Source organism: Moschus berezovskii, chromosome 16, assembly GCF_049115385.1.
Source record: "Moschus berezovskii isolate FMDL1 chromosome 16, NW_MosBer_1.0, whole genome shotgun sequence".
NCBI classification, from domain to species: domain Eukaryota; kingdom Metazoa; phylum Chordata; class Mammalia; order Artiodactyla; family Moschidae; genus Moschus; species Moschus berezovskii.
In genome coordinates, this window is record NC_142475.1 from 43,682,354 (window position 1) to 43,754,442 (window position 72,089).

General features: G+C 38.2%; 1 protein-coding gene across 1 annotated transcript; it reads right to left on the reverse strand.

The window, feature by feature from the left end:
- Positions 1–6,643: 6,643 nt before the first annotated feature.
- Positions 6,644–46,636, reverse strand: PI15 (peptidase inhibitor 15). The gene is made up of 6 exons (XM_055432095.2): positions 46,460–46,636; positions 45,587–45,899; positions 17,918–18,036; positions 16,551–16,683; positions 16,316–16,431; positions 6,644–12,770 (listed from the first exon to the last, which is right to left on the reverse strand). The coding sequence occupies exons 2-6, from the start codon at positions 45,857–45,859 to the stop codon at positions 12,635–12,637; spliced, it is 777 nt and encodes a 258-aa protein (XP_055288070.1). The 5' UTR covers positions 45,860–45,899; positions 46,460–46,636; the 3' UTR covers positions 6,644–12,634.
- Between the last annotated feature and the right edge of the window lie 25,453 nt (positions 46,637–72,089).

Here is a 72,089-nt window from a genome sequence, read left to right on the forward strand (position 1 = left end):
TGAGTATCCTGGATTTTTGCTTTTTCATATAAATTTTCAATTCAGCTGATAGACTTTCACAGAAAAACACACTGGAACTTTAATAGGGATTGCACTGAATTTGTGGGTCAGTTTGGAGGGTATCGGCATCTTTAAAACATTAAGTTTTCCGATACATGAAAAAGATATGTACCTTTCAATCAATGATTGAATCAAACTTTGTTCAGTATTTATTTTTTGTATTATTTGTTTTACACTAAAGGTCTTACACATGTTTCATTAAATTTGTAGCTACCTAGTATTTTGGTACAATTATAAGTAACTTTTAAAAATTTCATTTAGTTTTTGTTGCTAATAAGAAGAAAGTCTCACTGGCATTAATATATTATATATTATAGTATGTTACATTATAATATAATGGTATTTAATGGTATGTTGTTGTTGCCCTCAATGGTATTTAAATACTACAGTTGAATAAGATATAATTATTTACATTATGAAGTTATATTTTGCAAAACTCATTAAATTTACTTAAGGGGACCAACTCTTACATTACAATCAGTTTCTAAATTTTTGCTAAATAAAAATTACCTGTATCTGATTCAGTTTTAAAAATACTTTTTAGTAAACATAAAGTATAGCAGGGGTCACGTATGGTTGTAAGAGCTGAACCTTACAGAGCAGAACACCAGGGAATTGATGCCTTTGAACTGTGATGCTGGAGAATACTCCTGAGAGCCCATTGGACAGCATGGAGATCAAACCAGTCAATTCAAACCAGTCAATCCTAAGGAAAATCAACCCTGAATATTCGGTGGAAGGACTGATGCTGTAGCTGAAGCTCCATCCAATATTTTGGTCATTTGATGTGAACAGATGGCTCATTAGAAAGGTTCCTGATGCTGGGGAAGATTGAGGGCAGAAGAAGAAGAGGGCATCAGAGGATGAGATGGCTGGATGGCATCACCGAGGCAATGGACATGACCTTGGGCAAACTTCGGGAGACGGTAAGGGACAAGGAGGCCTGGTGTGCTGCAGTCCATGGGGTTGCAAAGAGTCGGACATGACTGGGTGACTGAACAGCATAGCATTGAACCATTTTTAATATTCACAATTCTATGTCAGTTATTCAGAGTCTTAATTAGTCAGTGTTTCTCTTCAACTTTATTCTGAAATATCTTTCAGAAAATTGCCACCCACTTGCCAGTACACCTGAAGAATGAATTGCATTACTTCTCAAAGTAATCTAAAATCATTCACATAGTCTCTATAACATGCCCTGACTGTCACTTCTGTATTTAATATAAGTAATGCAAAAGAAATACTAATTGTTCCTATGATACAAGTCTTCTAAGTTCCTGTAAGTTTTCAACAGAAGTGTGCTGCTACAGATAGTTACAAGAGTGGCCTCTGTTGGTCACTCATGTACCTGCAGCTCTGTGACTACAGCAGAAATACTGTGGCAGTTGATTTGACCACAGCCTTGCTTAAAAGCATTGACTATTTCATGAGTGACTACAAAGGTGACCCTAGCATAGACCTTGGAGTAAAATGAAAAGGTTTTCAGAAGGTTTATAAATATACAGCAAGGGAGGGTAGGAGGTAAGTACAACAATAGAAATACAGATCAAGTGCTATTGGTGCTCAAAAGAGACAGTACAAGGTTTCAACTGTGGGAAACCAAAGATCTCCAAACGAGGTAAAATTAAACCCATGTGAGAAGAGTTTGTGTTACGAATGACACACATATAACACACATGCATTTACATGCAGACAATGTAAACCACCTAAGACCAGAAAGAAATGTTGGCAAGTGTAGATTAGGGTATGAGTGATGTCTGTTAGAAAAGGTGTGTAAACATAGCAGGAAGAAACTGTAAATATAAGCCTTCTCCTCTGCATAAGAGAAGTTAAATGAAGGAAATGTTGTTTGCATTTATTCTGTGATGGACAAGATGCAAAGGAAAGTATTCTAATAGGGGAGTTACACGTCAAGCCTGGCCTCAGAAAGACTCATTTAGTTATCAATTTAATTTTATAAACTCAGTTGAGAACTTCATCATTTCTCAACTGAACCACTGAACATCCCATTCTGTACTCTCCTTGGCCATTCTGTACTTCTCTTCTGGCCTCAGAACCCAAGGAGAAGAGTTTTAAAAAATGGAATGAATTACTGTTTTGGATGCAGCAGAAAGGTTGAAGAAAATAAGTGCTAGCTATTTTTTCAATAACTGTATCACAGGAGTCTTCCCCCGGCAGTTTCATCTGATGAAGAACAAATATCACTATTGTATTTCCTCACATTTCACCTCCTCAGTGAGGTCTTTCCTGATCATCATTATCTAAAAACATCGCCATCCTCTCCCTCCTTCCCCTGTTTATTTTTCTTCATAATAATTATCTCCACTGGGATTTTAATTATGTATTAATTGGTTTGTTTATTTTTCCCCTTGTCACTGCAATGTAAGCTTCTGGTGGGTGGGACTTAGTCTGACATTTATCTTTAATAGTACCTGACATGTAAAATGTGCCTGATAAATATTTGTGGAATAAATGAACTAAAAGACCTCAAGGATTAAGTGTAGGCTTTCCTGGTGCCTCAGACTGTAGAAGAATCTGCCTGCAATGCAGGAGACTTGGGTTCCATCCCTGGGTTGGGAAGACCCCATGGAGAAAGGAATGACTACCCACTCCAGTATTCTTGCCTGAAGAATTCCCTGGACAGAGGAGCCTAGTGGGCTACATTCCATGGGGTTGCAAAGAGTTGGACACGACTGCCTGACTAACGCTTTTCTTTCAAGGATTAAGTGGATAACCAGGATCTGAAGCCAGTGAATATAAATGGCATATTTATGATTCTGAGTAGTGAGGGTCTAAAAAGCGGTAAGACAGTGACTATTTGTTGTGCTATCCTGGGCTTGGAAGAACGAAAATACAGAAGAAAGAAAGGATAAATGTTCTCTCTGTCTCTCTGACTCTGTATGGCTTATTCAAACATAGTAACCAGAGAGGTCCTTCTGAACACGTCAGATGATGACACTGTCAATGAATTTCCATTTCATTCAGAATAAAAACTAAAGCCCTTGCAATGGTCTGGCCCACCTAACCAGGGATTCCATGACCTCTTTGCCCTCCTTCCAATACTGCTCTCTTTCCTCACTCCACTGAGTCTGTGGACACTGCAAGCCTCAGGGCTCCCTTCTTCCTCTGCCTGGAAACTTTTCCCCCAGAGGTCCACATGGTCTCTGCCCAGTAATAGATTCTACATGACTATCTCCCTCAAATCTTTTACGTCTTTGCTTAAATGTTACCTAGCTGGGCCTTTCCAGACCCCGTGTGAAACTGTGTCCCCTCCTTTCCCACAGTGTCCATGCCTCCTCCTGCCTGCTCTTTTCTCCGGAGCATTTACTGACCTCTGATAACATTCCAGTTCTTATGTATTTGCTCATTATTGATCCTCCTCTTCAGAATGTAAATTCCGTGAGGCATGAATTTTTATCTCTTTTGTTCAGTGCATAGCTCCCAAAGAGTATGACATATAGTTGAAAATAAAATATACCATGAAGAAAATGTGTGACTGTGCATAATTACAACAACATACAGGAATGAGCAGCCTGTATAGGAGTTTAATGCATTAGTCAGACTTGTTTGGTTTTGGTTTTTCACTCATAATGTCTCTATCAATGATTCTTACTTAGGGGTATTACTCCACTCTTACGCCTCCAGGAAGGTGCTTAAGAATGTATACAGGTAATTTGGTTGTCGCATTTTGTGGAAACTGGAGAAGATTCTATAAGGCATTTTGTGTTTTGAGGATTCAGGCATGATAAATGCCTGTTGGGAATGGGAGTCCCTCAGGACAAAATATTTTCCCACCCAAATTTCAACATCATTCCTCTTGAGAAGCACCGCTGAAAAATCATGTTTCCTTATCTATAAAGATAACAAAGGTCTACCTGTTACTATTATGAGGCTGCTTATTAATAACTAGGAAAAATATTAAAAATACACAGACATTATATTTTATTTTAGGAATTATTTATAATTTACCTGAAAGCATTAATATAAATATTATTTATATAATAATTATACTATATAATATGATTTGTCATTTTGTTTTCTATCTCCAAAAAGGTATCTCATGTTCTTAGATTTTTTTTTCTATATGACTGTTTAAATTGGTTTAATGTCTTAAGTTCATGAATCCAGTTGAAATAGAATTCTTACTTCCTCTGTGTTACGTGTTCAGCACCTCACTAAAGCTACAGGGAAAAGACCTAGATTTCAAACATAGCAATCAAGTCTATTATTTCCTGATTTGATTCAAATGGAATCACTGAGCAAATGCAGTCCTTCACATACTTCTCACTTGTTCTTCTTTTTTTTTTCCTCCTCGGCCTACCCTCATTCCTCAGCACAAATGATGGAGGAAAGGCTGAAGAACTCCTTGCTCTTCTCTCAAAACCTGCGTAATTTGCCTCATTCTTCTTCAAATAAAAAATGAAGTCTTATCTATTTCTGCAGTGTAGTTGTTGCCACTTTCATTTGACATATGAGGGTGAAATCAGGGGCCAACATAAAAATGTCTCTTCAAGCAATCCATATCTTAAGTTAACCATTTAGACTGCATGGACCTGTTCCCCAAAAGACATTAATTTAATTCTGATTTTAGCTTCAGATTTTTTTTAAAGTCATTTAAGAGATAAAAGATACTGCTTTTCTGAGAAAATAGGGTTGGTTAATTGCTTCTGTGGTAAACTAATTATGTTAGCACATACTCTCTAGGTATAGAGAACCCATAGATCCATTGTCATATTTAAGAACACCACGAAAAAATTATAGTGTTGGTAAAAATAATGATATTTTTTTGTTTATTCCTTATCAGGAAGAGTGTGCATGCAGTGCTTTACATAATTATTTCATTTAACCTTTACAACTGCATTCATTCATTGGTCTGCCTAACAAATATTTATTGGGCACTTACCTAGGGTCTGGACATACATCAATAAATATAGCAATAAACAAGCACGTTTCCTTCCTTCAAGAGGCTTACATTCTGGTGGGAGAGATATGGAGGGCAGAAAAGTGTCAATTGGAAGGGGGCCTATATTAAAGTGGGAGAGAAAGAAACCCTTGTGACTGTCTGGGAGAATAATGTCCCAGTTTGTTGGCAGAACAAGAGAAAAGTCTGAGGTGGGGATGAACTTGGCAAAGGGGAAGAAGGAAAGTCGGGGCAGAGTGAGCTGCAGGGAGAATAGGAGAGAAGGATGTTGGAGAATGAGGTAGAAGCCAGTCAAGTCATAAGTGGTAATAAAGCACTGGGTTTTATTAAATGCTTGGGGATGTCTTTGGAAGGTGTTGTGTAGGAAAGTCATTAGATGTGCTTTATTTTCAAAAGGAGCAATGCAGATGCCATATTGTGGTGGGCTATCAGAGAGAAAGGTAGAAGCAGAGAAACATGCTGGGAAGCTGCCAGCCTTTAGACCTGTTTCCTCCAAACTGTTTGGTTGTGCACCCTTATTTGTAGAAAGTTCTGGATCTTGCACTCCAACTATATACAATATAAATATACCACATGCTAATAGATACTAGACAGTTTTCTATGCACTAGTCTGTGTGCACTATGAAATAGAGATAAGTAAAATATTTAAACAAACGTAGGAACCAGAAATCAAATTGCCAACATTTGCTGTACCGTGGAGAAAGCAAAGGAATTCCAGAAAAACATCTACTTCTGCTTTATTGACTACACTAAAGCTTTTGATTGTGTGGATTGCAACAAACTGGAAAATTCTTAAAGAGATGGGAATGCCCATTACCTTACCTGTCTCCTGAGAAACCTATATGTGGATCAAGAAGCAACAGTTAGAACTGAACATGGAACAACTGGTTCAAAATTGGGAAAGAGTACCACAGGTTGTATACTGTCACCCTGTTCATTTATTAACTTATATGCAGAGTACATCACGTGAAATGCTGGGCTGGATGAATCATGAATCACAAGCTGCAATTAAGATTGCTGGGAGAAATAACCACTTCAGATATGCAGATGATACCACTCTAATGGCAGAAAGTGAAGAGGACCTAAAGAGCCTCTTCATGAGGGTGAAAGAAGGAAGTGAAAAACCTGGCTTAAAAGATGAGATGCATAGATAGCATCACTGACTCGATGACCCTGAGTTAGAGCAAACTCCGGGACATAGTGAAGGGCAGGGAAGCCTGGCAGGCTACAGTTCAGGCTGCAGACTTAGCAGGTGAACATCAACGGTGAACTGGCCTGGGAGCTCTCCCGTCTCACCAGAGGGAAAATTTGCAAGGCAGAACCATCTGTAAAACACCAGCCTTCTTGGTCAACTAGTGACCAGACATGGTGCATCCCCCCACAGGAATGCCTATGGTTTCTCTTCTTGCCCTCAGTATGAAACATGGAAATACTTATGTTCAACTACTGCAGTTTTTCTCAGCCAGAACTTCTTAACATAGTGTTCTTCTCCTCTTTCTCCATGGAAATGTCTTTTACGTTGGGATCTCAAAATATTTTGTGAAATTAAATACAAAAAGAATGGTAGAAGGAAGGAGGCAGGGAAGGCAAGAAAGTTTTACTATTGTAAAACTATTGAAAATCAGGAAATAATTAAATTCATCATTATTAATTAAAATCTTAAACACAAAACAATTAATTATAATATTTTATTGAAGGAAAAATAATATAGTGGGGTTCAAAAAGCTACACTTGTTATGCTTTATAAAGTCAGAGGTTTACATAGGTTTTATGTATGTACACATTCATGACATTATATCACAACATCAAAGGCACATTTTACTGCCACAGTATTAGGTAATGAATAAAAAATATCAAATTAATCTTTAAAAAATGTAAAATGATACAATCTATTTTAGGATTATGTACATATTTGAAACATTCAGATATTTTTAAACACGTTCTATGTGCATCATAATTATCTCTAATTCTCGGAATATTATGGTACCAAAATTCTGTTTGTCAAATAACAAAGCACAAGATGCTGTAATCTATAACCAAGCACCAGTTAAAATCAGTGTTAAATGCTCCATCAATTAGTTTGACTTCTAACACATGCAAAATGAAGTGGGTACTTAAGAATTTAAGATAACCATTGCAAAACTTTTAGGGTCTCCATTTTTTTTTGTCTTTAATTAGTTGATTTCTTTTGAGAAAATGGGGAGAACTGGATGACTTTGATCAATGTTTTCTTAGTGGTTTTATGGAATCCTAGGGCTCTTAGAATAAACTTCCAAGGCACTGGAGAAGGTTTAATCCATGTTATCCATATTATATATTGGAGCTTTGTATAGGATTGAGAGCATACAAAGTGTTTATTGCTTTAAAATAAATTTGAAAATACTAATATGGAAAACTGCTTTAAAGTATATTTCATTTGGTTATGCTAACACAGTTTAAGAAGTATCTTTGTCGAAACAGATTATCATACTTAGTCAGCTGCACAACTCAAGTGAAAGGTTATCTAAAAATGTTGCCTTCGTTAGTTACAGGGGATATAATTCTAAGTTTTTATGTATATTTTTAAGTCCAGAAGGAATTTTAATGGAACAATAAAATGTCATCATTAGCTCAATAGAATAACCAAAGAGCATTATCAAATTATAGATCAACAGGTAAAAGTGGAGAAAGAATCTTCTGATATATGAAATTGTTTTAATATATAAAAATAAATGATCACTTCTGAAAGTGAAACACAGAGTTCTGTTCACTAGTTTTACTTCTTATCGTATTTATAATGTAAACAAAATTAAAAATATAATATAATAAGCACCTCAGGACTAGAATGCCATAAAAATTATTATTATTTAGGAAAACGAATGTCAAGATATATTATATGTATTACCCTCCTAGAAAATTATGTAAATAGAATCAAGCATCTTTAATGCCATCAGAGTTACAGAGTATCCAAGAATTTAATATTATGCAACTTAAATTTTTATTGAACTGAAGAAATGGCTTTATTTGCAGGCCAAGTTGCCATCAAGAATTTGTCATTACAACCACCAGAGGGCGCCAGTGCCTGAAGCACGGTTGGTGTAGGTGTAATCTGAACTGAACCTTTAGTTGATAACTTGAATTTTACATTCCAAGTTTAAAAATGCTTTTTAAAAGACGGATAATTTCTAAGAAATATATTTACATTCTGAAACACCCAAATAATGTTGGATTGTTATATAAAAATAAAGCGCACTGGCTTATTTTGGTTAAGATTCATTTAACAGGACGTTATTAATATTTCTAAATCAGGAATTGAAAGGACAACATTTGTAACTGTGAATAAAAAGAGACTTCTTAACCTAATAACACTAACAATTCATTTAGCACCACATATATAGCACCAGAATAGATACTGATAGTTCATACTTATTAAAAACTTTAATTGCAAAGAAACTTCAAAATTAAAGCAAGTATATTGTGGTTGTAATGAATTTTCAGCACCATTAACCAGTGAACTGAGTAACTTTCTAAGTTGTTGACTGACCTCTCATAAGTCAAAGTTAGAAGATGAAATAATTTTTAAAAATCATTTTGCATGTGTTTAAATGTCTTCCCTCACACATATAACAATACAAAAAAATGCAAATATAAAACAAAGATAATATTAGACGTTGATAGAAATCTAATTTTACTCTCCCTAAACACTTCTGTAGGAAACGGCTTCTTTCCATCCAAGACTGGTATCCTATGATACTGCAGAACATTGGGAGTGTTGTTATACAAGGGGGAGAAAACAGACCCCAGTTTAAGCATGACTTTTCCTTCCTGAACACATTCAAATGATCTGTTTAACTATGTATTCACTTAATAAGCAGGATATGAATACAGAACACTTGAACTGGCCTAAATATGTCTTCGGTTGCTTATGTAGATGTTATAAGTTGATCTAACACAAGCATATACTAATGAGAAAAATATATATTGCTTCAATTCAAATATTCTGAGTAAATTATACTGATTGAATTTTCCCTACTGTTTGGTCAGCTCTGTGCTAAAACCTCATGGAACTTTCAAATGAGTATTTCCACGAAAGTTTCAAATGAACTGCAAAGTGAACTTGGTAGGGAAGTCCTAACGGACCACGGAAGTGATGCTGCTTAGACTACTGGACAGGAAAAAAAACAACAAAACATGATAAATATGAAAATTGTTTCTGCCACATTTTAAAAGCAACATAGGAACCTACCATAACCAGGAACATTAAGAGTGTGCCTATACAACTCAAATACAATTCTGTAAGGGAATCCATCGGTGTAACAGCTCAACTTGTAATTTTTCCAGTCTTTTGATGACATGGAAGCCAAAAAATTGATGTTATGACAGAATTTTTTTTTAATTTTTCTACTGAATAAAAGATGTAATGAAAAATCCATACCAAAGATAAAAATCAATGCTGTAGAATATGTATGCCAATCACCGTTTAGAATGAAACCTATTGAAATGAAAATCTCAATACTATTTAAAGCTGCTCTTATGAAATAGCTTATGGCCAGACCCTTTTTCCCTCTGGGAGTTACAGTGAGAAATAGCTATCCTAGCACCATTGTTTCATGCTGTGAAAAGTATGACACTCTGGGTTGATTCGAGCAAATGTTCATTTGCTTTAGCCTAGAAAATAAAACATTTCACATGGCCACTTTATATTACTAAGTTTAAGAAGCACAGATAGAACAAAAAATATACCCGTTACATTTTCAGCTCAGTTGTTAAGTTATAAATAAACTTATCTTTGGAAAAGACTGTTGTGTACAAGTTTATGAGTATGTGGTTCCTAGTCTTAATCTGATATATTTGGTGCTTTATCTGGATTGTTGATGCACTCAAAGCTTTGTATTTAAGCCATTTTTGTCTTAATGAAACATGTAAAGGTGAGATTCCTCTAATTCTTGCAATACTAGACTGTTGAGTTAATTCTAAAAACCTATTCATTAAGAACTTATTACACTATAGCCATTATATAAGAAGCTGGTATAAACACACAAAGATAAGACAGAATTTCTGCCAAAGAGGAGCTCATGAAAGACTTAATTTTATCTCAAATAAAAGCTTCACAACATTAATGATAATTTTAATATTCATGATTTTCTATTAATATGGTAATTTTACCCTCAAATGAACTTCTGTGAATCATGTGGCAAATATCATTATTCTTTTTGAGACCTGAGAAATCAAGCCACACAAGTAAACCATCTATAGGATGGAACTGATTGTAGCCTTTTTTTGGTTTAATAGTTATTTTACTACTTCTGTAGAACTAGTTTAGGAAACTCAAGAAAGACTTTTTAATAAAGCAAACACATGTCCCACTAATGAGCTTTCTCTCCAGTTGCCTGTATATATTAGCTGAAAGTTGATTTGAGACCTGACTCTTCCTGTTATTTCTGTTCTTCATATTAGTCTCCAAAAATACTTAACTTTAATAAAGTCTATATATGTTCCCACAAAAGCAAAGTCGTTTGATAGGAAAACATTTGGTCAGATTCAGTGTGTGAAAGAAATCTGGCCAATTATTTGTCATCATGAAAACCTGAACTCCAGATGCTGGATAATCCTCCATTGGATTTAATTAACTATCTGTCATTTTTCAATGAATCTACACTAAGAAACTGCAAATGTGTAGGGAATTTTAAACAAGTAGCTTCCTTCTGTTATTTGTACTCTGAAACTAACTGTGTTTACTGATTCTGTAATTCTACCGCAGCGTTATATAACTTGAACCACACACACGCACGTGCACATGCGTGCACATGTAAAACGTAATGTGTTAAGTGTCTTGATCCATGTGTTGAATTTCTCCTGTCTGGAAGTGATTTGGAAATAAGAATTTCCAAAATCACATGAGTGAAATTTTCATAGTGACTTTGATTTGCTTTCTACCACACTTCACTTTTGGGGCTTCCCAGTTGGTTCAGCGGTAAAGAATCCACCTGCCAATGCAGGAGACACAGGAGATGCAAGTTCAGTCCCTAAGTCAGGAAGATCCCCTGGAGAAGGAAATGGCAACCCACTCCAGTATTCTTGCCTGGAGGGAGAATCCTATGGACAGAGAAGACTGGTGGGCTACAGTCCATAGGGTTGCAAAGAGGCAGACACTACTGAAGTGACTGAGCATGCACGCAAACTTAATGGAGAACAGAAAAATATTCTTCTACCTAGATATGGTAATAAAATTTGGTAATTAGTGCCTGGAAAATCATCTGGAGGCCCCTTTCACAAAATCATAGCTGTCTGTGGTGTGTACATGAGATTTTCCACGTGATGCTCAAGGACAATCATGCTGAGTAGACTGATTCTCATCAAATAAGGACAATGGAGAGCAGGAGATATCCTTGGCACCCGCACCGTTTCTTTCTGGTTTCCCTCACCTCCTGCTCACAGGCTTCAAAGTATATTAAGCCTTCAGGATATGCCTTTCTGAGGCTCTCCGTGTGTGCTTGTGTTTGTGTGTGTGCGCGTGCGCATGCGCGGTGACCCTACTTCCGTGGGTTTGCATGCCTGTCTCCTGAATCTTACTTCTCTTGGACCTCCTCGATTTACTTAGGTCTTGCTTTCCACCTTCCAAAACAACTATTTACACTCACAGTTGTTCATTCTTCCCTGCTTCCTTTAGTTCCAAGCACTACAGCTACATTTTCATGCTAACCAGGAGACTTACATAGTACACGGCGTGGCCTATCACCTATTCCACCTACATGTGAACATCGTTGGGTTCACTGCCTCAAATTTACATGAAAAATCAATCTATTAATAAATAACATTTTTACAGCAAGATATTGAATTGGCCAAAAAGTTCATTTGTTTCCCTGTAAAATCGCAGAAAAACCTGAACAAACTTTTTGGACAACCCAATAATCAGGCTGCATTATTTCCTGAATATTTTTGTGAGCTTCTTGAAGACAGGAATTATGTCTTATTATCCTTGCATGATCAGAACATAACTAGCAGAGTGCCTTGCCCATCATAACCACTCCACATATGATTACTGGTTCAATAAAAGAGGTTAAGCAAAATAAATGCATTCAACCTTACATAAATTGAGAATATCTTTTGGTGGACCCAAATAAAACAAAATATTTCCAGAATGAAATCTGTGGTTCTTAATTAAACTATTATATCTAGATATCATGGAGTTTTATTAGTAGTTTGCAAATGATCAGTTTGGGGATATTAAGGAAATGGGTGCAGGAGATGTCCTACCACCTAACATATTGTTTAGAATAGGATTTTTTAAAAATTCCTCCAGGTTAGCTACAAAATCATATTATCTATGTATTAAATCATCTATATATGTGTATTTATAGGCCAAATATATGTTCTATTTGTTAGGAATGTAACATAATAATTTCTTTGGAAAACAAGCTTTGGAATTGGATGCATCAACTATGTCAATACAACATATACAGTATTTTAATTTAGACTTAGAGGTCAGAAAGTAGAAATGGATGTTTGATTACCGCAAAGGATTAAACATACAAGATAAACACTAATCTTTACAATGAATAATAAAATGAAAACAAGATTATGATAAAATATGTATAATATGTGCAAAACTCAATATATATATATGCCTATGATTCCCAGAAACTGTTATATTTCCTGGAGGAAAGGGTAAGCTTATTTAAACCAATACAGGTAGTTTGACGTTACACCTGGAAAGCAGAGATTGTCAGTACAAGACCCTCCGTAACTTGGAGGGCAAGCTGAACATGGTACCCCTACTTTATATGGTGCTTCTCCGATCCAGTTGCCCCTAGGGAAAAAAAAAGAAGAGAGAATAAATGTTTCTTGCTCATTTTAAAAAATCTGATTATCCTTAAGCACATGATGAAAGTGAAAGAGGAGAGTGAAAAGGTTGGCTTGAAGCACAACATTCAGAAAACAAAGATCATGGCATCTGGTCCCATCACTTCATGGCAAATAGATGGGGTAACAGTGGAAACAGTGTCAGACTTTATTTTTGGGGGCTCCAAAATCACTGCGGATGCTGATTGCAGCCATGAAATTAAAAGACACTTACTCCTTGGAAGGAAAGTTATGACCAACCTAGATAGTATATTAAAAAGCAGAGACATCACTTTGCCAACCAAGGTCTGTCTAGTCAAGGCTATGGTTTTTCCCGTGGTCATGTATGGATGTTAGAGTTGGACTGTGAAGAAAGCTGAGCGCAGAAGAATTGATGCTTTTGAACTGTGGTGCTGGAGAAGACTCTTGAAAATCCCTTGGACTGCAAGGAGATCCAACCAGTCCATTCTAAAGGAGATCAATCCTGGGTGTTCATTGGAAGGACTGATGCTAAAGCTGAAATTCCAGTACTGTGGCCACCTCATGTGACAAGTTGACTCACTGGAAAAGACTCTGATGCTGGGAAGGATTGGGGACGGGAGGAGAAGGGAACAACAGAGAATGAGATGGCTGGATAGCATCACCAACTCGATGGACATGAGTTTGAGCGAACTCCTGGAGTTGGTGATGGACAGGGAGGCCTGGCGACCTGTGATTCATGGGGTCGCAAAGAGTCGGACACGACTGAGTGACTGAACTGAACTGAACTGAACATGATCACACATTGACGTGTGATAACATTTTCAGAAGTGTGTCATTTTTATAAAAGCACTGAAAGTTACATCCATTTCTTATTTCTGTAACAATTTATTCTATATATCTTACTTTTAAAATACTTTCTTTCTGAGTAAGTTAATATCATGTTAATTTACAATAATTTACAATGCATGGTGACATTATTAGTCAACCCACATCTGACTTGATGATCTATCCATCACCACAGCTGCCTCTTTCCTACTGCAGCCTTCCAGAACACATACATTGTGTCCTCTTAAATGTACTTTTTAAAAAGTCATGCTAGTGCTATTATAAAGATAGTAAAATATATACAAATACATATATATATATATACACATATATAAGTGTGTATGTGCTCAGTCGCTCAGTTGTATCCAGTTCTTTAGGACCCCGTGGACTGTAGCCCACTAGGCTCCTCAGTCCATGAGATTTTCTAGGCAAGAAAACTGGAATAGGTTGTCATTTCCTTCTCCAGGGGATCTTCCCGATCCAGGGATCAAACCCTCCTGTCTTATGTCTCTTGCATTGGCAGGTGGGTTCTTTACCACTAGTGCCACCTGGGAAGCCCATATACAGTATATATACAATTCGGGGAGGCTTAGAAATGGTGACATGAACAAGAAGTTGTCATAAGCACAAAAAATAGGTTTTACATGTTCAAAGGATTTCTTTCTAAAGTTGACTAGTTTAGATTCTCAGTATTCATAAAATGAGACATGGAAAACTCAGTAAGAGAATAATGGTTTACAGAAGCAGCCATTAAAGATGATTCCAAAACATTTTCCTATATGTAAACTCACAGTTATCATTTTTAGCAATACTGTTAATTTTTTAAAATAATGCTGAACACATTTAACTGAATGTTGTCAATATTTTCCTTCATCTTGATGGCCATAATGGTACACCAAATTCAGCATTTAGGATAAAAACAGTCACAACGTCTTACTGTTACTAAGCTCTTTTAGCTATGATGGAGAAAGCAATGAATTCACTTACAGCAGCATGGTGATTAGTAACTACAGTACTAACAGATAACCACAGAGCCAGAAGTGTGAAGGAAACTGAATGGTCAGGAAAAAATGCGGTGTGTTAATAGTAAAAAGTCAGGGTTGAAGATAAAACAACAGTGGAAAAGCTAACATATTGAGCCATTGGGGAAGCGCCATATTCAATAGTAAATCAGTCAATGAATAAACATATTATTCATCCTTTTAATTTTTATCCTTTCAAGCTAATTCATTTTCATTCTCTCATTTCTCTCTTTCCCTCCACCGCCCCCCGCCCCCACCCAACCCTGTTTCATTTTTCCCTGAAAAACAGGTAGACTTGAGATAAGTTCATGCTGGTATTCAACTTATCAGTCAGAATTTTTAAACTTTCTTCACTGCCTGTTTCAAAAAATGGTTCTCTGTTACAGCAAATACAACATACTAACACAATATCTTAATCTCTTAGACATAAAACAATCAGACATCTCATCAATAATATTGCAAAAATCCCATCATTGGCCAAAAACAGAATAGCCAAATGAATGTAATAAAAACATCTTTCACTATTTGAGTACTGCCTGGCCTATTTATGTCAGAAAGAAGAGTTAGAGTCTTAATAGGAAAATATAAGGTGCATAACTGAAAATATCAAACAAATGCACAGTTTTAATGCTTTTCATGATGCAGTCACATTTTACTTTCCAAATCTTACTATTCTAATAACTGTGAAGAGGGGACCATTGGGAAAATCGCTATTTTTCTAACTTTGCAAAAACACTGCGCCTGGCATACGACCATATAAATGAGTAATGCAGTTATTTGTGAAACGTTTTCTCATTCCCTCCCCATACTGGCAAAGCTGGAGAAAAATCTTTGTTTGGGACTTACTTTGGAAGACACCAGGCGTGTCATAAATCCTTTGCACATTTTAGTATTTACTCCAAAAGGGAAAAGACTCATGTATAAATACTGGAACACTTTATCCAAAGAGTCATTGTTATCAAAAAGGCATTTTATCAAATGTTAACAAATGTTTGTTTATCCTCATAATATAAAGAATGCTCATAAATATAAAATACAACCATATTTTATAATATTTGATCAATTTTTACAATATGAAATATACAATTTTATGTTGCAAGGATGAAATTACTGAATTTTTTTATACTGAAATTTAAATCATGGCACAAATTTCATTAAAAAAATGTCATATCATTTAAATTTTCCCTTCTGATTCTGAATGCCTCCTTAACCACCTATGGAAAAAATAAACTGTGATTTTAATTCTACCCTTAAAAGAAAGAAGGGCTTGTTTTTTTTTCCTAGTGAAAAAGTTAAGCCAACATTCTAGGAATGATTGATGAGAATACTGTGGTGTTGATAAATTCCCTAGAAGATCCTTGCCTGAGACTTTTATATAAGCTATCAAAAGCCTGGAAGTACATGTTTATTTTATAATTACCAGGTCTAAAGAAAGACGAGGAGGAGAATTTAGTGAATCTCCAAATCACAAATTGTCTTGCCCAGAATTTTAATCTAGAATCCTTGTGAAAAGAAATCTTTCCGCTTTTAACTTTTCAGATATATGAGAAGATGGAAGATTTGAGGATCTGAGCTTGTTAGTTAAGTCTTACTCATATTACTTACCTATTAAAAATATCTATCAGACTGAAGATATTTAACATCATTAAAGATTTCAGGAAGTAGAAGCCAACCAGATACTTACTTTGGGGCATAGTTGCATACCAAATAAACTGCACGGCGCCATACAGCTCCCCAAACATTCATGTTTTGACAAGTATGAATTGCACATCCTATTCGATTGGAGGTGGCCCAAACCATCTGAGAAAGTAAACCGATATACCATTATTAGAGTCAGGAGTTAAGAAAATGCAGGTTCACCAAAATACAAAGAACATTTTTTTTAAAGAATGAATCAGAACTGAACAAGACAAAATAACCTGTGTATAATGTGTGCACATGGGGCCGAAACATCTCATAGGACAGCGGGGATTGCAGTCCTGGGGATATGGAAAGGCATAGTCCTTCACTTCATCATACCATGGCTTGACCAACTGGAGAATAGAGCGGTATCTAAATATCAAGAAACACAATAAGCACTCACAGTACAGCAGTGGCAATGTACAGTGGAATCATATTAAATTACAAGCTAATTGTTCTTTTGCAGGCTATTAATGGCAAATCAAGAGCATGTCCACCCCCTCACAATTACCATCACCACACAGCAGAATCCTCTGTTCTCCCTGTAGAGCCAAGCATGAAAATGTTCAGGCCTGGAGCAAATGATCCTGTATTTGTTTAAGTGTGAGTCTGGTTGTTTCAAGAAGAGAAATGCAAATATTTCAGGAATTGTCATCTTTACTCTGTTTTTACCAATGTCAGAAATGTCTTCCATTGGAACCTTATACATAATTAAAAATTAGATATTAAAAAAAAACTGTGATACTAGACTCAGAGTGTTTTTTCCCCTTAAAGTTGTATCATTTTAATTTAATGAGACTATACCTGATGTTTCTCCCCTATATGCAAGGGAATGAGTCTTTGAATGTTGGATGATGACCTCTCACAGTGTAGAAAAATTATCCTATTACTGGAAGCAGCTTCATTCACAGTTGCATATACTTGCATATACATATATGTGCATATGTATATATACATCCGTTCCGTTCCATCGCTCAGTCGTGTCCGACTCTTTGCGACCCCGTGGACTGTAGCCTACCAGGCTTCTCCGTCCATGGGATTCTCCAGGCAAGAATACTGGAGTGGGTTACCGTTTCCTTCTCCAGGGGATCTTCCCGACCCAGGGATCGAACCCGGGTTTCCCGCATTGGAGGCAGACGCTTTAACCTCTGAGCCACCAGGGAAGCCCGTATATATACATATATGTGTAAATACATTGAATTTGTATAACACATATACAGGAATATGCAAACATGGGAAAGCTGCATACACAATAATGGCTTCTGCCACTATCAAGGGGTTTTTCTGAGCTAGAAGAGATAGGAAAAGGACACAACCTGATTCTTTCAAAGATTCTGTGAGATTAGTGTATAATAGATTAAGGCATGGTGTTCCAAGAGTGAAAGAGAAAATGGGTTTTTTTTTAGGCTTTTTAAAAATGTAAATAATTTTTGAAGACATCTAAAACAGTCATAGACCAAGCATCAGTGATTGACATATAGTGAGTTCTCAATAAATACTTGCAGATATTACTTGAAATTGGTGCTGCTAACCCTTGGAGTCCATAGGCAATAAAGTTATCAATAAAGTTATCTGGATAAACGGTATCAGTGAAACTATTGCTTACCTTCCAGTTCGTACAGATAGATTTTGACCCAAAAATCTCAATAAGTAAGAAGGTCCATGGTCCCAAATACAGGTAGCTGCCCAAGCCTCTGCAGACTTTGCAAGATTTTCATCCCAAACCTGTGAAAGGGAAAAAAACCCTTCAACTTACTGGATTTGCTAGTAACAAACAAAAAGAGGCAAGAAAGGATGCTACCATTTCCTAAAGTTCTTTCTCGTCTACTTCCTGACTCAAAGAAAGCAAGATTAGATCATTGTTATTCAAAGTTCTACAATACAATATGGTTATTCCTCAAAAATCTTTATTAAGTGTCATCTAGACCCAAACATCCAGACATCAATTTTAGTAAAGGATAGGTTAACCAAAATATCGTATCTAGATACAACTTGGAGACACCTCCTACTGACCGCTAAAGTTTGAGTCCACTAAAGTCAAATAACTTCCCTGGAGTTTATTCAGAGCTATTAATATATCTCAAAAATTAATATGATCAAATTTATTCAAATAATGAACCAAAACTGACACTGTATAATATTATAATTTTATTGAGACATAATTGATATGTAATAATATGTTAGTTTCAAATGTACAACTTAATGATTTTTATATATGTATATATTGTGAAATTATCATCACAAGAAGTCTCATTAACATTCATCACCACACACAGTTCAAATTTTTTTTCTTGTGAAGAGAGCTTTTAAATTCTAATTTTTAGCAACATTCAAATATATAATACAGTACTATAACTACTCTTGAGAGTCCCTTGGACTGCGAGGAGATCCAACCAGTCTATTCTAAAGGAGATCAATCCTGGGTGTTCATTGGAAGGACTGATGCTGAAGCTGAAACTCCAATACTTTGGCCACCTCATGTGACGAGTTGACTCACTGGAAAAGAGTCTGATGCTGGGAGGGATTGGGGGCAGGAGGAGAAGGGGACGACAGAGGATGAGATGGCTGAATGGCAGGGAGTTGGTGATGGACAGGGAGGCCTGGTGTGCTGTGATTCATGGGGTCGCAAAGAGTCGGACACGACTGAGTGACTGAACTGAACTGAACTATAACTACAGTCATCATACTGTATATTACATCCCCAGGAATTAATTTATAACTGAAAGTTTGTATCTTTCACCCACCCCCAACCCCATCTCTGGCAACCACCTATCTGTTCTCCAGATCTATGATTTCAGTGTTGTTTGTGTTGTTGCTGTTTTTAGATTCCACATATATGTGACATCATATCTTATCTTTTTCTGATTTATTTCACTTAGCATAATGCCTTTAAGTTCCATCGATGCTGTCACAATGGCAAGATTTCCTTGTTTCTTATAGCTGAATAATATTCCATTTATCCACTTATCTGTTGATGATAATTTAGGCTGCTTCCATGTCTTGGCTATTGTAAACAGTGCCACTATGAACACTGGGGTGAATGTATCTTTTTGAGTTAGTATTTTAGTTTCCTTCAGAGGAATACCTAGAAGTAGAACTGCTGTATCATATAGTAGTTCTATTTTTATTTGGAGGGAAAAATTCTATATTGTTTTCCACAGTGTTAGCACCATTTCAATTTCCATCTACAGTACACAAGATTCCCTTTCTCCATATCCTCTCCAACATTTTTTAAGTCTTGAGTCTTTGACAATAGCCATCCTAACAGGTATGAGATGATGTCTCATTGTAGTTTGGATTTGCATTTATGCCAACTTTTAAAGGTCAAACTACATCTAAGTATAATATGATATAATTTGATATGTTGTATCATTTAAATATTTTATAGTAATAATAATAATATTAGAATTGTCATGAACTGGAAACATATATATATTTAATAAAACAATGTATTTAACTGAAAGGAAATTAATGACTTTGAAATAAAATAGGAAAAAAAATAACTGATGAACCTTTCAAGAGACACTTTCACCCTAGGAAACCATGGCACTCACCCTCAAAAAGGATTTCTTAGTTGTTCAAAAATTGTCTTAATATAGAAAAATGAAGTTATGTTACATAAATCTATCTAGAATTACACTAAAATATATTCACTCACAAAGTTACATAAATCAGAACTATTGAGAAAGGATCTGGAATAATTCTGTGGTGACAGTGGCCACATCTCCACTGTCTGTGTAGAAGGAAAGATCATTCAGAAAGAACTTTCTTTTAATTATCTAGAATATAATCTGCCCATGTGAGGATTAAGTTAAATATGGCAAGATAAGACATCAGTCAGTTCAGTTCAGTTCAGTCGCTCAGTCGTGTCAAACTCATTGAGACCCCATGAATCACAGCACGCCAGACCTCCCTGTCCATAACCAACTCCCGGAGTTCACTCAAACTCATGTCCACAGAATCGATGATGCCATCAGTCTTTTCCGGTGAGTCAACTCGTCACATGAGGTGGCCAAAGTACTGGAGTTTCAGCTTTAGCATCAGTCCCTCCAATGAACACCCAGGATTGATCTCCTTTAGAATGGACTGGTTGGATCTCCTTGCAGTCCAAGGGACTCTCAAGTGTCATCTCCAACACGACAGTTCAAAAGCATCAATTCTTTGGTGATCATCTTTCTTCACAGTTCAATTCTCACATCCATACATGACCACGGGAAAAACCATAGCCTTGACTAGATGGACCTTTGTTGGCAACGTAATGTCTCAGCTTTTTAATATACTATCTAGGTTGGTCATAACTTTCCTTCCAAGGAGCAACCATCTTTTAATTTCATGGCTGCAATCAACATCCGCAGTGATTATGGAGCCCCAAAAAATAAACTCTGACACTGTTTCCACTGTTTCCCCATCTATTTCCCATGAAGTGATGGGACCAGATGCCATGATCTTCAATTTCTGAATGTTGAGATTCAAGCCAACCTTTTCACTCTCCTCTTTTGCTTTCATCAAGAGGCTTTTGAGTTCCTCTTCACTTTCTGCCATAAGGGTAGTGTCATCTGCATATCTGAGGTGATTGATATTTCTCCCAGCAATCTTGATTCCAGCTTGTGCTTCTTCCAGCCCAGCGTTCCTCATGATGTACTCTGCATAGAAGTTAAATAAGCAGGGTGACAATATGCAACCTTGATGTACTCCTTTTCCTATTTGGAACCAGTCTGTTGATCCATGTCCAGTCCTAACTGTTGCTTCCTGACCTGCATACAGGTTTCTCAAGAGGCAGGTCAGGTGGTCTGGGATTCCCATCTCTTGAAGAATTTTCCACAGTTTGCTGTGATCCACACAGTCAAAGGCTTTGGCATAGTCAATAAAGCAGAAATAGATGTTTTTCTGGAACTCTCTTGCTTTCTCCATGATCCAGCGGATGTTGGCAATTTGATCTCTGGTGCCTCTGCCTTTTCTAAAACCAGCTTAAACATCTGGGAGTTCACGATTCACATATTGCTGAAGCCTGGCTTGGAGAATTTTGAGCATGACTTTACTAGCAGGACTGGAAGAGGTCAGTCTTCATTCCAATCCCAAAGAAAGGCAATGCCAAAGAATGCTCAAACTACCGCACAATTGCACTCATCTCACACGCTAGCAAAGTCATGCTCAAAATTCTCCAAGCCAGGCTTCAGCAGTATGTAAACCGTGAACTCCCAGATGTTCAAGCAGGTTTTAGAAAAGGCAGAGAAACCAGAGATCAAATTGCCAACATCCGCTGGATCATGGAGAAAGCAAGAGAGTTTCAGAAAAACATCTATTTCTGCTTCATTGACTATGCCAAAGCCTTTGACTGTGTGGATCACAATAAACTGTGGAACATTCTGAAAGAGATGGGAATCCCAGACCACCTGACCTGCCTCTTGAGAAACCTGTATGCAGGTCAGGAAGCAACAGTTAGAACTGGACATGGAACAACAGACTGGTTCCAAATAGGAAAAGGTGTACGTCAAGGTTGTATATTGTCACCTTGCTTATTTAACTTCTATGCAGAATACATCATGAGGAATGCTGGGCTGGAAGAAGCACAAGCTGGAATCTAGATTGCTGGGAGAAATATCAATAACCTCAGATATGCAGATGACACCACCCTTATGGCAGAAAGTGAAGAGGAACTCAAAAGCCTCTTGATGAAAGTGAAAGAGGAGAGTGAAAAGGTTGGCTTGAAGCTCAACATTCAGAAAACAAAGATCATGGCATCTGGTCCCATCACTTCATGGGAAATAGATGGAAAAACAGTTGAAACAGTGTCAGACTTTATTACTGGGAGCTCCAAAATCACTGCTGATGCTGATTGCAGCCATGAAATTAAAAGACGCTTGCTCCTTGGAAGGAAAGTTATGACCAACCTTGATAGTATATTAAAAAGCAGAGACATTACTTTGCCAACCAAGGTCCGTCTAGTCAAGGCAATGGTTTTTCCCGTGGTCATGTATGGATGTGAGAGTTGGACTGTGAAGAAAGCTGATCGCCGAAGAATCGATGCTTTTGAACTGTGGTGTTGGAGAAGACTCTTGAGAGTCCCTTATACTGCAAGGAGATCCAACCAGTCCATTCTAAAGGAGATCAATCCTGGATGTTCATTGGAGGGACTGATGCTAAAGCTGAAACTCCAATACTTTGGCCACCTCATGCGACGAGTTGACTCACTGGAAAAGACTCTGATGCTGGGAAAGGTTGGGGGCGGGAGGAGAAGGGGACAACGAAGAATGAGATGGCTGGATGGCATCACCGACTCTGTGGTCATGAGTTTGAGTGTACTCCGGGAGTTGGTGATGGACAGGAAGGCCTGGCGTGCTGTGATTCATGGGGTCACGGAGAGTCGGACTGAGCGACTGAACTGAACTTAACTGAACTGAGATGAGTGCAATTGTGCGGTAGTTTGAGCATGCTTTGGCATTGCCTTTCTTTGGGATTGGAATGAAGACTGACCTTTTCCAGTCCTGTGGCCACTGCTGAGTTTTCCAAATTTGCTGGCATATTGAGTGCAGCACTTTCACAGTATCATCTTTCAGGATTTGAAATAGCTCAACTGGAATTCTATCACCTCCACTAGCTTTGTTCGTAGTGATGCTTTCTAAGGCCCACTTGACTTCACATTCTAAGATGTCTGGCTCTAGATGAGTGATCACGCCATCGTGATTATCTTGGTCATGAAGATCTTTTTTGCACAGGTCTTCTATGTATTCTTGGCCACATAATACCCTTTCAATACTTTTGCCACCTGATGGGAAGAGGCAACTCATTGGAAAAGATGCTGATGCTGGGAAAGATTGAGGGCGGGAGGAGAAGGGGCAACAAAGGATGACATGATTGGATGGCATCATCAACTCAACGGACATGAGTTTGAGCAAACTCTGAGAGATAGTGAAGGACAGGGAATCTTGGTGTGCTGCCATTCATTGGGTGGCAAAGAGTCAGACATGACTTAGTGACTGAAAAACAACCTTTAATTAGATGAGTAATCAATGTTACAGAGTACCTGATGAACTATGGATGGGGGTTCATGACATTGTACTGGAGGCAGTGATCAAGACCATCCCCAAGAAAAAGAAATGCAAAAAGGCAAAAGGGCCATCTGAGGAGGCCTTACAAATAGCTGTGAAAAGAAGAGAAGAATGCAGAGTTCCAACAAATAGCAAGGAGAGATAAGAAAGCTTTCCTCAGTGTTCAGTGCAAAGAAATAGAGGAAAAAAATAGAATGGGAAAGATTAGAGATCTCTTCAAGAAAATTAGAGATAACAAGGGAACATTTCATGCAAAGGTGGGCTCAATAAAGGACAGAAATGGTATGGACCTAACAGAAGCAGAAGATATTAAGAAGAGGTGGCAAGAATACACAGAAGAACTATACAAAAAAGATCTTCATGACCAAGATAATCACGATGGTATGATCACTCACCTAGAGCCAGACATCCTGGAATGTGAAGTCAAGTGGGCCTTAGAAAGCATCACTACGAACAAAGCTAGTGAAGGTGATGGAATTCCAGTCGAGCTATTTCAAATCCTGAAAGATGATGCTGTGAAAGTGCTGCACTCAATATGCCAGCAAATTTGGAAAACTCAGCAGTGGCCACAGGACTGGAAAAGGTCAGTTTTCATTCCACCCCAAAGAAAGGCAATGCCAAAGAATGCTCAAACTACTGCAAAATTGCCTCATCTCACACGCTAGTCAAGCCAGGCTTCAACAATACGTGAACCGTGAACTTCCAGATGTTCAAGCTCGATTTAGAAGAGGCAGAGAAACCAGAGATAAAAATGCCAACATCCGCTGGATCATCAAAAAAGCAAGAGAGCTCCAGATAAACATCTATTTCTGCTTTATTGACTATGCCAAAGCCTTTGACTGTGTGGATCACAGCAAACTGTGGAAAATTCTTCAAGAGATGGGAATACCGGACCACCTGAACTGTCTATTGAGAAACCTGTATGCAGGTCAGGAAGCAACAGTTAGAACTGGACATGGAACAATAGACTGGTTCCAAATCGGGAAAGGAGTACATCAAGGCTGTATAATATGTCACCCTGCTTATTTAACTTCTATGCAGAGTACAATCTGAGAAATGCTGGGCTGGATAAAGCACAAGCCTGATTCAAGATTGCTGGGAGAAATATCAATAACCTCAGATATGCAGATGACACCACCCTTATGGCAGAAAGCGAAGAAGAACTAAAGAGCCTCTTTTTGAAAGTGAAAGAGGAGAGTGAAAAAGTTGGCCTAAAGCTCAACATTCAGAAAACTAAGATCATGGCATCTGGTCCCCTCATTTCATGGGAAATAGATGGGGAAACAGTGGAAACAGTGTCAGACTATTTTTTTGGGCTCCCAAATCACTGTAGATGGTGATTGCAGCCATGAAATTAAAAGACGCTTACTCCTTGGAAGGAAAGTTATGACCAACCTAGACAGCATATTAAAAAGCAGAAACATCACTTTGCCAACAAAGGTCTTTTTGGTCAAGGCTATGTTTTTCCAGTGGCCATTTATGGATGTGAGAGTTGTACTGTAAAGAAAGCTGAGCACCGAAGAACTGATGCTTTTGAACTGTGGTGTTGGAGATGACTCTTGAGAGTCCCTTGGACTGCAAGGAGATCCAACCAGTCCATCCTAAAGGAGATCAGTCCTGGGGTTCATTGGAAGGCTGATGTTGAAGCTGAAATTCCAATACTTTGGTCACCTGATGCAAAGAACTGACTTATTTGAAAAGACCCTATTGCTGGGAAAGATTGAAGGCAGGAGGAGAAGGGGACGACAGAGGATGAGATGGTTAGATTGCATCACTGACTCAATGGACATGAGTTTGGGTAGACTCTGGGAGTTGGTGATGAACAGGGAGCCTTGGCGTGCCTATAGTCCATAGGGTCGCAAAGAGTCGGATGCGACTCTGGAACTGAACTGAACTGAATCCATGTTAAGGGCTCCCTAGGTGGTTTGGTGGTAAAGAATTTGTCTGCTGTTTCAGGAGATGCAGGTTCAATCCCTGGTCAGGAAGATTCCCTGGAAAAGTAAATGTCAACACAATCCAGCATTCTTGCCTGGGAAATCCTATGGACAGAGGAGCCTGACAGGCTACAGTCCATGGTGTTGCAAAAGAACTGGACACAACTTAGTGACTAAACACATACATACAATCAATGTTAAATATGGTATATTAAATGGAACACATTCATTCTATAATATTTTAATAAAAAGCTAGTGTCTGTTTCTTTATGTACTTGATTTTTCTTTGAATTGATATAACATTCTTTTACAATTATGATAAATATTTTGTATTAAGTTTTTCACAGTTATTTAGCTCTGTAAATTATTATAAAGACCCTGACGCTGGGAAAGATTAAAGCCAGGAGGAGAAGGGGACGACAGAAGATGAGATGGTTAGATGGCATCACTGATGCAATGGACATGAGTTTGCGTAGGCTCCAGGAGTTGGTGATGGACAGGGAAGCTGCAGTCCATGGGGTTGCAAAGAGTCGGACATGACTGAGCAACTGAACTGAATTGAACTGGACTGATAAATTGTTACTTCAAACTTGTTTTATCTATAAAAATCTGCACAAAAATATCAATAACACAAAATAAATTTATATTGAAAATCATAGTATTCTAGGACTGAAATTAACTTTTAAAAGTATTTTATTTCTCTAATAAAGGATTTTAGTATTTATCTTCTGATATTTTTAATGAAATATGCATTTATAAAATATGGATTACAGTTCATCAAATGCAAAACAGCACAATTACCTCACAAATGAATTTTAAATGGAAGAGTATCAACAAATTATGTCCCTTGAACTAATTATAATCACTTTTAGGAGAAAAAAAAAAATCTGTGTATTATTCACACATTGAAGTGCACTCAGAATAATAACTGCCAAAAACACAATTTTTCTGTGTTTTTATACAGTCTTTTGAGAAATAATCTTTCTTACAGTCTTTCTTTTTAAAGATTATTTTTTCATGTGGACAGTTTTTTTTAGTCTTTATTGAATTTGTTGTAATACTGCTTCTGTTTTATGTTGGGATTTTTTTTGGCCTTGAGTCATGTGGAAGCTTAACTCCCTGTGCAGAGATTGAACCCGTGCCCCCTATAGTGTGGAAGGTAAAGTCTTAACCACTGGACTGCCAGGGAAGTCCCTTTCTTTTAGTCTTGTTCTAAAATATCAGAACTGCATAGCACAAATAATACTGAAAAGAAAATATCCTGCATTCTAACTTTAAGTCTACTGTTAAGACCATCTGCAACTGAGGACATATCAGTTATTTTGTCTCCCAGTCAACTCATCTATAAATAAGGAGATTAGATGAAGCCTTCTCTACAGTCTCTTTCTTCTTCAGCATCTTATGATTTAATATACCTGAGTGGCCCAGCATCAGGACCAAGAAGATCTATTATATTGGCCTATAAATTGTTCAGTTCTAGCCTTTTCCACACCACAGAGAGAATAAAGCTAGATTCTTCACAAAATAATTTAAAATATTTAAGTTAGTGAACAAATTTAATTTAGCATATAATAATTCTATGTGCTTACTCACATACTTAAAATGTATATATCAAAGAGATAAACCAAAGAGTTCATGCCTCAAAAATATCTTACATAAGCACCGTTTTAAAATTATTATAAAGGATTTTAATAGGAAGACCATGTATTTGGCATTATTGATGCCTACATTTTTACATGTTTCTATGTACAGTTATCATAATTAAAATTTTTGAGATGTTAGTTGTGAGGGAAGAGGGATAACCATGTTTTTTCATGTTTGCTTTTAGGGAACTGATAAGGAAGATGCTGGAGAGCCTGGCAGACTGGCCAGGTCCCACACAGAAAATGGGGTCACTTTGCCTTCTCATGGCAGATCAATCATCTTTCTGAGGCACACTCCAGAGATGCCCACCTCTCACATTCATCTTGTAGAGAAATGAAGATCCAGGTCTTCAACTTAGGTCTTCAACTACATATCTACCGTATTTTGTTGTCTCTTTGTCCATTGGTTACAACTCCCAGGAGAATATGGGTAAGCGATGTATCCCTTCAATCAACATTGACACTTAAATTTATTAATATGATGAGAGGGCTTTGAGTTCTGAAAACAGCGAATCAAGATAGCCTCTTTCCTATCCAGAAGCTCTAAACTGTGATTAATGTTGTCGGTTTAATCATGTGAAAGAATTCTAACAACTTATACAAGTTTCAGGAATGAAGTTGTAATCACCTAAGTAAGCATTTGAATAATATGTACATTTCTGGATGCTAAATGAGTAATCAATCTGCTGAATTTCATTAAGCATCTGTGATATTTATTTGAAATAATTTTAGTATCATACCCTACAAATGTTGTAAAAGAAAAAAAAAAAGGTCACAAGTGCGTACTTTTTTAACATTCTATGAAATAACTAGCAAATATGCAACATGTGATTATCAGGTGTTTAGTTTAACACCTGATATTTATTTAGCTTTTATGGAGCCAGCCTCAAATTCTGTATTTCTAGGTCTTGTCCCTCTGAAAGTGAATGTGTCAGTCTCTTGGCATTGTCTGACTCTTTGTGACCCATAGACTGTAGACCACCAGGCTTCTCTGTCCATGGAATTCTCCAGGCAAGAATACTGAAGTGGGTTGCCATGCCCTCCTCCAGGGGATCTTCCTGACCCAGGGATTAAACTTGGGTCTCCCACATTGCAGGCATTTTCTAGCCCTTTGTCCCTCTAAATGGATAAAATAATGTCATAGATAACTGAGTTGCCAACACTTAAAATCTTATCTTGCTTTCTAAAAATGAGGAAAAATTAAGAAAATTATGCATGGAGACACAAAAACGTTTACGGGAGCTAGTAGAAGTTAGATATTATGATTAAATAATTCACAAAGTAAAGATGGCTTAAAACGGTGTCAGAGCATGCATAAGCCTATATGTACGGGCACTACTGCCCTGCATTGTTTTCTTCCATTCCTTGAGTTACAAGCTATCTAGTTGGTCAGCTTGTAAATTGATTGATATAGCTTTGAACTAAAATGTTTACCATAAGCTACTGTGCTTATAAATAAATTTAGCAACTTGTCTGTGGAAATCATATAGTCTGATTAAGCCATGAGAGACATCCAGAATTCAAATTGATGTTATTTAATTGCTAGAAGAGTGTCGCTCCAAGAGATAGGAGGGACATGAAAAGAATGCAGATCCTCATTAGTCCAGGGGTCTTCAGAGCCTGGGTCAAAGAAATACAAAATTGAGTCAAAAAATGTCTCAGCATGAGACACTGACTTTCATAAATAGAAGAATTAGAGAATGATATGATCCTGCCCAAAGATGGGGTTGTTTTATAAACCATTTCCTTAAGTTTTGGTACTCATGACACAGTGGCCACCAGGACATCCAAAGCTCCCTCCTTAAACCCCAGTCATTATTGCTGGACAATAAGAAATGTAGACCAGCTGAAAGACAACCCTAAAAATTACTTCGGAATGTATACCCAACATTGAGATGACATACTGTTTGTTTTTTTTTTTCCAAATGGGTAACATATTTTAATTCCAAGCATAAGAATTAAATGTAGAAGCATTTGAAAGAATTAAATATAAGTTGCTAAAAAGAATAAATATTTCTGTGTAAGGAACCTATACATATTTGATATTTATAGTGGTTAAAGGAGAAGGCAATGGCACCCCACTCCAGTACTCTTGCCTGGAAAGTCCCATGGACGGAGGAGCCTGGTATGCTGCAGTCCATGGGGTCGCAAAGAGTCAGACATGACTCAGCGCCTTCACTTTCACTTTTCACTTTCATGCATTGGAGAAGGAAATGGCAACCCACTCCAGTGTTCTTGCCTGGAGAACCCTAGGGACGGGGGAGCCTGGTGGGCTTCCGTCTATGGGGTTGCACAGAGTCGAACATGACTGAAGCGACTTAGCAGCAGCAGCACCATAGTGGTTAAAAGAATGTGGCAAAAGGTTATTGAAGCAACTAGTTAGCCTTGTAATTGCAATATAAAATGCATTCATGAATAATTATTTATATTTGTGGTTTTAAGTTAAAAATTGTAAGAATATCTTGATATAATTTTTAAACAGCATTACAAAATTTAGAACTTAAAAGTCACTGTATGTCCTAGCCTTTTAAGACTTTTAAATATATGGAAATGATTTTCAATAAACCAAGTGAAATACTAAAGGTCAAATATGTTAAATCTGTAAATGTAGCTTAAAATTTAATTAGATTTGTAAATAGTAACAAACATGAAACGAGTGTGATTACCAAAAATTGCTAGATTTATTCATAGAACAAAAATATGTATAAGTGAAGCTAAAGTAGAAAACCATAAATATTAAATTTGAAAATGACCGCTTAAAAAATCTGTTATGCACATGGAAACCACCTTCACAGACATAAAATACTAAAAATATCACACTGAATTTTTGAAGACAGATTTCTAAATCGGTTATTGTCAAGGATACTATGATAGCAACAACACTGGAAACAGTATGGCATGTCCTACAGATACTCATTTTCTTGGACTTTTAAGCGGTCATTTCTCATATATTTAGATAAAACATAAAGAAGTTTAGATAGACAAGCTTTTGGTGTTTAAAAATAATTCAGCTGGGGTTCTTTGTTCTTTTCCTGGGTTAGACTGGGAAAGGAGAGGTGACTTACAGAGATGAGGAAGAGCCATTGAAAAGAGATTAAGTGATAAAATAATTATTTCCCCTGAGGGTGGCCAAAAGCTTTTAAAAACACTTCATGGGCATGGTTGTGGTTGCGTTTTGAATTGATGGGTTTATTCCCCTTAGGTGGAAATGCTTGTAAGGCGGCCAGTAAAGGAAACTGAGACCCAGTGTTAAGAATGAGCCTTGGTAAACCTGAAGGGGGTGGAGTGGGCAGAGGAAGAGAAAAGGCTTTCACATGGGGAATTTTGGCACTAGTTAGATTAATTAAATGCTACTAAGCTGAGCGAACTTTAAAAGAGAAGTAGTTAAAGGAACTTGACTTAAAAAAAATTCCCTCAACCCTCAAAAATGAACACAGTTATGGGATGGCATTATAACATAAAATATCAAAGTGGGGTCCTGAGTGTTTTTTAAGTGTTTAAACAAGGATAGCAAGGACTTTCCTCAGGTAAGATGAGTGCTACCTTTCACACAGGTTGGGAAGGTAAATTTCTATAAAGAGATAATGTAAAAGTATACTTTTTTAGAAGAACTCTGAGGCGATCATTGGCAGCAGCATCTGACCTTTTCCTGACCCTTTTCATCTTCATATTCCAATGTATCATTCCTCTTCTTCCTCTTACAAAGAAATTTTTTGAGTGTTGTCTTAACAGAGAATTCTCGATTTTTGCTCTTCCACATTCAAGCCCACACCCGCAGGCAGGTTTCCCTCTATGTCCTCTGCTCAAACTGATCTCATCAATATCATCCATGGTCATTTCCCAGTCACCATCTTATTTGGCTAATCAGCAGCTTTTAGACTGTCTAACCACTGGACTCACTTCCATTCCTTGGTTTCATGACCCCACACTCGCCTTGTTTTTCTCTGACTGCTGTGTCTCCATATCTTTGCTGCTGCTTCCGCATCTCCCTAACCTCTGTTGCTGAAGGATTCCCAGGGCTCGAGCCACGTCCATCTCGGTCTCGCTGTCTGTCTGTCTCTGTCTGTCTCCACCTCTCTTCCCTGTTTCATCTATATTCACTGCTTAGCTGATCACATCCAGTCTCATGCATTGAAATACTGTTTATAAGCTAGTGGTATTATTCCAAATTATAGCTTTATCTTTCTCCACTGAATTCCAAGCTAATCTATCCATCTACCCACTTTAAATCTTTACTTAACAAGTCCAAAATTGAGTTCCACTATTCGCAATCCTATCCCTACTCCCTACTCCCTAGCCAACCCAGGCAGTCTTCCTCCCATTAGTGAATGGTGTAACCCTATTTCTTCCAGTTCAGGGGTCACCAAATCTGAACCGTTGCTTGCTCATATATTATCTATGCTGTTTCTGCGTTATAGTGGCAGCATAGACCACAAGACCTACAAAGCTAAACATATTTATCATCCAGTCCTTTAGATAAAAAGTTTACCAACTGCCATTGTAGTTGCTCAGGCCAAAAAATCCATAGTTGTCTTTACTGTTTGTTTGTTTAATAATCTTTATATGCTCTGTCAGCAAATCTTGTTGATCTTACCATCAAGATCCTGTCTATCCAGATTATACCCACTGACCATTACCATTATTGACACCACCTTGAGTGAAGCCACCATCATTTTGTTTTCTGAATTATTGAAAAAGACTCCTAGCTCAGAGAATGTTTCACACACATAAAGGCTTAATATATAAATTAATTAAGGCATGGATAAAATAAAAATATTCAGAATTTGAGGTAAGACTACTTAAACAGGATTGGTGATTAGAAAATAAAGGAAAGAATTTTTCAGTGCTTTAATTTATCCATGGCTCAATCTATACTTCAGTCAAGTGCTTTGAAAATGCCAAAGTGCTGTTTAAATGTAATCAACCTCAATGATTGGTTTCAGGGTTGTTCTAGCAATGAAAATGAGTAAAGAAATATTGGATATACGATGAAAAAGTACAACTGTTGCCTGACATCTGAACAATTAATTGAAAGAGAAAGAGACTTGGAAATGAGTGAATTTTCCTATACCCAAAGATGCTATTCTTTTTAACTGATTGCTAACACGTAGAGAGAGGGCATAATGTCTGTAAATGTTGCAACTTTCCAGGATAGTGTAGAAATCCTGATGTGTATGTGAAATGTACCCACCTCTGTGCTGTGCTTAGTCACCAAGCTGTGTTCAACTCTGGGATCCCATGGACTGTTGCCCGACAGGCTCCTCTGTCCATGGCGATTTCCCAGACAAGAATAATGGAGTGGGTTGCCATGCCCTCCTCCAGGTGATCTTCCCAACCCAGGGATTGAACCCAGGCCTCCCACATTGCAGGTGAATTCTTGTTGCCAAATAGCTTTTTTAAATGTAAAATTCTCTACAGTTTAACACTTGCAGAGCAAGTTAAACATGATTACTAATTGGAATGGTTGATAGGCCTATAGTTTGATAACTCCAGTTATCATTGTCACCAACACACTTCTATAGATAAGTGATCTTAGTACACATGAATAGTGGCAAGAAACAATGACCTTGGAGATACCTTGGCCCCAAACCTCCTTATTCCAAACTTCCCAGATGGGGATGCTGTTTTTTTATCAACAGTGGAAAATGTAAGAAATGCAAATTTCCAGATCAACCAACAGTATTAGTTGCTCAGTCATGTCCAACTCTTTGCAACTTCACGGACTGTAGCCCACCAGGCTCCTCTGTCCATGGGATTTCCCAGTCTAGAATACTGGAGTGGGTTGCCATTTCCTTCTCCAGCAAATCTTCCCTACCCAGGGAATGAAACCAAATCTCCCACATTGCAGGCAGATGCTGTACCATCTGAGCCAAAATTCATTAATCTAGGCAGCTAGTAATTGAGTATTTATTGGGAGGCACTGGGTATTGTGAATTCAACAGTCAGCAAGACAGATATGGACTCTGCCTTATAGTTTAGGGAAGAGATAGGCAAGTTAAAGAATTACTTGTTGTTTAGTTTCTAAGTTGTGTCCAACTCTTTGCAACCCCATGGACTGTAGCCTGCCAAGCTCCTCTGTCTGTGGAATTCTCCAGGCAAGAATACTAGAGTGAGTTGCCATTTCCTATTTCAGGGGATCTTCCCTACCCAGAGATTGAATCTGCATCTCCTGCGTCTCCTGCATTGGCAGACAGATTCTTTACCACTAAGTCACCTGGGAAGCCCTACCAAACAAATAAGTGAAAAATCATAAATTACAATACATTATATAAATTAATTAGTATGTAATATAATGTAATACCCATTATCCATATACAATGTATGTTATAAAGCCACTTCCAAAAAATGTGCTACTTAAAAATCTGCTTCTTTAGAAGCATCCTTAGTCAATCATGTATATTCCCAAATAAGTGTCATTCCACACTGCAGACATCTGTAGCCCACCCACAATGACCACAGGATGTCTTATGAAAATGAGTGCTGAGTGGCTGTTCAAGTGAAATTTTGTGATAATATAGAAATTATCACTGGAATAATTCTTTCGGTTTAACATATTCATTCTTCCAGTATATAGTGTCTTGATAAATAAATGGATATTTGAACCACAAAATATTTTTCTCAGCTTAGTTTTATGTCCTAAATCATGATCTTGATATTTTCTCTCACCTGGGAAATCACTCCAGCGTCTCCAATGGAAACTTTTTGAGAAAGCAGATGCTCAGCCCAATCCTGGACCCAGTGAATCAACATTTCCGAGTTGGAGATCTTGAATGTGTGCTTACAGAGTTGTTCTGTTTTCTTCCAGTTAGAAATAATAGTTTAAAGCTTGTTCAGTGGAGTGTCATTCTGATTGCAGAGGACTTTGGCTTCCCCTCTTCTATCCCACCCCTACTCACCGCACCCTGCCCCCGCACCCCCATACTCACACCACAGAAGAGGTTTGGAAAAAGGGGGGAATTTCTAGAAGATAGTTTTCACTTAAAAGGACTTAGAACAGTGCCCTCCCTCTCTTTGCAACCCCATGGACTATACAGTCCATGGAATTCTCCAGGCCAGAATACTGGAGTGGGTAGCCTTTCCCTTCTCTGGGGGATCTTCCCAACCCAGGGATCGAACCCAGGTCTCCCACATTGCAGGTGGATTCTTTACCAGCTGAGTCACAAGGGAAGCCCAAAAATGCTGGAGTGAGTAGGCTATCCCTTCTCCAGCAGATCTTCCTCACCAAGGAATGGAACTGGGGTCTCTTGTTGCAGGTGGATTCTTTACCAACTGGGCTATGGGGGAAGCCCTCCTTCCTCTCAGCTCTTGTACATTATTGATCCAAGATTTGATAAAAAATAAACATAGCCTTTCATCAGGAAAATGCCTGGTTCTCACTGATACTGACTGCTAAGCTCTGAGAGGCAGTTTGCTCTGTACCTTCACGAAAGACAGAATTACGAATGAGAGAGGTAATGAAACCATCCTGTTTGCTGCTATGCAAATAAGACAACATCATTCATTCTGAGCGTGCCAGTTCCAGGAGGAGGGAACATAGTCCATGGTGACACGGATATGAACAGAGAGAACAGATGAGGCTCATGGGGCTTATTCAGAAATCAAAGGGAACTAAATGCCTTTATTAAATGATATATCAGAAGTGACACACACATAACATTCTGAGAATCTGGAATCTTAGAGAAAGAACAGATAAAAAATTTTAAAAGTAAGGTGACCCTTTTCCATGATAATAATTTGACTCTGTATTTAAAATACACTTTTGATCTACAAGCAGTTTGGCTCATGAGAATATGAGATGACTCAGCAGGAGCATGTTCTACCTCATCTGCCAGCCTGATGTAAAAGGATGCAGCCACAGAAGTAGAACGAATGAAGACTAACTTGTCATCGCTACTCTGTGCAGGTCGGGTAATGTCATTTCTATGCACCTCACTGCCAGAAGAGCACACAACATTGCAAAGCAACTATACTCCAATAAAAACTAATTAAAAAATAAGTAAACAAAAAGAAAGTCAACCGTCATGAAAAAGGCCAACTATTTATTCAGACATGTTTATTATGCAAATAGATACATCTCTTACAGAAAAAAAATAGAGAACACACATGTTGGAACCCAACCAAGGACAACAGCCTCGTGAAAGGCATTCCTTGCTCAGAGCCAAGCTGCTTGCAGACCCCAAGATGATCTAACTGGCAGCATTCCTGTGTGTATGTGTAACATAAGGGGTGGAGGGGAACGGGGGAGACTTGATTTTCCATTTCCTTAATGGCACAACTTCTTACCTTTTCCAGGATTTTCAGAAGGCAAATATCTTTATGCCACCTTCCCTATGCTGGCCATACACTGAGTGAAAGAGGTAGTGTGTATAGGTATTTAGCCCAAAAAGGCTGGAGGGTTAGAAAGAGCTGGGTGATTGGGGGTCAAGGTCTAATGCATGGATGCTCATAGCCTTCAAAGACTTGAAGCACTATCATAATACAGAGTTTTCCTATGTGGCTGCCAAGGTTAGAAAGAGTACAGGAAGCAAGATTTGATTCCACATGAAGAAATACTTTCTAATATTCAGTGATGTCCTCAGATAAAATGCATGTGGAGACATTCCCAAGCCAGTGGGCTCAAGAGCAGGAGATGAACACATGGAGGGGAATGTGTACTGTATAGTCTCTTAAAGCATGGGCTTTGCTGTCAGACAGAACTGTGCGCTCATCATTTTGATTTACTTGCTCTGTGACCTTGGGGAAGCTACTTACGCTCTCCAAACTTCAAATTTCCTGTCTCTAAATAAAGAAAATTGTTCCCATTTCACAAGACTGCTGTGAAGGTTAGGCGAGATAGTGACTAAAAAGAATTTAGCACAGGTTTATCAGGGCAGGTTGTACAGAATGGTAAATATTATCAGAAGAACAGACACTGGAAGAGTTGTGGTCTGTGAGCTAGAAAGCTGCCTAATATGCGAGACAATGTGAGGTGCATTTTCAATCACGATATCTGGCAGCCTGAAGTTTAACAGACATCAAACTTTACATTTAGCAAGCAATCAGATAAGGTGAAAACAGATAAACCCTGAAGCAACTAACTAATCAGAAACAGAATTGTGTATAGATAATAAGGACCTTGCTTCCAGGAAAATAACATCAAACAGTGGAAGATAAAAATTAGAGAATGTTTCAGAGTTTTAAAATGTAATAACTCCCTTCCTTAAATCCCTCTTTAACATATGATTTATCTTTAAATTTTAAGACCACTTATTGATGGATTCTAGCAATAGTTCTCCTTTTGCAGGAATTTAATACCTACCAGCTATCATTTAATACTGTATTTATATGCCAGGAAGACATTTTCATGGGTGGTTAATTTTTTTTTTTAACCAACTCAGTGTTACAATCATCTAAAACCTGACTTCTTCATTGTTAAACTATCTTATGATATTCACGTAAACCCTGTATCTTGCAATTGCCCACTTAGTCAGAAGAATTCAAATGCCTTTCCGCCTACCTACTGCTTGCTGAAAACATGCTCTCTCTGGAATGCAGAGGCAGATTGGGTAGAACGCTCATATTTAATGAAATTATGAAATGTGAATTTGATGCACTTTGTAGGATAAAAAAAAAAAGACTGTGCCCTTAAGCAACATTTCTGGACTGTTTCAGTTGGGAGTATGTGATGTGAAATTTTAAGAGTCATGAAAAGTCTAGTCTAAACACACAACTTTGGAGGCATTCTTCCATATTTGTGTCAAAAAATATGCTTTTGGACGCTAAAATCTATCTTATTTTAGACACTATGGGTAACATGGACTGGAGACATTCAAATCATATCCCTCCAAACCTCAGTCCATGATGTATTTTATGCCAAACATTTCTCTTGACCACTTTAAACTGTTAGTCTTTATCTTCCCTGACTTCCTTTCACACCATTCTTTAGAAATTCTCATAGACAATTAAACATCTCAAGTCCATAACTATTTAATGGTCATTGACTGACTATTAAATCATTTTCAGATACATGAAATTCTGTACAACAGACTAGCCAGACTAGTCAACTTCTGTTTTTCTGAAGTCCTTTGATTAATTTTCCCCCCAAACCTTATGCTGAGTAGGTCAGAAAGACTAGATGGACCTGGAGCTATCCAGCCCTCTGAAATAGATTTGGATTCATGTTGATTTAAGTCTCAGCACTGATTCTAAGAAATAAAATTAATAAATAAATAAAGATACATGAAACTTTCTTGCAAAAATTCTTGAGTAGATTCCCAGACATAAAATCATCCATCCATACTGTCTCCATGACACTACCCTACCCCCATTATGTAAAGTAGTCCATTTTGATTACCAAAGCATAATTCCCATCCCAAATTCTTTGTATTGAAAGAATGTTCCCTCCCACACACTAGCTACTATTTTGAACCTCTGTAGATGTGCACCCTGGATGACAAAACTTCAGCTACCTAATGACTACCAGAAACCTGCACTTTATTTTGTTTTCTCCAACTCAGGGAAACTTAATTCTCTTAGTCAAAAACAGAGACATCCTCTGTGGCTGCCCCCCAATATAAATCCTCATGCCACTTCTTCATATAAATCCCTCACCCCTACTGATTCAAGGCCCAAATTCATTTTGTCCCTATGACCTTAAGCATCACTAAGGCCAATTCTCCCTCACCCAGGCGATTATAATGGTCTTTTTACTATGCTATTACTTCTGCCTCTCTCCAATCCCTCTTTCAGCCTAAAGCCAGAATGACCCTTCTGAAAGGCAAATTAATTCCATAACTTAAAACCCTCAACCGTTTTGCCTTGATCTTAGAATAAAATTCAAATTTCTGCTTACCTTCCCAGCCCCATCAAATATCACTTTTTCTTTTATCCTCTACATCCAAGCCACACTGAATTTTATCCTTCAATGTATGTGCACCTTCTCAGAACACCATTCCTCACCTACCACCCATTCCCTTTTTCCAACTCCTGCCTGCACAACTTTTATTTATTTTCATATTTAATATTTGAAATCATTTCCTCTTGGAAGTCTTCCCTGCCTCTCTAGCCCAGTCCAAGTTTGGGCTATGTATGTGCCTTGTGATCCCAAAGTACCCTTTATTTATTCTAGTTTAGCACTCAGCTCGCTGCTTTGACCACTTGCTTGTCTGTTTACACAGTACTTCCTATAAAAAAGGGTCTTTTTGCTCCCCATTGAATCCCTCAACATGTCAGGCACATAAATAAATATTGTGGAATGAGGGACTGAATACTGAGTGACTCCTGCCCAGCAGAGTGGAATGCCATACTTACACGCTCTTTACATGGAATGCCCAGCAAAAGTTAGAAGATGCCATTCAGTTGTTCCACAGGTTTGACTGAGCGTTCTCTGTGGGACAGAAATGACTCTAGGTTCTACAAATAGTCGACAGGCAAAAGGAGAAGGAAGCGGCAGAGGATGAGGTGGTTAGATAGAATCACCGACTCAATGGACATGAACCTGAGCAAACCCCAGGAGGTAGTGAAGGGCAGAGGAGACTGGCATGCTATAGTCCGTGGGGTCGCAAAGAGACACAACTGAGGGACTGAACAACAACGAATAGCAGAAATATAATAAAATTATTTCTGATACCATGGCATGTGGTCAAATATTATTTGCCACCAGAAAAAGCAATGTTGAGTACTAGGACATATGGCCCACACATATGTAGCCTATGTGTGATTCAGAGCTCTTCTACCAATCATGGTGAGGCTCTGAATCACATCATGATAATGTTTTCACATTTGCACTTTTTGGAGCCTGTATTCAAAACAATCACAAACAAAAATGTCCTTGCCTTCAGATGGCTACACAAGTGGAGAGCTGAACACTCATGTATAAGCAATACTAACTTAGAAATGCTCTGCAACATGCACCTGGGGAGAAAATTCCTATAAAATGTGCCCGGTCTCCATTTGAAGCCAAGACACTTAAAAGGTTCTACATGTAGGAGAACAGGAATGTGGAGTTTCAAATGTGCTGGAGAAATGCCTTCCTGTCAGCAGTCTTTCTCACTTCCCTGTTGGCTGGCAACATTCTCAGGAGGCTTTCTAGTGGTCGGAAAAGCATTCATTGGAAACAAAAAAATTGGTTAGACACATCAAGTTACTCATGTTTATAAAAGGGAAATTGAGTTATCCTTCTCAAATGAGAGGAAATGTGCCATCTAGTACAGTATATGAATTCATTTAAAAAAAAAGATAAAGATAGATATCACAGATGTTTAGTCAACTATTGGGTAAAGGGAAAAAAGTCATTTATATTATCTACATTTTCTTCCACATGAAGACCAAATAAACAAAACTTGAGTTTTTCCTTATTCTCAAGACATAAATTACTGTAGGCCAGTACTTTATTGTGCTGTTTCTGAGGACAGACTAATCTCTTCTCCATTCACTCATTTGAGTCATGCTTTCTGTAACTTTACCACCTGCTGTGACTTGGAAACTAGTATTTTTCTCTTCTCCAGAAAAATATAGGAAGACTTATTCCCTTAGCTCTGCAAGTAATATTTGCAGGCACCAAGCAAACAAAATTGGCCATATTATCAATTTAGCAACTTTGGCTTCTTGAAATTACATTATGCTTTTTTAGTTTTAAGGTTTTTAGCTCATATCCATCATTATCTTCATGCTGACCCTGCCTGTCTTTCCACCATTCTCCACCATCTATGAAGACTGCTCTCACATGCGCCTATGAACTACTTCCATTAGCTGTCCATACCTGTCAAAGCGTGTAGGTGTAGGTGTCTGGCTTCTCATTTGTTGTTGTTTTAGTCACTAAGTGGTGTAGGATTCTTCTGCAACCCCATGGACTATAGTCTGCCAGGCTCTTCTGTCCATGGGATTTCCCAAGCAAGAAGAATACTGGAGTGGGCTACCATCTCCTTCTCCAGGGGACTTTCCTGACCCAGGGATTGAACCTGTGTATCCTGCCTTAGCCGGTGAATTCTTTACCACTGAGCCACCAGGGAAGCCCAGCCCCTCCTCACCTTTGCTAAAAGAATGGCCCCACTGATTCAAGGATTGCTAATTCTTGGCTGATCTTCACAGCCAATCTAAACTCCCTCAATTGCCAGGTGCCACCTTTCTCTGCACCTTTGACCCGGATATAAGGCCTCCATGGCTTCCCTAATTGCTCTTGTATTGAGTGATCCTTAATCTGTTCTCAAAATCCTTGACGACATGGATAATGTGCTGTGCTTTCTCTCCCCTGGTGACTGTGTTCATGTATTGATTTACTTACTGTAACAGTCAACCCTGCTCCTTCCTGAGCAACTATTTCAAATACCCTTCCTCCAAAGAGCCTTTCATGATTTTGCCAACTATAGATTACCTCTTCTTTCTGTGACTTCTCCATGGTATTTTGGTATTTGTCTGTACTGTTTTATTACATCAGTCTTACACAGCAGTGTCTTACACTGTGTTATATTGCGTCTTACAGTGTGCTGAGGGTTTTCTTTTTTTTTCTCCCTGCTTGTTTTTCCTGTTTTGTTTACACTTTAAATACAAAGATTTCTGTTATCTTTGGCTCTTATCCTCTCACAAAAGGACTTCACATTTTAAAAAGTTCACTCAATTGACTTAAATTCAAGAAATAGCCTACAAATTTTACTCCATGTGTGAGTCTTGTAATCTTATTCTTTTAAGGATGATTCGTATTCTGAGAAACTAATGTGGTTTGTGGTTTAGAGTCATAGTTTAAGTTGCCCTTAGGAAGAATGAAAAACAGCTGGTGTCCAAGAAGCTCTGGAAATTTGTCAAGAAACTAATTGTAGAATAGAAGCCAAGAGTTTGACTTGCATATCTTAAACTCTATCTATTATTTTTTGACAGGATACAGTGTTTGGAAAATTAAATATTTCTAAGTACGTGCTTTTCACTAAAATCATGGCCAATATACCCAAAGAAAATATTATACACTATAATATGAATGTCACCAATCTCATGTTCAAATTGTGTCCACTTAATTGACTCAAGCATATATGAACATAATCAAGTACTTGAAGAAGATAAAAGCAGTTAATTTGAAGGGGATTTCTTTTTTTTGAATGTTGAAAAACTTTTGTATTTTAGGTGCACAAGATAAAATATTATTATAAATGATGAGTGAATTTTAATTATAAATAATAATGTCAAAATTTATCCAAGTTATAAACATATAACAATGCATAGGGATTTCAAATAAATTCACCAAATAATTCTTGATTACTGTCTGTACACAAGAAATTTCCCAAGAAAATAGATATACAAAGGTGAATAAACAGACTTAGCCACTCTGAAAGCTTAAAATTAGGAAGTTTGCAGGAAATATACAAATAACTATAAATTGTATCTGATTTTGATGAGAGCAGTATGATACACATAATAGGTTACAGTGACTCAAAGGAGAGATCAAATATGGCTGTGAATATAGGAAGTGTCAATAAAGAACAAAACATTCTTAAAGAACAGAGGAGATTTGGGTTCAATCCCTGGGTCGGGAAGATCCCCTGAAGAAGGAAATGGCAACCCACTCCAGTATTCTTGCCTGAAAAATCCCATGGACAGAGGAACCTAGTAAGCTACAGTGTATGGGTTCGCAAAAAGAAGGACACAACTGAGCATGCACACACAAGTTAAGGAGAAGACAGTAGAAGGTGAGGAAATAGCATGGGGAAAGTCTTAGAAAAGTTGTGAATGAAGGTGATTTTAGGTCAGGCTGGTGCAATTAGAAAGCCTTGAACTGAAGAACATCCTCTGTGAGGGTCCCACAGTGCTATCATCCACCGAGGGGGACAGTTTGAACACAGAGCTGGGAGCAACAGTGAGATAAGTATCCTCAGTTTCTGAGGCCTATATTTGAGGTTAGGAATGGAACTTATACTTTCAAATTGTTCACAATCCAAAGCAATGTTAAACAAATTAAAAGTAGCTGTGTTCAACTGAAATTTGTATTTTTCACCTGACCTGGGGGTTAAAGTCACTTACATTCCTGCTCTGACCTCAAAGTTTTACTACCCTCAAAGTTTCTCTGAGTCTGCATGAGGGATCCGGTGAATTATTTCAGCTGGTCCATTTACTCATAGAGACTTTTGTTGTTATTTAGTTGCTAAGTCATGTCCGATTCTTTGGCAACTCCATGGACTGAAGCCCACCAGGCTCCTCTGCTCATGGGATTTTCCAAGCAAGAATACTGGAGTGGGCTGCCATTCCCTTCTCCAGGGGATCTTCCCAACCCAAGGATCAAGCCCACGTCTCCTGTGTTGGCAGTGGATTCTTTAACACTGAGCCACCTGGGAAGCCCCACAGAGACAGGAATTCACTGAACTGACGATGTTTTTCTAACTGAACTAATCTGCTCCCCTCCCTCCCACCTTAGGGGCTTTACTCAGGCTCTTCCCTCTGTCTGGAAGAGTCTTCTCTCATCTATCCATGTGACTCCTTCCCTCGCCTTCCGTTCCGTTCCGTCGCTCAGTCGTGTCCGACTCTTTGCGACCCCGTGGGCTGTAGCCTACCAGGCTTCTCAGTCCGTGGGATTCTCCAGGCAAGAATACTGGAGTGGGTTACCGTTTCCTTCTCCCCCCGTTTCCTTCTCCAGGGGATCTTCCCGACCCAGGGCTCGAACCCGGGTCTCCCACATTGGGGGCAGAGGCTTTAACCTCTGAGCCACCAGGCAAGCCCTACTCTGGGACATTCTAAGGGAGCCCTTCACTGATTACCCTATGAAATATCCAAACCTCAACCTGCTTTATTTTTCTTCATAAACTTATCACTTTCTGACATACTGTGTAATTTGTTGATCGTGTTTATTGTCTGAATCCTCACCCAGGGGGCCAAGGATTATCTATTTTATTCACAAATTTATCCTGGGTGTTTAGAATAGTGTCTCACATGTAGTAAATGCTCAATAAACAGTAAGTGAATAAATATATGTGTGATGAACTATATGGAGTATTTACATGACAACTTGAGACAATGTTCCTTTACTTTACAGTATAGTACTAGACTACTGTTTTTCATTCTTTACTAAGTGAAGAGGAAGTGGAAGTGGAAGTGTTAGCTCTCAGTTGTGTCTGACTCTTTGTACCCCTTTGGTAGACTATAGCCCACCGGGCTCCTCTGTCCATGGAATTCTTCAGGCAAGAATACTGGAGTGGGTTGCCATTCCCTTCTCCAGACGATCTTCCCAGTCCAGGGATTGAACATGGGTCTTCTGCATTGCAGGCAGATTCTTTACCATCTGAGGCACCAGGGGTGCCCTTTCTAAGTGGAGGAAGATTTATAAAGCATTTACCATACAACTAGCATTGGATCTGGTTCTTACAAAATAAATCATATATAGTGGTTCCCATAGTTCAAAAGCAAATAATAAGAAAGGGATGTCAAACAGAATATGAAAACTATATGATTTCAGCTGGCACCATAAAGGAGAAAACAGATATCCTAGCATCTCCAGCAGTTCCCCCAATGTAGCATTTGCTCAATCTAACAAATGGAAAGATGCCCCCCAATACAAGCATAGGCTTTGAAATTGCACAGACCTAAATTATAATTCCGGTGATACTATTCATTATCCAAACCACCTTTGCCTAGTCATTAACTTCTCTGGGCCTAAGTGATCTCATTTATAAAATGAGGATCATAATCTTAACCTCATAGGGAGACTGTGAGCTATCAAATGAGATCATCTATGGAAACAATTAACCAAATCTTCGGCTTATAGAAGCAATTTAATAATTGCATGTGGAATCAATTTGTGATCAGTAGGGAAAAACATAACTGGAAAAATATGGCTTTTTAAAATGCATTTCCACTGTGTTGTACCCTACATGTTATTCATAATCATCCCTATTCCCTCCATATTATTGACATAATAAATTACACTACATATTGATTGGCTATTGTATAAATTGTTGTTCCCATTTTACAAAGAAGGAAGTTCAGCCTTATGCATATTAAGCAACTTGCACAAGGCCACACAACAAGCAGCACAGTTAGGATTTCAACTAAGATGAGTTTCTCTCCAAAGCCAGTTCATTTGTCTTGATCCTCACGTTAGTCTGCATAGTGATGTGATCACCATCAAGTAGTTCTCCCTAAACCTGCAGTCTGGAGAGTGTACCTTTTTGAGCTTACACAGTATCTTATGTATCATAAAATGTATGATGCTTGAAAACATGTTTATTCCTCTCCTTTCTATATCTGGACATCACTTCTAGAAACACCTGTTTAATGTGAGTAACTGCTCCTATTTTTAGATCTTGAACAGGTTTTTACTGGGTACGTTTCTCAGTAGGTTCATAGGCACCCATAAAAACTAAAGTTTCTTGAACATTATTCTTGAAACATTATATTTCTTGAACATATCTAGTCTAATTATTCTACCCCTCAGCTCATACATTCTCCATAATAACCCCTTGTGGCAGATAATAATTTTATCCTCATGTTAGAGATGATGAAAATAAAACAGAATTAGGTAATGAACTCTTTCAACTTATAATTCCAGGACTGAGATTTGAACCCAAGCATTTAGATTCCAGGCTCCACAGTCTTAATTATGAGACTATATTGCCCTTCACACACAAGGAATGATATCTTCTTTTCCACTTTCATTAAGAAATCCTAGAAAAATGCCTTTGAGTAGAGTCTATATCGTACTTCTATGAACCATGACTCTCTTACATTTGGCAAGTCTTTATTTTTCTTGTGACAGTGATATCTACAATTAGAAAGCTTAATTAAATAAAAGAAAGAAATTTAAAAACTGACAGAAATCCCTAAATTTAGGTCAGCACTTATAAAAAGTTGTTAGTGATACAGCCTCCCCTACCCCAGCTTAGAAATACCATATTGGTGGTCTTCATTGCCTTAAACAGGCTCCAAGCTGTGCTCTTGGGAGGTGCTGGAAGTTTAACCATAACCTTGTATAAATTTAAAACCAAATATTAAGAAACTTTAAAAAGACATCTACTCTTTTAATATTAACTTAAAAAAAAACTTTCTAAGTAAAACAGTTTAAACGCAGAGAGCCTATTTTTCTTTTGTTTTGTTTTTAAGAGAGAGCAAAGAATGTGTTCAAGGCAAGTTGGAACAGTGCACAAATGTGCTGGCTTCACTGTTATCTGAACGACAAAGCATTAAATCACAGGGAGGAAAAAGTCAGCATGTTCTCTGAGAATACAAATAGATTAGTGTCAGAAGCAGCTTTGTCCAAGAAAGGGAAGAGACACCTACCCAGAGAATAAATCATGCACACAAAACCTATAATTTTAAAAAAATTATTTTCAAGAAATATTTTAGTTGATAAATATGACTATTAGACAAAGCACAGAAAAAGTTGTTTTGCTTTGTTTTTTTAAGGAGAACCTTCCAAATGTGATCAGTCATCATACCCCACTCTTTATCTCTTTCTCATATAAGACCTGTTTCATCAAGGGTTATGGAACTCACACAGAAATATTAGATACTTTCCCTCCCTTTTAATTCTATGATAGAACAGTCTTTAATTTACCAGACACTTCAGAACCTTCCCTAAGATAAAAGGTGCAAAAAGCCCCATATCCTTTAACACACAAACTCTTTAGATCCTCTCAACGTACACCTAAAATAAAGCGCCCTCCCTCAGAATTCAGAGAAAACACATTTCTCTTACCATATATTCCATGTTGGCTGCTGGTGGGAACACTTTGCCCCGAACTTGGTTATGATAATCAAGAATGGCGATCATGTCATTCTGCGAAATGTAGCGCTTCCGCCTGGTTTTGGGGATATCCGCAGAGTCTAGTTGTGCTTCCAGGGCTGCTTCAATATCAGTGAAATTATTGGTTGGCGGGGATGAGTCAGTGGAATTGAGTAAGACGACGGCACTGGCTTCACAGAGAAGGGAGAACAGGAGTGCACTGCTGACGGCAGAGATTGCTATCATTTTGAGAGGTGGAGAGGAAGAGGCCACGAGTTTACTTTGCCTTAAAGCAGAAAAGTAGAGTTAGGGTATATGAAAGGGGAAAAAAAAAAAAAAAACACACAACAACAACAACAATAGGGCCAGAGGGTATGAATTTACAAGATCAGTGCTTGATTTGACTGTCTTCAAAAAATCCAAACAAATGTTGAAATCAAGCCTAGGAGACAACCTGTAGTGGTCTCTATACATTGGTGTTATGAGGCAAACCCCTAAGAGGAACTTCCTATAGCTAGAGAAAAATAAACAGCATGGCTACTCACCCTAAACTGAATGTGAGCCACTTAGCCCAAATGCCTGAGTCACAGAATGCATTATTGCATATTTATTTTCAGAGGGAAAACTTAAGGAATTGAAACTCATCTTGAGAGTGAGAGGAAAACTGCATCACAGGTAATAACAGAGAATGTGCTGATAATGTCCCCCAAACATATATGGACACCAAGTAATAGAATAGATACAAAAAAAGTTATAATAACCCAATCTCACTTCTAAAAAAATAAAAATGTGAGCTACTTTAAAAGCAATGCATGCAAAATAAACTTGTTGAGCTAAATAGCTTACCTCTGCACAAAGCCAAAATGAATATAGTATTCTTCCAAAAATGTAAAGTTCTTTGCTAGGTTGTAGCATGAACTCTTGTGAGAGGAGTGTGTCTTATTACAAATCTCAGAGAGCAAAACTCTACAAGGTTTGAGTGCTGCTGGCTACAGGAGCAGCTAACAGCTTTTATATGTCACAGTCTGCAGCGGTCCAGAAAGGGCAGTCTTTCTTAGGGTCTCTCCTAGCCAAAATCAAAGGGGAGGGGTTTTGGATAGAAAAAACAGTGATTGGGTGGCAACCTTTTTATGTGGGTGGTGAGGAAATTGAGTCACACCCACAGCTTACCAAGTACAAACCATAAAAGACAAGCCTTTTTTCTCTGGGCTTCCACCTTTTCTGAGTGGTTAATTTTCCTCATTTAATGCTTTCTAGTTCCTGGTTCCCATACAAAAAGGAGAAAAAAAAAAGGGGGACTGTGAGTTCTTGAAAACACAGAAGGTTGAGTAACAAGCAGTGCATTTCTTTTAAAAACAGTAAATGACATGGGAGCTGAAAAGAGCAAGCTGATATTAAATCAAAAGAACAGTTCACAGAGTTAATCTGGGTGGCCACAAATATGATTCAAAAGAGATGCCAGGCAAATCGGTAGTAGCCAAACTATAGCATATGATATTAGGATAATAGATGCTCAAGTGGTTGTACTTTTCTGTCTCCATGTGGCTTTATTCCTCTAATTTATATATTTAGTCTCTCTCTTGTTTCACTTTCTCTCCTTTTTTTCCTTTCTCTACAGAGTGAGGCAACAAATTACCTGCCTTTTATCTATCTTGTATATAATACAAAAAGAGACGCTCATGACAAATGACAGCAGCCAAGATAACATCTGTTTCAGCTTTAGAAGCATATAGTTGAAATTTTAAGCTAAGAGTAGCTTAGCTTCTCAGGAAACATATTGGAGGGCACAGTTTAGAGGCCATGGAGAATTTAAAAGCAGCAGTAGCTGCTGCCAACAGTCAGTAGTGCCTTCTTAGAAAGATGCCATTGGAGCAAACTCTATGTCTGGCAAGACAAGAGCCAAGAATGTGACTATTAAGGCAATTTGTTTTAAAAAGACCCTCACAAATACCCTGTGTCATGGTAACATTAACAAAATGTGGACCATTCAGTCCATGGCAACAGGAATCTTGTTAACCGCACATTATTCAGTTAAGAAATTTGCTTAATATACACTGACTAGTCTACTTTGCCAATGTGTGTTGTCTCCTGCATGTTTCAGCAGGAGGAGTACTATGTGAATTGATATTTGTCAGAAATGATGGTCATGTGGTAAGAAGCACACCAAGGCTGCGAGCCAAGTTTCCTGGGCTATACTCCCAGTTGGGTCTCTACCAGTATGTGTGGCCTGACGCACATAGTTTAATTCTTCATGGGTGCATCTAAAAAATGGGATAGAAAAGGTGTGCATCCAATGGTGAGATGAACTTCATCAAATTGCTTATGAGAGCAGTACAGTGTTAGAAACTGGAAGTGCTTCTGAATTTCAAAATTCAGTGGTGAGACACAGTCTTTGATGTTGATAGCATGAGTCAAAGTTCAGGTTTTGCTCTATTTTGGTATTAAGTTCCTAACTAAATTTGAGTAATTTGAGAAGACTTTAAGGTGCAAAACTAAAAGCAGTAAATAGGAATTAACATGGCAAAATTGAAAAGACAAGAAAATCTAAAACGAGCATAGAAGTTGAGAGCAGGAGTAGTATGAAACATCAGAGCAGCTTCAGGAAATGCTCATGACTGCTCCCAGCTGCAGAAGTTTAACAACTGGAGCTGTCCAGCTAGGATCTCACCCCTACAGAAAGTACTCCTGGCACCTTGACAGAATCTCAAAGATGCCGTGTTAAGGATTCCTAAATCAAACAGGAGGTTAAGCAACATATTTTCTGTGGGCCATCCAACTCAAAGATTCCCAAGACCTTTTGAGAAATTAGTACCACCACTGATTAGCCTATCCTTTTCAACATATCTCTTATCTGGCAAAGAGGAGGATAAAGGACTTTCAATGCCTAACTCCCCCAATGGCTCAGTGGTAACCAATCCACCTGCAATGCAGGAGATACAGGAGTCACGGGTTCAACTCCTCAGTGGGGAAGACCCCTGGAGGAGGAAATGGTAACCCACTCCAGTATTCTTGCCTGGAAAATCCCACAGACAGAGGAGCCTGGTGGGCTACAGACCATAGGTCACAAAGAGTCAGACATGACTGAGCATGCGTGCACCCACACAATGCATAAGTAGCAGACAGGAGACTTTCTTTCTCCAGGCTGACTGAGTTCTTGCTTAGAATCTCATAAAAATCAATCATTGCTTTCAAGGTTACTTCTTTGTCACGTATACAAAGAATAATTGTTCATCTATTGGAGTTTGACTTGAGGTACTTCTGCAGGGATAAAAATGAGTCCTTTGAAAAACTTGTCTGAACCATAAATGGGTTTCCTATAAGAGAAAGTGGAAGGAGAAAGAGAAAGAAGGAATTTCTGAGATGGACCTAAGCATGCCCAATTATATGAGGACAGAGCTGACAGTTGCTTAATTCTGAGACCCTGAGGCATGTCAATGATTTCAGATGTCTTTCAACACACATGAATTATATTGTGGAATTCAGACTATTAAGAGAACCCACAAGGCTATGGAATCATAAAAGAAGAGACCTGTGGGAGGAGAGTTAGAATTCTGCTTCCAAGCAGATGTTATTGCCAGAAGAAGTATTTGAAATGCTTTGGAAGTAATTTTAATTTTAAAATGCTTGCAAAATTAAGAGGCATACGTCCAAGTTGTCAGTAAAAGAACTACTAATGAACAACTAACAGTGAGGTGGTTCTTTATGGAACTCTTCTTGAAAAAAGATCATTGATGTGTTTAGAAACCTTTAGGAGAATGCTTGCCAACACAGACAGAAATGGAATGCAGTTATATTACTGAGAATAAACACATATACAATTGGCAGCAACTATTGTCTACCTTGAAACCTGTGCAAAAATGGTTGCTGTTTTTAAATTGAAATCAGATATGTTATGTGTCCCCAAATGGTACAACTGCTTAAGCACTTTGAGTGAGTGTGTGGGGGTATAGATACACATATGGCTTTAGTCTAAAACATTTCTAATCAAAATGTATTCCATGGACAAGTAGCATTGACATCACAGGGAGCTTGTTAGAAATGCAGGATTTTGGGTTCAATCCAAGACCTGTTGAGTTAGAATCTGTACTTTATCAGGATCCTCAGATGACTCATATACTCAAAGTCTCAGAAAGTGAAGTGAAGTCGCTCAGTCGTGTCCGACTCTGTGCGACCCCATAGACGGGCAGCCCACCAGGCTCCCCCGTCCCTGGGATTCTCCAGGCAAGAACACTGGAGTGGGTTGCCATTTCCTTCTCCACTGCAGGAAAGTGAAAGTGAAGTCGCTCAGTCGTGTCCGACTCTTCGCGATCCCATGGACTGCAGCCCACCAGACTCCTCCGTCCATGGGATTTTCCAGGCAAGAGTACTGGAGTGGGGTGCCATTGCCTTCTCCACAAAGTCTCAGAAGTACTATCTAAATTACTTTTTTCAGACACACAGAGGCTCAACCCACTATACACATGCCCACTGAATAAACTGTTTTAAAAATCCATTTATGTGTAATAGTAATACGGGGAGAATCAAAGATAGATATAGACAAGTGTGTTTAAAAAGGCAAACACAAGTCAACTTCTACTTTATCAGGAGAAAAAGGTGACTGGGAAAAACTAAGTAGAGTGTGTTCACAAAGAAATGATTTAGTAGTGGTCAGGGTCTTTTTAACATTCCTATACTAACCCTATTTGTTTTTAATACATATTAATTTATCACAAGGTAGTTGAAATAATTGACTGCACTATACACAAGTTTTGTAAATTGTGACATGCCATATAAATAGAAATTATAGCTTTATTCTGTCATCCCCAGGACAGAACCCCAAATCATCCTTTCCTTATTCACTCTCTCCTTTCATCGTACATCCACTAGCTTTACAAAACATGTGGATTTTTTACCCCTGAAAGGTCTTGCTGATATACTCCCCTTTTATCATTATTATGTCTGCTTGAAGTTAATTCCACAGTCTTTCCCTAGTATTACTCTACTGTCACTCCTGTTGTTCATTATCAACTTTGCCTTCTTAAAAAAGTGAACTCAATCATTTCACCCATTTGCGTGCAACTCTTTCTTTGTTCTCATTTCCCACAGAATCAGTTCAAGTGACTTGATCTGCCTTACCAGGGTCTTGAGAATACAAATCAGTTTACCTTTTAAGATTTATTTTCTTCAACCAATGGTTTCTATTTCTGTACCCTGGCCACACTTTATGTCCCAACTACCCTTAACCACTTTTTTTTTTTTTTCCTGTTGGCTTCAGAAAGTTAATGCCGTGTGACTCTGCCATGAATAATTATATACACATAATATGGACAACGAATAGTGGTATCAAAAGGAAGAAGAAAGAAGTGTGAATTTGTATGTTTATAGCGAAGGAGGTTGGGGCTTGAAGGAGAGCTAAACACTCATTTTCTATTACAGTAGATATATAACATCAACTACTGCAAAACAAGTTATTCCAAAGCTTAGCTATTAAAACAACAGTAAATATTTATGGTCTCATACAGTTTCCATGGGTCAGGAATTTGAGAGTAGCTTAGTTATTTTTCTAGCTCAGGGTTTCTCATAAAGTTTTAGTCAAAATGTTGGGACTAAATGTAGTCAAATGTGGCTGGAAGACTTACATGGGGCTGGAGGATTAACATCCAAAGGAGCTCACTCACTTGGCTGGCAGGTTGGTGCTGTTGGCAGGAGGCCAGCATATATGGACCTCACCACATGGACCTCTGCACAGAGCTGCCTGAATGTCCTCACAGCATTGAAGCTGGTTTCTGCATAGTGAGTGATCCCTGAGTGAGCACGGTAGAAGATCCAGTGTGTTTTATAACCTATCTATGGCACTCCCACACCAACATTTCCACGATGCCCTGCTGGTTACATGAGCCACTCAGAACTCTTCAAGGATGAAGGAGACTATACAAAACCCTGACCCAGTAGATGAGAATTATTGAGGGTTGTCTTGAAGGCTAGCTACCACAGGAAAATTTGGGAGAATATCTATTTTTTTAATCAAGGAGTATGTATGTTAATTGAAAATATGGAGTAAACTATCAAGAAGAAACTATTAAAAGTGGTGAATGGAAAAATAAGTGGTTCATATATACAATGGAAATATGAAATAATATGAAAATATGGAGTAAACTATCAAGAAGAAACTATTAAAAGTGGTGAATGGAAAAATAAGTGGTTCATATATACAATGGAATATTGCTCAGCCATAAAAAAGAATAAAATAGTGCCATTTGCAGTAGCATAAACATGGAGATCATCATACTAAGTGAAGTAAGTCAGACAGAGAAAGACAAATATTACATTCTATCACTTATATGTGGAATCTAAAAAAATGGTACAGATGAATTTATTTACAAAACAGAAATACACCCATAGACATAGAAAACTTACAGTTTTCAAACTTACAGTTACTAAAAGTGAAAGGTAGGAGGGCGGGGAGGGATAAATTAGGAGTTTGAGATTAACATATGAAAAGTGAGAGTGTTAGTCGCTCGGTCATGTCCAACTATTTGGGATCCCATGGACAGTAGCCCACTGGGTTCCTCTGTCCATGGAATTCACTGGGCAAGAATACTGGAGTGGGTAGCTGTTCCCTTCTCCAGGGAATCTTCCCAACCCAGGGCTTGAATCCAGGTCTCTTACTTTTCAGGCAGATTCTTTACTGTCTAAGCCACAAGGGAAGTCCACTATATATTAAATAGATCATCAACAAGGACCTACCATACTGCAGAGGGAACTCCACTCAATATTCTGCAGTAACTGATATGGGAAAAGAATAAAAAAAGAATTGGATATATGTGTAACAGAACTACTTTGCTATATGCCTGGAACTGACATGACGTTGTAAATCAACTATACCACAATATAAGAGAAAAATTAAATTAAAAAATAATAAAAGAGGTGAAAGTGGTTGCTTCTGGGGAGCAGAAATATAGCAGAAGTCAGGTTCTGAGACTAATGTATTTTTATTTTAAGTTTACAGAACTATTAGACTTTTTTAAAGTATATATATTTATAACCTAAAGTAAACATTAATAGATTAATACAAATTAATTTGGTAAAGAGTGCAGCTTAAAGTATATCTACTGAGCAAATAAACAGATGGCAAAAGTGAACATGGAGATCAAACTGAAACCACATTTGAGTTTGAGGGGCTCTCTCACTGGATTTGGTTATGTTACAGGAGCTTCTAACTTACTAACTCACCCTTTTATCTTAATAACTCAGTAGTGCCACTCCTCAAATACATCGCCTGTAGGTCCTTGTCTACCTTCTTGTCTGAGTTTGAGGCTGTGTTTTTGTCTTTCTTTGTTTCAGTGCAGAAAATGAGGCCCTGAATAAACATATATGTAATAGTTGCCACAGGACTGGAAAAGGTCAGTCTTCATTCCAATCCCAAAGAAGGGCAATGCCAAAGCATGCTCAAACTACCGCACAATTGCACTCATCTCACACGCTAGTAAAGTCATGCTCAAAATTCTCCAAGCCAGGCTTCAGCAATATGTGAACCATGAACTCCCAGATGTTCAAGCAGGTTTTAGAAAAGGCAGAGGCACCAGAGATCAAATTGCCAACATCCGGTGGATCGTGGAGAAAGCAAGAGAGTTTCAGAAAAACATCTATTTCTGCTTCATTGACTATGCCAAAGCCTTTGACTGTGTGGATCACAATAAACTGTGGAACATTCAGAAAGAGATGGGAATACCAGACCACCTGACCTGCATGCAGGTCAGGAAGCAACAGTTAGAACTGGACATGGAACAACAGACTGGTTCCAAATAGGAAAAGGAGTACGTCAAGGCTGTATATTGTCACCTTGCTTATTTAACTTCTATGCAGAGTACATCATGAGTAACGCTTGGCTGGAAGAAGCACAAGCTGGAATCAAGATTGCTGGGAGAAATATCAATAACCTCAGATATGCAGATGACACCACCCTTATGTCAGAAAGTGAAGAGGAACTCAAAAGCCTCTTGATGAAAGTAAAAGAGGAGAGTGAAAAGGTTGGCTTGCAACATTCAGAAAACAAAGATCATGGCATCTGGTCCCATCACTTCATGGGAAATAGATGGGGAAACATTGGAAACAGTGTCAGACTTTATTTTTTTGGGCTCCAAAATCACTGTGGATGCTGATTGCAGCCATGAAATTAAAAGACGCTTACTGCTTGGAAGGAAAGTTATGACCAACCTAGATAGCATATTAAAAAGCAGAGACATTACTTTGCCAACAAAGGTCTGTCTAGTCAAGGCTATGGTTTTTCCTGTGGTCATGTATGGATGTGAGAGTTGGACTGTTAAGAAGGCTGATTGCCGAAGAATTGATGCCTTTGAACTGTGGTGCTGGAGAAGACTCTTGAGAGTCCCTTGGACTGCAAGGAGATCCAACCAGTCCATTCTAAGGGAGATCGATCCTGGGTGTTCATTGGAAGGACTGATGCTAAAGTTGAAACTGCAATACTTTGGCCACCTCATGCAATGAGTTGACTCACTAGAAATGACTCTGATGCTGGGAGGGATTGGAGGCAGGAGGAGATGGGGACGACAGAGAATGAGATGGCTGGATGATATCACCGACTCGATGGACATGAGTTTGAGTGAACTCCGGGAGTTGGTGATGGACAGGAAGGCCTGGCGTGCTGTGATTCATGGGGTCGCAGAGTCGGACACAACTGAGCGACTGAACTGAACTGAACTGAATAGTTGCTACTGTGCATGTTTCATGGCCCTGGATAAAGAGGAGGCAACAGTAACTCTCATCTCAGGGATTGTGGTGTCATTTTAAAAGAAAGTGTGTGAACACTAGTCCTTGGTTTCTTTAGGGTCAGTACAAAAGGAAGGCACCCCTTCATTTTCTAATCAATCCTTAAAATGGGTGCATATTTTCTCTACCTCCTCTAGATATCCTTCAGAAATCTTGAGTAATAACCTCAAGATTCTTAAGTCCAAATTGTTTGGTGAATCAAGAAGAATCTCATAGCTTAGCTATACTACATCAATTTCAAGACTTGGGAAGCCACCTGGGAAGCCCTAGGGTTTGAGTATTGGTTATTTAATGAGAGAAAAAAATGATTTGAATATTTGGATCATCCAGAAATTGTGTGATTATCATGTAGAGATGAAAAACTCAACCTTCTATTCTATTCTCTCTCTCTCTCTATATATATATATATATATTTCTCCCTAATGTTGAAGATAAAGTTGATTCTAGAAAAAAAGAACAGTACAGTGACTCAATGGCAGGACATTTATTTCCATGTGCCAAGAATATATCAAAATAAAGGCCAGAAGGTCTGTCTGTGCTGTGGGTCAAGTACACTGAGAGATTTTAATGTATTTATTCACGCCATGATTTCAGACTTTGCCTATAGTTGGCATTAGAAAGATGTTTGTTAAACTTGATAAACAAATGCTATATCAGCATGGTCTTTTTCTAATCCAGGACCTAAGCACACAGCCAGAAAAAACTTGCACTCTCCAAAAGCCATCTGCACTCTGGCCAGAGTCATCAATTCTGTTTGGCCCCTTCTCTGTGAAGAAGGTCTGGATAAACTTTGTGGGAAAGTCTCATTAGTTGCCCAGTAAAAATTTAGAAATGAGCATATGACATGGTGGTATTAGGATGCCTTGAGTCATCAGGCAAATTATATCTCACAAAGCCCATCATTTGTCATTCACAATGACCATGATTAGAGGTGTGCATGATTAGAGGCCCTTGTGAAGGGTGATGGTAAGAGCATTACAATGTCTTGAGTATGTACCATTCCATCATTTGATAGTAACCTTCTCAGACTATCTGGTAATCAACAGTCATGAAAAATTCTGTTGAGTAAAATTATGCATAATGGGTTAATATTCTGAAAATAATAAACTGAAATCATTATTATGCTTCCCATAAATCATGTTCTCACAAGAAAAGCAAATATTGTATATTAACAGATATATGTGGAATCTAGAAAAATGGTATAGATGAACCTATTTCCAGGGCAGAAATAGAGATGCAGACATAGAGAACAGGTATGTGGACACAGCAGTGAAGAGATGGAGGGGGTGGGGTGACCCGGGAGACTGGGATTGACATAGATACATCGCCATGTGATAAACAGAGAGCGAGTGGGAACCTGCTGTGTAACACAGGGAGCTCAGCTCATCCCTCTGTGATTACCCAGAGGGGTGGGATGGGGGAGTGGAGGAAGGTGCAAGAGTGAGGGGACGTGTGTATACACATAGCTGATTCACTCTGTTGTACAGCAGAAACTAACACAACAGTGTAAAGCAATTATATTCCAATAAAAATAAATAAATCGTATCCTCACAAAGTCCGATTGCCACAGTAGTCCCAAGGGAATGGGTTAATGATACCTCAGGGATGAAGATCGTATCACATAGCAAGTCCCTTCTAGACAGAAGAGGAAGAAAAAGAAAGGATTCCTTGTTCCAGAGAATATAAGAAGAGAAACAGGAAGATAGATACAATAGCAGTAACTCATCATTCCAGGTGACCATCTTAGAAAATGAAGCATGAGTGGCATAGGCTGGATAGTTCATGTATACAAAGCAGAGAGAATCAAAAGTAGAAGGTCTTTAACTTACTTTTAAACAAGGTTTCTAGGAGGAGAACCACTGCAGGGTACCCCATACCATTATGGCATTCCCACAGCTGAATGGAGTAGTGGCATTGGCAACTTGGCATATTTGAGCAGAGAAAAGAGCAGATAGAGTATAGACCGAATCTCTCCCTGATCACAGGTATCTCAGAGAGCAATCTTCAGCATGCTTCGGCGGGGAGAGGATTGGGGACAGAAAGGCAATAACAAAGAGTGAGGTAACCTTTGTAATAGAGGCTGCAGATGGAGGGAGGGCCCAAAGAAAGATTGGGGAGGAACAGCCTGATGGAAAGTCAGAAGCCCTGCAGTGCCAGTGAGAGCGGAAGCAGGGCATGCCAGCAAGGGAGGGCCACTGGATTCTCACTATCCTAAGTGAGAGACTCCGAGTTTCAGCACTGCAATTTCAAGAGCAGATGTTAACATAATGCCTACCTACAAGACACTATACAGAGTGTTGACCCTTGAGCAAACTGACATCCAGGGGTGATAGGCACAATTAAAAAGCTCTATCCTCATGAAATTATCCAAGATTCTACCCTCTAGTGTCATCTTCAGAAGGAGGGTGAAGGAGAAATCTGAACTACTGGATATTTGCTGTAGAAAGCTTGAGTTGAGATTCCCTCTTTTGGAATTTTTTTTCTGTTCTTGGAATATTTTGTTCTTTTATTAAGTTAAATTTTTTTTAAAAAAATTGAACGAAGTTCATTTACAATATTGTGTTAGTTTCAGTGTACAACAGTGACTCAGATAAGAATATGTTCACCTCCAAATCCCGGCTTCCCAGATGGCGCTAGCAGTAAAGAAACTGCCTGCAGGAGACACAAGAGATGCTGGTTTGATCCCTGGGTTGGCAAGAGCCCCTGGAGGAGGAAATGGCAACCCACTCCAGTGTTCTGGAAAATTCCATGGACAGAGAAGCCTAGCAGGCTGTAGTCCCTTTTGGGGTCACAAAGAGTCAGTTATTACTTAGAGCCAGAGCTTAAATGCACGTCAAAGTCCAACTAGCAGTGTGTGGGCTCCTGAACTGTGATGTATCAACTTTCTGATACACTATAGATATTTACATAGAGTTGTCTGGAGGGTCTATCTAGATTGCTTAGGTGTTATCTCTGCATCAAGCCAAAGGGGAACAGAAAGCCACGCTTTCGGACCACATTTCTTTCCGTGCTACAAGAGGGCTTTCACCGACTTGTGGATTGTTACTGTGCCTCAGATGTAGGGGAGTGGTGCTGGTTCGGTAATTCCAGGGACATTGTTGAGGGTTTTCCACATCACTTAGTGTTTCCACTTAGAAGTCTGAGTGTGAAAAGTTTATTTCCTATAGGTAATAGGGAAAGCTTCATTTCTCTACCAGAATTTGTATCTTTTTCCTTAATGGCCATTTCCAACCTTATAACTGATTGTGTTTTCTTTTCTGCCCTGGTTAACAGAACCCAGATAGTCAATTTCAGTGTCCAGTGTTGACTGCGGGTTTGCATAACTACATACATCTGATTTTATGTTCCTTACCTATTTGAGTTTTTGGTGGCCGTGATTTTAAATTATTATTTTTCCTTTAATATTGTTCTGTTTGTTTTTTTTTTTACTTTTTATTTTATATTGGAATATAGTTGACTAACAATGTTGTGAAAATTTCAGTTGGACAGCAATTATATATATACATGTATCTATTTTTCAAATTCTTTTCCTATTAGGGTTGTTATGTAATATTGGGCAGAGTTTCCTGTGTTATATAGCAGGTTCTTGTTGGTTATCCATTTGAAATATAGCAGTGTGTATATGTCAATCCTATTTTTAAATGTTATGAATGTTCTTTAAAGACCACAAATGTTAAAAATAATAGTTGGCCATGATATGTTGAGACTTTCTATGATAGGAACTTTTCTAAGATAAAATTTAATTCTCCCACGAGTAACTTAATTATGACTTCTCAGTTAGAATGGAAGGATGGATGCACACTCAAAGCTCGAACTTCTGGTTTCTATGGATGGATGTTTTTTTCTAGCAGTATACTCCATATTGTGTGGTCCTTGAAAAGTACTAAAAGTAAATGAATAAATAAGTGACTGGGTAAATAAATGAGCAAATGGATAAAACTAAATAAAGATGCAAACAGCTCTGGAAACATTAAAAGATAGTTCTGCAAGTTGTAAACTATATCTTGAAAGAAACATAAGAAATGCAAATCTTAATTTCGACATAAAAATAAGGTACTTGTCAACTCAAAAAATTTGTCACAACAAATGATAACCTTTGAGAAAGTTTCCACACATCTCTATTTCACTGCAAAGAAAATAGGCTTATTAGATTAGGCAATTTACTCAAGTACTAAGCTAGAAAATGCTAAAGTTGAGATACAAACCTATATTTTTCTGAAGACAAAGCATGATATCTTAGTTGCTGTAGTACACAATCATTTCGGAGTAAAGTGAGATTTATATAAATATATATCATTTATGAAACAATTATTATAAATTTATTCAATTTTCAATCCTCTATTGGGGCACTAAAGATAACAATGTAAAATAAAATCTCAATGACCCTGTGCTCTTAAATTTCTTAAATGTCAATTGCAGAAATAAGACATATGTACTGAATTATTTAAAATTATAGAAAAAAATTATCTGGAAAATTTTAAATGGAGAGAAATCTGCAAATGTTAACTGTGGATTTCTTATCAAAAGATGAAAATTATGTTTATGTACCTATACACAATGGAGTATTACTCAGCCATTAAAAAGAATGCATTTGAACCTGTTCTAACGAGGTGGATGAAACTAGAGCCTATTATACAGATTGAAGTAAGCCAGAAAGAAAAACACCAATACAATATACTAATGCATATATATGGAATTTAGAAAGATGCAAATGATAACCCTGTATATGAGACAGCAAAAGAGACACAGATGTATAGAACAGTCTTTGGGACTCTGTGGGAGAGGGTGAGGGTGGGATGGTTTGGGAGAATGGCATTGAAACATGTATATTATCATATGTGAAACGAATCGCCAGTTCAGGGTCAATGCATGTTACAGGATGCTCGGGGCTGGTATGCAGGGATGACGCAGAGGGAGGATAAGGGGAGGAGGGAAGTGGGAGCGGGGTTCGGGAGGGGGAACTCATGTACACCTGGGGCTGATTCATGTCAATGTATGGCAAAACCAACCAATATAATATTGTAAAATAATTAGCTTCCAATAAAAATTTTTAAAAAAAGATGAAAATTAGGCTGAGTATAAACGATGACTAAGAATAAATTGATGTCGGTGAAAACAGAGACTTCCACGTTAAAAGAATAGAAATTAGACACAGAGATAAAAATAAAAGATAGCACTCTTATAGGACAGAGCAATTACATGTAGTCAAGGAATAGGGTTTAACAAGTAGATCAGTAATAAATGTCCCAAAAGTTCTAATCCTAGTAGCTTGGGGGAAAAAAATAAACTCTGCCCAAGAATTTGTTAAGAAAATCCCATCTGGGGAGTAAAATGAAAAGCTCAATTTGCATGTGTTGAGTTTGAAATGCTATTCAATCGGAAATGTCATGCTGTGGAGTTGGAGACATAGTACTGGGAATTTGGTAATGGTCAGGATTTATGACACTGGGACAAATGGGAGTAGGATTTAGAATATATTGCAGGTCAGGTTCTGTCCAGAAACCAATCAACACTAGAGAATTAGTTAATATGTGATTAAGTACCTTAGTATAACTTCTTAGTTCAGGCAAGGAAGCAGGAATAAAGTTTAATAAGTCAATATAAATGAGAGGAAGAAGTCGAAATAAATCTAGGGGAAAAATGCAAAATCAGAATATACAGTCTCTGGTGTGAGGCCCTATTATATGTTGCTAGCTATAGATGGGTGGTTAAATAACAGTGTGCTCATTTGAAACTAAATGAAGACTGAGTCCCATGACACTTAGTAGGCTATCATTATATTTAAAAAGAAGTATTACTAACCTTCAAAAATATTCTTAGGAGACTAAAAATAAATATAATCTTCAAAATATAGATGTGAGTGAAATCCGTGAAAATATGGTAGCTCTTTAAGGTAGTGATGGTACAGGGAAAAAATATACAGCTCAGAAAATAGTCCTTGGAAAACGACAGGTGTTAGGGAGTAAAAGGAAGAAAGTCAAAGTGTAGAGATGAGGAATGGTTAAGACAACAAGAAGAAGGAACTATCCGGGGATGCTTGAACTCTGGTTATACACATTATGTTTCACCCTAAATTATCTACATTTAAAGATTACATGAACATGAGTAAGTATAAGCTATACTGTTGCTGTTGTTTAGTCACCAAATCATGTCCGACTCTTTGCAACCCTGTGGAGGGTAGACCACCAGGCTCCTCTGTCCATGGGGTTCTCCAGGCAAGAATACTGCAGTGGGTTGCCATTTCCTTCTCCAGGAGATCTTCCCAACCCAGGGATCGAATCTGCATCTCCTGCATTAGCAGGTGGATTATTTACTGCTGAGTCACTAGGGAAGCCCATAAATTACACAATCTAATGCAATAGAAAATAAAGGCATTGACTAATTTGAAAATATCATTGGGTAGGGCTAGATTTCCATGAACATATAGAGACTGATTATATTTTGAAAAAATTTTAAGGCGTTACTTATCACTTAATCACCCCACTCTCTACTTCAGGGTAACCTCTTGGCTGTTCTCTGGTAATACCCAAACTAGGGTTGCTAAAAACTAGGTAACAAATGTGAGCTGAATGTTTCCGTAGGCCCATGGTAACATGGATTTATGATACCTAAAAACAACATTTAACCTTCTTTCCCAATCAACACACTCTTCAGTAGGCTGATTTTGCTATATAATCCTTGAAAGATGTAGATTTTCTACCACAAGGACCTCTCAATGCCCACTGCATCCTACCCCTGGCTTGTAATTTGCATATTCCTAATTTTCTCAGAACGGAGGCTCTCAAACTTTAGCAATATTAGTATAGAATCACCCAGAAGGCAGGTTAAACCACAGAATATTGGGTCAGAATTTCTTAGAACAACTGGAATAGGCTCAAAAATCTGCTTTTCTAGTATATTCTCAAGTCATAGTGATTCTGCCTTTCGGGGGAACCACTGACTTAGAAGAAGATGGTAGGTATTTGTATAATTAGAGTTGCTAGTTAATTTCATATTGTGCTTTCTCACAGGGTAATGAGGTAAGGGGAGGACTGTCTCTGGTTCATCTCTGCACTCCCACTGGGCTGGCACCCTACCCAGTACAATAACAAACATGGACTGAATGGATCAATTCAGCCTCGCTATTTATAAATTTTGATTACTCCATCTTAGACATTCATGATATGGATGCTTAAATACACGTTTAACTACCTCACTTAAGGTTTTCCTAATGCCTATATAACTAGCCCATTGTTTACCAGAACTTTATAAACATTCTTATTTATTATTATTAATTTCACAAATATTCCTAACTTATTATTCACCCATTTAAAATTACAAAAGTCCTTTACCCTAGGAATATAAATCTGTCTTTCTCCTTCGTACTATCTATTCCTACTCACATTAGTATTTTGTTAGTGAAGCCAGTTGCTTCCATATGAAATGATGCCTGTGTTCATTGCAGGTTTGCTCAGAATTTGTCCCCAGTGGCATAAACTCACTCCCTCCTCACCTCTGCAAATCCTCTCTATAGGCTTTCTAGAGTACTCCAGTGTTCTTGCCTGGAGAATCCCAGGGAAGGGGGAGCCTGGTGGGCTGCCGTCTATGGGGTCGCACAGAGTCGGACACGACTGAAGCGACTTAGCAGCAGCAGCACAGTACTTCAACAAATTGTCTCAGATCCTTCCAGAGACAAGATAAAGAAGTATAAGCTAACATTTACCTCACCTATAACTGATGCCATTTTTATTCTGTATTACATCATCTCTTTCATTATTCCTTCTATGTCTAACATACATTAGTCTTCTAACCACCACACAATCATAAATTCCTTATGGACAAATACTATAGCATCTGTAGCCCCAGAATACCTAGAAAAATAATTTGTACTTAACAAATACTTTTTGGCTGTTGAATTGTTTAGACATATGAAAGTCAAGGAGCTTACCCAGTGCCTCCGTAGTAAAGAATTCATCTGCAATGTAGGAGACACAGTTTCCATCCCTGGGTTAAGAAGATGCCCTGGAGGAGGGCATGGCAACCCACTCCAATATTCTTGCCTGGAGAATCCCATGGACAAAGGAGCCTGGTGGGCTACAGTCCATACGGTTGTTAAAGGTCAGACACGACTGAAGTGACTGAGCATTTAGCACATGAAAGTCAAGAAGAATATGTCTTACCTTAATGAAAATTACAGATCTTAATATGAGTGGGGAAAAAAACTGTGTAAAATATTTTAAATTGTGATGAATATACACCCTTAAAAACTAAATAAAAGTTATCTTTCTTTTTTAAGTGACTGCCCTTTAATATTTGAAATGAAATTTGTCTTGCACAAACTGCTATGTGCAATCTCTATCTCTGACTAACACTAACTAAAACAAAAAGAACAATTTCCCAACATTGTGGTGGGAAAATTATCCCATAATACCCACTTTTTCTGCAATTTTCTGTTGTTTATTAAACAGTTTTTTTTGTTGTTGTGTACATATTCCAACTACAGTATAACGTCAACCATGTAATCTCTTAACTCCTCCAAGTTCATGTTCTTGGCCTAGAGCCACATTTTCAAGCCAAATTTTCAAAGATCTGAAAAGTAACAAGTGGTACTCAGAGTTGGAAAGCCCTGTGACACAGAAAATTATATTTTACTGTTCCAGAAAGTGGTGGGAATTAATTAGTAAGATAGGCAGCAAGGCTTCTTCCTTTTTATCTCTTCCTATTCAAGCTCTAAAAAATCTCAACCTTGTACAATGCTCACATTTACCACAAGTTTTCCATATATTGTGAGGGGAAAAACTAGACAATACAGTGGGCAGTGGAGAGCATACAGTCCAGAAATACAGAGCCACACTCCAGGAGACATCCTGCTGTACGACTTCCCAGCTCTAGGATTGTCAGCCAAATACCCAATCTTTCCTAAGACTTTCTCCTTAAGGAAGGATAATAATCTCCCTTACAGGGTTGTTATGAGAATTAAAAGAAGAAACCTATTGAAAGCATTTAACACACATTTTATACATATGCACACACACATATCCCATAGCACATTTAGGGCATTTCTGCTTATGCCCAAGAACCTTGAGAAAAGGGTAGACGTGGTGGGAGTGGGCAGGTGGAGAGGATAAGGGAGAAAAGGAAGGAGAAAACCCAAACTGTTGATTAAAAGAAAAAAGAATAACCTCTAACAGTTTGTTTTTTGATTTCTTCAAATAGTACGGAGTTGAGAAGACAATAATAAAGGGTGTAATGGAATTAAAGCTTCAGTTGAATGTGTGTGACTATAAAGTGTGAATTTAATGCAAGAAAAGAAAGAAGGTCAAGAAGATCAAAAGGATACAGTTGTAACCAAGGAACACAGTCTCCCACAGCTGTTCATAAGAGTGATTCTCAGCCTCAGAATGAGGTACTCAGACCAGCAGCCAATGAAGCATGTACCAAATCTCAAGAAAAAACGAGATGGGAAAGGTAAAGATAGAACTACTAGGGAGAAAGTGAGCAGGAATGTGTAGTAATGGGCAGTGATACAATTCATCAGGACGTCTGGATGGCTGAACACAGGAGGGAAGGCTTGATGTCACACTCTCTCAGCACATTGAGTAACAGCTAGGACAGGATAGACTCAGATGTCCTTTGGGTTTTCCCCTTGTTCCATTTTCCCATCATAGTGATTGCCTGTGTGCTTACAGAATATCTGTGCATCATCCGAGCTACATGAGTCCATTGAATGATGCACTTGTTCAGAAAGAGATACATGTGACTGTCCAAATGTTTGGGCCAACTTTAGAGGGCGCCAAGCAAGATCCACTTCAACAGATCATAATTTATACTGGCAGCTGGACAAACAAAAGCAGAGTGACGCATGAACCAGCTTAAGAAAATTGCCAATCCTCCACCAACTGCCTGTTATATTACTCTTAAACGTTTCTAAATAGGTCAGTTAGAATAACATCATGTGGGCCATAGTAAGTCAGAAGAAAATAAATGTCACTTTTAGCAAGTTGAATTCTATCTCTAACTGCCTTCTCTTTGGTCCTTTTATTTAACCATCATCTGGCAAAGGGTAGAAAACAAAATTGTCATGGCTTTGTAGTGGTCAGCACTTCCAGCGATTCACATTTCAACATGGCCCAGTGACAACTGTGGGTCTTTTCCAGGTGGTTTTTGGCATTACCTACATGGCTGGTCACACGATGTATTTTGCCTTGGAGACTGGAAGAATAACAACAATGACCCCATCTCTCAGAGAACCACAGCCTCACCCTGGCAGAGATTCTGAGCCAAAAGCTCTGACATTGTGAGCTCTAGGATAGTAAGGAGTTCCAGAGTCTTGGGTCACCCAACCTCTCCTTCCTCAATATTCAAAGGACAAGATAATCCCTGGAAGCATCCCAAATTAGTTCTTCTGGCTGAGGTTGGGTCTCATGTTAGAAGTGACCTCGAATAAGATTTTAGCCAAATGGAGTTCAGTTGATGGTTAAGCACATCTGGAAATGCAAGCAGAGGAAATCTGTCAGCATGATAGCTCTAAAGGGCAGCTAACTTCTTTTTGCTTGTCTGTGATATTGGGGGCAGGAAATTACCAGGGTCCATCTTTGAGGTAAGGAAATGGAAAAGCTGAAAAGGAGGAAAGAAGACTTGAAGTGGCATTTTTTTTCTTTTGATATATTAAGATGGTGTATGGTAACAGCAAGCCACTCCAGTACTCTTGCCTCGAAAATCCCATGGATGGAGGAGCCTGGTAGGCTGCAGTCCATGGGGTCGCTAAGGGTCAGACATGACTGAGCGACTTCACTTTCACTTTTCAGTTTCACACATTGGAGAAGGAAATGGCAACCCACTCCAGTGTTCTTGCCTGGAGAATCCCAGGGACTGGGGAGCCTGGTGGTCTTCAGTCTATGGGGTCACACAGAGTCGGACACGACTCAAGTGACTTAGCAGCAGCAGCAGCAGCATGGTAATCATACCCTCTTTTCAATGTGGGGAGACAGTGCTCTTTAACCGTTCCTGAATACCACTAACTCAAAAGTTTTACCAACAGTTGTTAAGTGCCAGTTTTCACAGTGTAAATTTTTTATTCTGTATTCTATATTTTTGCTAAAAATTCATATGTAAACAAGAGCTAATATAAACCTACAGAATTATTTTAAAACTATACCTTGGTGCCCCCCATTGCCTTAACTATCATAAAGCAAGCAATATCAATAGTGCAAAAGACTAAGAATAATTTGTCCTTCACAGAGCCTTTTAGGTCAAGCCAAACTTATTAGTGCATCTGTTGTTCAATAGAAAAGCTGTTCTTTACTATATTTCTGATCAAAAGCTTAATGAATATTGAGAATTGGATACCTTTAAAAAGTGTAATTTTGAACAGTAATTGGAAGCCTTCAGCAAACATGCATTGATAATCTTCTATGAATCATAAATGAGTACTGACCACTCAAGGTACCCTTGTGGATAGACCCAGGCTATGCTTTTAAGACACTTATACTCTAATAAAGCAAAAGATCATAACACTGTAGTCAAGCGTCAAGCAGAAGTCAGTTTATGAAAGAGTAAAAGTAATAACATAATGTTACCAAAAATATGAATGATTATTTCTTACTAGCACGGTAAGGATAGTTCATAAGAAAGAAGAATTTGATCTGAATCTTGAGAAAAAAGTAGAATTACAAGTAAGGGTGTAGACCAATGGCATTGACAAAGGTAAGAGGCTTTAAAGAAGTTGCAGCGTTCCAGGCATAGAAAGTAGAATTGTGTGATTAGAATGTAAGGTGTATAGAGAAGGACAAGGTGGGAAACAGACTGGAAAGTTGTAACAGGTCCAAATCACAGAGGAACTTTCTGCTTCACTAAGACATTTTAACTTTATTCTCTACTAAATGAGGAGCTACTGATGGTTTTGAGGAAATGGCATGATGATAATCGTGTTAAAAGAAGATAACTCATGTGACAACATGAACAATGGATTGAGAGAAAGATAAGCAAGAAGACATCTTAAAAGATTATTGTAATAGTCTGGGTGACAGATCATAAATGATTGAACCAAGAAAGTGAGAATGTGCTGTTCAGAGGGACAAAGTCCAAAAAAATTTGGTTAACAGTAGATTTGATATAACAAAAAGTTATCTGAATGAATGAAATGAAAATGAAGAGTTCAAGGAATAGCTGAGTGAGAAGACAGTACTTCTTAGATGAAGTGCAGGAAAAGCCAGTTGGGGCATCAGAATTTGGCTTTGATCCAGTTGGGTAAGATTTTTAAAAGACAGTTGTACTTAGAAATCGGAGAAGGCAATGGCACCCCATTCCAGTACTCTTGCCTGGAAAATCCCATGGACGGAGGAGCCTGGTAGGCTGCAGTCCATGGGGTCACAAAGAGTCAGACACGACTCAGCGTCTTCACTTTCACTTTTCACTTTCATGCATTGGAGAAGGAAATGGCAACCCACTCCAGTGTTCTTGCCTGGAGAATCCCAGGGACGGTGGAGCCTGGTGGGCTGCCATCTCTGGGGTCACACAGTGTCGGACACGGCAGTACTTAGAAATAGCATCAGTGAATTAGTGGACAAAAACCAGACTGCAGTGAGTACAAAAAATGAAGAATAGATGTCAAGGCAACAGATATAGGCTTCTTTTGAGAGATGTACAAGTAACTGGTCTGGTACTGCATTCTCAGACCTGCTTGTCAAATATATTTTGCACTGTTTACAATAACCAAGACATGGAAGCAACCTAAATGTTCATGAGCAGAGGAATGGATAAAGAAGATGTGGTACATATATACAATGGAGTATTACTCAGTCATTTAAAAGAATTAAAAATGCCATTTGCAGCAGCATGGATGCACTTAGAGAGTGTCATACTGAGTGAAGTAAGTCACTCAGTATGAAGTAAGGAGAAGTATCGTATGACATCCCTTATATATGGAATCTAAAAAGAAATGATACAAGTGAACTTACCTGCATGACAGAAAGAGATACAGATTTAGAGAATGAACTTATGGTTGTTGGGGGGAAGGGATAGCTAGGGACTTTGGGAAGGTCATGTACACGCTGGTAGGTTAAAATGGGTAACTGATGGGAACCTATTATATAGCAGATGAAACTCTATTCAGTGTTATGTGCCACCCTGGATAGGAGAGGAGTTTGGGGGAGAATGGATACACACACACACACACACATATATGGCTGAGTCCTTTCACTGTTCACCTGAAACTACCACAACATTGCTGATCGGCTATTTGTTGTTGCTGTTTAGTCTCTCAGTTGTGTCTGACTCTTTGTGACCACACTGACTGCAGCCCGCCAGGCTTCCCTGTCTTTCACTTTCTCCTGGAGTTTGCTCAAACTCATGTCCACTGAGCTGGTGATGCCATCCAGACATCTCGTCCTCTTCCATCCCCTTCTCCTCCTCATCGGCTATACTCCAATACAAAATAAATAGTTTAAAGTTTGATTAAAAAAAAGAATAATAAAAGTATATTTTTGATATTCTTTTATCTAAAAATTATTTTGAATTGGTTTTATAGGGAATAAGTCCAATAAAATATTAGAAAAAACAATGAGGTTAAATAAAAAGAAAGTAACAGACAAAATTAGTCAAGGATATATATGTATAGCTTAGGAAAATGGTGATATCAAAGCCATAACTGCTTAGCTAATGCTCCTGAACTTGCTTACATGAAATTAAGAATGGAAAAGCATTGTACTCTCAGAGAAAAGGAAAGGAAACCTACTTTGCATTCTCCTTAAACATTTACATGTGAGAACTGGAAATTCAGTTCAGTTCAGTCGCTCAGTCATGTCCGACTCTTTGCGACCCCATGAACCACAGCACTTCAGGCCTCACTGTCCATCACCAACTCCCAGAGTCCACCCAAACCCATGTCCATTGAGTTGGTGATGCCATCAAGCCAGCTCATTCTCTGTCGTCCCCTTCTCCTCCTGCCCTCAATCTTTCCCAGCATCAGGGTCTTTTCAAATGAGTCAACTCTTCGCATCAGGTGGCCAAAATATTGGAGTTTCAGCTTCAACATCAGTCCTTCCAATGAACACCCAGGATTGATCTCCCTTAGTATGGACTGGTTGGATCTCCTCACAGTCCAAGGGACTCTCAAGAGTCTTCTCCAACACCACAGTTCAAAAGCATCAATTCTTTGGTGCTCAGCTTTCTTTATAGTCCAACTCTCACATCCATACATGACCACTGGAAAAACCATAGCCTTGATTAGACGGACCTTTGTTGACAAAGTAATGTCTCTGCTTTTTAATATGCTGTCCAGGTTGGTCTAACTTTCCTTCCATGGAGTAAACATCTTTTAATTTCATGGCTGCAATCACCATCTGCAGTGATTTTGGAGCCCAGAAAAATAAAGTCAGAGAAATTACTCCATCTCATCTTACTTGGGAAACCTGAGGCGAACAAACATCTCTACCCAATGGAATGTAAATTTCTCTCCATAATATAAAAGAAGCGCATGTAATACATGCTCAATAAATGTTAATAAATAGGAAAAATCAATAACACAGAGGTTGCTGAAGATTTGTTCCACTTTTATCTATAGATTGGATAAAGTGACAAGAAGACAATCAGACTTGTGCTGTATCTTATGGGGAGAGAAGAAAACTAAAGACACAACCTCCAGTTATACACTCCAAAAAAACAGCAGCTTCAGACAAAAGAGTATGACTTGAGAAAATGAGAAATCAAGATACTGAAAGGAAATTACAATAATTTGGATGACCAGAATTTGTTTGATATCATATGGTGCTGAAGTTTAGTCTAGGAATATTTTAATAAGAATGTTAATTTACATACAGTTTAGATTAATGAATTAGGGGTGATTTAGTAATAGGTTAGGGAGACATTCCATACAGAGAAGATGGAATGTTTATAACCCAGGTGGATGGAAAAGGTGAATAGTGAGCAATGTTTGTTCTAGACTAGAGTGTGAAATGGAATGTTATAAGATGAAAAGAAATTATTGCTGTAGTGTCAGCATATAGAAAGTTGCTAAGCATATTATTGGGTTAAAATTGGATATGAAAGTTGCTCATAAATTTTCAGCAAAATCATGCTTTTTAATATAAAATCATGGTGAAGGTGGAAATCTGCTGAGTGTGAAAGGCTGCAAAGGAAATCAGCATAAGACAAAGGAAATGTTCTATAGAAAGAGGCAAAACTAGAAAAGTATCTCACTCTTAGCAGAATCCCCAAAAGTAATTAGAATAAATCAGTCAATATTTATTGAAAGCTAGTGATGAAAATGCATTTGATATACAGGCCAAGAAATCTTTGACTTCCCCCAGCATCACTGTCATGTTCTGACCTTCTGTCAATTCACTATCATATGCTGAGAAGTTGGTACCTGATTTATCGTCTTTGTTTCCATTCAAATTTCTGATATATATCCTAGGAGAGTCTGTCATCTTCACAGAAAATTTGTCCCAGTATTTTTGCTTTGTAAAGCATCTTCACTAAATCTAGCGTCTCTATTCCTTGATGTTAGTATCTTTCACCCTTATTTCCCATTCCGTCACCTCCCATTCCCAGATTCACATTTGGGTATTGTCATCAAGAGTAACTGTTGCATGTCAAAAATCGTAATCTCCAAATATCATTTTGTGACAACTCTTCACATAGTAAAAACCTGCAAATGTGTGAAACAGAGGGGTTTCTGGGAAAATAAAGTTGAAATAATCCTGGGTTGCACTGTGAATAAAATGATGTACAGGCTAAGCAACATAATAGCCTCACGTATTCAGTAATAAAATTATCATCATTTTGTTTGCTACTGATGATGGGAAAGATCAAAGGCAAAAGGGAAAGGGTGACGGAGGATGAGATGGTTAGATAGCATCACCGACTCAATGGACATGAATTTGAGCAAACTCCGGGAGATAGTGGAGGACAGAGAAGCCTGGTAGCAAACTGTTCATGGGGTCATAAAGAGTCAGACACGACTTAGCGATTGAACAACAACAAGTCATTTATTTTTATTATGGTACTTAATGAAACTAGACTTTTAAGAATTGAAGTTTAGTTTACTTATAATATTGTATTAGTTTCAGATGTAAAGCATAGTAATTCTATATTTTTATCGATTATACTTCTATTTTTTTAGAAAGTATAAAAAGTCACTATGAAATATTGACTATATTCCCCGTGCTGTACCGTACATCTTTGTAACTTATTTCATACCTAGTAGCTTGTACCTCTTAATCCCTTCACTTATTTTGTCCTTTCCCCCCAAGACTCCCATCTCTCTCTTCTGGTAACCACTATTTTGTTCTCTATACATGTGAGTCTGTTTCTATTTTTTTAATCACTGTTTGTTTTTTAGACCACATATAGAACACAATATTTGTGTTTCTAAACCCAATTTATTTCACTAGGCACTATACCCTCCAGGTTCATATCCATGTTGTCCAAATGGCAGGATTTTGTTCTTTTTTAGGCCTGAGGAATATTCATTATAAATATATATCACATCTTCTCTATCCATTCATCTGTTGATGGACACTTAGGTTGCTCCTACATCTTGGCTATTACAAATAATGCTGCTCTGAATATTGGGGTGCATGTATCTTCTCTTTCCATACTTTAATTTCCTTTAGACAAATACCTAGGACTGGCATTGCTGGATTATATGGTGAGTTCTATTTTTAATTTTTTGAGGAACCTCAATACTGTGTTTCCTAGTGGCTACACCAGTTTAGATTCCTACCCACAGTGCATGAGGATTCCCTTTTGCCACATCCTCACTAGCACTTGTTTTTTTTTCTTTCTGTCTTTTGAAGATAGCCATTCTGCCATGTGTGAGGTAATATCTCATTGTGGTTTTGATTGCGTCTCCCTGATGATTAGTAATGTCGACCAAGTACCTAGATTTTTATGGCTAATTCTGGGAAACATTTTGGTACTAACAACATCCTACTGATTATCTAGAGGAGGGGACCAAAATGGTTAGAATGTACTTTGAAAGAGCCACAACCTCAAAGAGCCTCAAGGATAAATATAAAAAGAACCACACACAGTCATAACATAAACTGATGAAAATGAAGATAGGGAGAAAAGTCTTAAAATCAGTCAGAGAGAGACAGCGAGCAAGAGGAAAAAAGACAGTATTACTTAAAGGGAAAAGGACAACACTAACAGACCAAAAGAGAAGCAAGTGATGTCTTTAAAGTGCGGGGAGGGATTTATCAACCCAGGATTCTATATTTAATAAAACCATCCTTCGAATATAAATAGGAAAACATTTTCAAATCAAAGATACAAGAAAATAAAACATTGCCTGGAGAATCCCAGGGATGGGGGAGCCTGGTGGGCTTCCATCTATGGGGTCACACAGAGTCGGACACGACTGAAGTGACTTAGCAGAAGCAGCAGCAGCAGACCTACACTATCAGTTCAGTTCAGTTCAGTCGCTCAGTCATGTCCGACTCTGCGACCCCATGAATCACAGCACACCAGGCCTCCTTGTCCATCACCAACTCCTGGAGTTCACTCAAACTCATGTCCATCGAGTCGGTGATGCCACCCAGCCATCTCATTCTCTGTTGTCCCCTTCTCCTCCGGCCCCCAATCCCTCCCAGCATCAGAGTCTTTTCCAGTGAGTCAACTCGTCACATGAGGTGGCCTATAAGCAATACTAAAATAAATTATTCAACATAAGAGGAAATAATACCTGATGGAAGCTCAGATTTATATGAAGGGATAAAAAGCA

What these genes read in the sequence shown, in the direction of transcription:
- PI15 (XM_055432095.2), bottom strand. Translation starts at nt 45,859, where the DNA reads ATGATAGCAATCTCTGCCGTCAGCAGTGCACTCCTGTTCTCCCTTCTC. An exon ending in CAGCCAACATGGAATATATG is followed by an intron (nt 18,037 to 45,586) that starts GTAAGAGAAATG and finishes TCCCTTTCACAG; the next exon opens with GTTTGGGATGAAAATCTTGC. An exon ending in GTATGCAACTATGCCCCAAA is followed by an intron (nt 12,771 to 16,315) that starts GTAAGTATCTGG and finishes TTTTTTCCCTAG; the next exon opens with GGGCAACTGGATCGGAGAAG.